Genomic DNA, 72,089 nt, shown 5'->3' with positions numbered 1-72,089 from the left:
CATCCCCTCATCTGTTGATGGATATTCATGTGGATTTTACAGCTTGGCTATTGTTATTGGATCAAAACATGGTGTGAAAATACCAAAAGATACTGATTTTATTTCTTCAGGCATATACTTTGTCCTGGGATCAGTGGATCATACGGTAGTTCTATTTTTACTTTTTTGAAGGAACTTCTTATTGTTTTCTGTAGTAGTTGTAGTAATTTATAGTTGTACTAATTTATAATTTTACTAATTAATATCCCCACCCATGATATACAAGCTTTTCCATCCCCCATGTCCTCCTCAATAATTATCTCTTTAACAATTTAATCACAACCATTCTAACGTGAGAGAAACCAATACAGTGGTTTTATACAGCAAAGAAATAATCCAACAAGTGAGGAAACAACCTATGGAATAGGAGAATTTATTTGGAGGCTATTTATTGGACAATAGGTGAATATTCAAGTTACGTGGAACATACTAATAAGAGAATAAATAACTTTATTAAAAATGGACAAAGGACTTGAATAGTCATTTCTCAAAAGAAGGCAATAGCCAACAAGTGTATGAAAAAATTCTCATTTTCTTTCAACACCAGGGTAATTAATTTAAAATCACAATGAGCTTCTCACTTCTCACCTGTTAGAATTTGTCTTATTATAAACACAGAAGAAGTGATGATGAGTGTATAGAGAAGAGGGATACTGCTGAACACTGTTGGATAAAATAGAAAAAAGTTTGGAGGTTCCCCCCAAATATTACAGTACTGCCATATGATCTAGCAATTTCCCTACTGTGTACATATCCAAATGAGCCATTTCAATGTTCAAAATATGTGTCCAATCCCATTATCATGATAGCATTATTCACAATAAGCAAGGTGTAGACTCAACCTAAGCATTCATCATCACAAACATACATAAACCAGGAATAAGAAGAAGGAAAACCCATCATTACCTTCCACTTGGGTGAACATGTATGACCTTATGATAAGAGAAATGAGCCAGGCATAGAGGAACACATATTAGGTTAAATCTCCAATACTAAAACAAACAAACAAATCCCAAAATACCCACAAAAGTTATATTGTACATCATGAGTATATTTAATATCAATATACATCATGAGTATAGTTAATATCAATAAGTTATATACTTCAAAAAAATGGAAAACCATCATACAGAATAGACAAAGCAATATTGACCAAGAAGAGTGATGCTGAAGGCATCACAATACCTGATCTCAAATTATACTACAGAGTTATAGTAAGAAAAATAGTATAAAACTAGCAACAAATAGACATAAAGACCAATGGAATAGAATAGAAGATACATATATACAGGTATCTGATACTTGAGAAAGGTGTCAAAACACATGTTTAAAAGATCACCTTTTTAATGTTCATTATTGAAAGCAGTTAGAGAAATACAAACCAAAACCACTCTAAGATTTCATCTCACTCCAGTCAGAACAGTAACTATTATGCATACAAACAACAGTAAGTGTTGGCAAAGGTGTGGAGAAAAGGCACACTCATACACAGCTGGTGGACTGCAAGCTGGTACAGCCAATAGGGAAAGTAGTATGGAGATTTCTTGGAAAATGAGGAATGGAATCACCATTTAACCCAGTTATCCCTCTCCTAGATCTATACACAAAGGACTTAAAAACAGCATACTACAGGGATACAGCCACATCAATGTTTATAGTAACACAGTTCACAATAGCTAAACTGTGGAACCAACTTAGATGCCCTTCAGTAGATGAATGGATAAAAACAATGTGGCATATATACACAATGGAATATTACTCAGCAATAAAAGAGAATAAAATCATGGCATTTTCAGGTAGATAGGTGGAGTTAGAGAAGATAATGCTAAGTGAAGTTAGCCAATCTCAAATAACCAAATGCCGAATGTTTTCTCTGATATAAGGAGGTGGATTTATAGTGGGATAGGGAGAGGGAGCATGGGAGGAATAGATGAACTCTAGGCAGAGGGTTTGGAGGGGAAGGGAGGGGGCATGGGGTTAGAAATGATGGTGGAAAGTGATGATCATTATTATTCAAAGGACATGTTTGAAGACATGAATTAGTGTGAGTATACTTTATATACAACCAGAGATATGAAAAATTGTGCTATATATGTGTAATAAGAATTGTAATTCATTCTGCTAACATACATAAATTTTTTAAAAAGATAGCCTTTTTAAAATGTGGTGCTAGGAACTTGGATATGCATCTGCAGAAGAATGGAACCAGATCCCTATCTTTCACCTTGCATAAAAGTAACATCAAAGTAACAAAAGACCTAGGAATTAGACCAGAAACTCTGCAACTACTAGAAGAAAACATAGGGTCAACATTCCAACATAATGCCACAGGCATTGACTGCCCCAGGCAAGACCCCTAAAACCCAAGAAATAAAACTAGGAATGATTAAGTGGAATGGCATCAAGTTAAAAAGTTTTTTGCTCAGCCAAGGAAACAATTAGGAGTGTGAAGAAATAGCCTACATAGAGGATAAACTCTTTGCCAAGATTTCTCTGACTAGGGATTAATAACTAGAATATATAAAGAATTCAAAAAACTTAACACCAAAAAAAACCACCATAAACTAATTAAATGGGCAAACGAATGGACACATCACAAAATAAGAAAGGCAAATGACCAAAAAATGTGTGCAAAAATGTTCAATATCCCTAGCAGTCAGGAAAATACAAATAAAAACTACATAGATTGCATGTCATTCCAGTTAGAATGGCTGTCACCCAAAATATAAATAATAACAAAGGCTGGCAAAGACTTGTAGAAAAAGTACACTCACACATTGTTGGTGGGGCTGAAAATTAGTACAGCCACTCTGGAAAGCAGTATAGAGATTCCTCACACAACTGGGAATGAAACAACATACCCAGCTGTTCCAATCTTTGGCATATATCCCAAAGATCCTAAAATCAGCAAACTATAGGGACACTGGTACATCAGTGTTTAGAGCATCACAATTCACAACAGCCAAGTTATGGAGCCAGTCGGGTAGCTACTCACAGATAGGTGGATAAAGAAATTGCAGTATGCATACACAATGGCATTCTATTCAGCTCTAAAGAATAATGAAATTATGACATTTGTTGGTAAGTGGATGGAAATGGAGAACATCATGGTAAGTAAAGTAAGCCAGCCTCAGACAGTCAATGTTGAATGCTTTCTTTCATATGTGGAAGTTAGAATACGGTAAAGAAAAAAGGGGAATCCCATAAAATAGAAAGATCAGTGGAGTAGAGGAAGGGCTTTGAGTGGGAGAGAGGAAGGATGGGAAAAGGGAAGAAGTGGAATAAAATTGACCATGTTATGCTGTGTGCGTGCGTGTGTGTGTGTGTGTGTGTGTGTGTGTATCTGATGAATACATCACAGTGAATTCCACCTTTATGTCTTTCTATGAAGCACCAATTCAGAAAACAATGAATAAAGAGAAGAAAGACCAGGAGTAGAGGAAGTGGAAGAGGGAGAGGGGGGAGGGGAGCGAAAAGGAAGTACTGGGAACTGAATGGGAGCTATTTATATTCCATGCTTGTATGTTGGAATAAAATTCACTATGATGTGTAACTATAATATTCTAAAAACATTAAATATACAAAAGAATTTTATTTGGAAATACTAAAATCAGTTACCATTTGTTATTACCAAAGGCTAGGCAATAATCTATACCTATAATATATATGCCCTTATTTCTCATCAAATCTCCTGTTTAAGGTTTGTTTAGTTCCTCTCAACAGTGTTTTATAGTTTTTTAAATTGCAGTAGAAAACATGATACAATACAATTTTCTGTGCAACATATTGTATAAATATTATATAGATCATGACTATTGATATTTGTACTCAAAAACCCATTATTTTTGTCTGGTTTTATTTATCATATATCAAAAGATGGATATTGAAATTCCCCAAAAAACCAATGGGGAAAAATTATAAAACACTTATCCAGATCAAGTGTCCAGAAAAAAAATTATAGGTCAGAAACACAAGCACAAACTCTATAATTACCAAATGAGAAGACTTAAAAAGAAGTTTTTCCACTGACAATATTTAAACTTCCAACAAACTTCTAGAGAGATGCTAATACATCACAGGGAAATGGAAATTAAGGGTGGAATGAGACAGCACTTGAGAACACATTGGGAGCTATTGAATATAAAATGTACCAGGTAATATTAAAAATAGTTTGAGAATTCCTCAAAAAGTTAAATACCCAATTATCATGTGACCCCATGGTCCTACTTGTATATATATTGGCCAAATTATTTAAAAACAATATAGTCACATATGGCTTAACTTAACAATGAGGATAGATCTGAGAAAGACATTATAAGGATATTTATTTTTTGTACAAACATCAGGTGTTCTCACAAAAACTCAGATGGATACAAAACTTTGGGGTAATATCATGCAATGGGACCACCGTCATACATATATGGGATCTGTCATTATCTAAAATGTCATTATGCAGCACTTACCTGTATTCAAACAAATAAGTATGCATGCTATCCATGGGATCCCTATTCTTAAGAAATGAACCAAGGAATTTACCCCAATGGTCATCATTGGATACATGGATAAGCATTGTGGTGCATATTTACACTGAAATATAAATCATGAAAAGGAAGAAGAGATAATTGATATTAATCAGTAAAACAGTCAAAAGGAATGAAGAAAGGAAGCAATGTGGGAAAGAAGGAAATATGGAAGAAGGGAAAAACGGGGTATCACAAAGAATGAAGCAATGTCTCAGCGTTCTCCTAGGCATTTTATCATCATGATTCAGGACCAAGCCAGCTTTCAAAGATTCCCAGATTCCAGGTTCCTTGTCCAAAATCTAATCACTGTTGTTACAAAAGGTAGCACAACAAAGTCAGTAATCTGTACTCAGTTTCAGGGTCCCATAATACCCCATTCTAATCCAAGTCTCTTTCATTTAGAAACTATGTGAAAGACAGAAAATGTCTCAAATAAATCTTTTCAGAATGAATAAAGTCACACAAGTCAAGTGACAACCACAGTTGTGAAATGATAATCGTTTTCCTTTGACTTGTTTGACTTCATACCAGTTCCTTCAGGAAGAAGAGGTTAAGCACTTTAAGGTAAAGAAGCTTCACATTCAAAAGGAAAATGTGGATGCAATGAGTGTCGGCATGTCCCATGATAAGGGCTTTAAATATCAGATTAGAATGCTCAGGACAAAAACTGACCCAAGTAGAAGGCATCTTTAGATTAAGAACCCCATAGATTAAAGACATCTGGGGGGAGAAAACTTACAAAGGATGTACTGATGAAGTGGTTGAGGAGAAACCAATACAAATTCTTATACAAGCAAAGTCAAAGGTGTTTCTGGAATGGAAATAGGAAGAAGCGTGTTTTTCAGGGGAGAAAAGAGTCATGCTATGTAAACTCACAGACTTTGCCTCAAAGACCGAAGCATCCACCTAGTTCTGAGGTCAATGTCCCTCAAGGACCAGAGGTTGCTCTGCTGAGGAGTCTCCCCAGGGCCCCCTTCACATCCTTGTTCCTCAGGCTGTAGATGAAGGGGTTCAGCATGGGGGTGACCACAGTGTACATCACTGAAATGACTGTGCTCTTCTTGGAAGAATGGGTCCCAGCAGAACTGAGGTAAACCCCAAGTGCCGTTCCATAGAACAAGGAGACCACACAGAGGTGGGACCCACAGGTGGAAAATGCCTTAGACTTGCCCACAGAGGAGGACATCTTCATTAAGGAGGAGACAATCTGAGAGTAGGAGAAGAGGATCCCAGTGACGGGAAACACGCAGAGGAGTGCTGTTGCTACAAGCAAGACGATGTTATTGATGAGGGTATCAGAACTGGCCACCTTGAGAACCTGTGCTAATTCACAGAAGAAATGTGGGATTTCAGTGCCTACAGAGAAGCTCAGCCTCTTCATCAGTAGAATGTGAAGCAGGGAACTGCAGAAGATGATGAGCCAACACAGCAGCACCAGGAAGACACAGAAGTGAGAGTTCATGATGATCATGTAATTCAGGGGGTGGCAGATGGCCACAAAGCGGTCATAGGCCATCACGGTCAGTAGGAAATTATCCATTCCAGCAAAAAACATGAAAAAATACACCTGAGTGAGGCACTCTGTGTAAGAGATGCCTTTCCTCTGTGCCTGGATGTTCACCAGCATCTTAGGGACCGTGGTGGAGGTGAAACAGATGTCCACAAAGGACAGGTTGGAGAGGAAGAAGTACATGGGGGTGTGGAGGTGGGGGTCAGAGCTGATGGCCAGGATGATGAGCAGGTTCCCAATCACTGTGACCAGGTACATGGACAGGAAGAGGCCAAACAGGATGGGCTGCAGGTCTGGATCCTCTGACAGTCCCAGGAGGAGAAACTGTGATAGGACTGTGTGGTTCTCCACTTCCATGTAGCTGTCTATTCCCCTTGAGAAATCAACAAAAGTTCAAAACAAACAAGCAAAGTTAAAAAGTCAATCAAATAAAAACAATACAAGTGGATATCAAGTAATCCTCCCTTCACAATGTCACTCAGTTGCATGTCCTTTGGCATGTCTGATTCCTTCCCATAGTGATTCATGTGGCTAAATGGTAACTAACTTCACTTTTGCATGTCTATAACAATCCAGACTTTCTTTAATTCAGCAGAAATCTCTCATTTTATGTCTACTCACCTGTTTTAATTCCCTTTCTAAAATTTAAAATGAAATAACTTAAAATGAGATAATTTTGTTTTTTATGATCCATCCAAAATATTTGAACAAATTTCATATTTTCCTTGATAATCCCAACATTTACTTAATTGAAATAGCTCTATAATAATAATAAAGCATGGACTTAGAAGTAATAACAACATTTATTCTATGACTTAGTAATTCCTAATAGTGTGATTGCTAAGTCACTACCTATTTTAAACTAAAGATATCATTATCATCATCATTATTATTATTATTATTATTATTATTATTATTACTTGTTTTTAAATTTAAAAATTCCTATACAGTGGAATTCAGAATAAGTGATACCTGTCGTTATTATTTTTATTATTCTATTTTATGATAATTGTTTTGGATAAGTAGCTCTCCCAACAAGCAGAATAGAGCTTGATCTGCAAAATTCTTGAGTTCTTGAGTGGGAATTCCTTGAGTAGATTTTTGCCTACCCATCTTATTATGTATGACCTTGAGAAAGTCATCTAAATTCTATTAGTTATGAATGCTTTATCTCTCCAGTAGTAGTAGTAAATATTTCCTATATAATAGGACCAATAAAGAAATGTAATGACATGATGATATAATTGTTCTATTGTGGTTCCTGAGACATTTGATGAACACTTAAATGTGAACTTCTACTCTTAACATCACAATACATTTTTCCTGCATGCATATCATTTAGCAACATCCTCTTAAGTCAGGCAGCAATGAGGATGAAATTATGATCATCATAAATATAACAAATCTGCTGGGCACAGGGGCACACACCTGTCATGCCAGTGGCTCAGGCAGCTGAGGCAGGAGGATCACAGGTTCAAAGCCAGCCCCAGCAGCTTAGCAAGGCCCTGAGCAGCTTAGTGAGACCCTTTCTCAAAATAAAAAATACAAGGGCTGGAGGTGTGGCTCAGTGGTTAAGTGTCCCTGAAAACAAAAATTAATTAATTAATTAATTAAAATGCAACAACATTAAAAAATATAAATACACACCCCAAAAATATAATAGTTATTACCTTAGGATCACTGTACAGCATTCCTAATTAATGGAGATCCTCATGGCTCCTACTTTTAGAGAATGCCTGCCTGGTGAACTCTTCCAACATGAGGAATAAGAATGTGGACCACATAGACAGGAGGAGAAAATAATAATGTAGCGCAATTGAACTCAAACACAACGCATGTGTGAGAGTGTTCTTGCTCTTTCTGCTCTTGGGTAGGTATGTTTTGTGATAAAATAGCTCAGGTAATGGCTAAAATTTTTTCAAGGTGCAGAGACTATAGCTTCAAGGAGTAGGTAAGTCTGGGACATCCCAGTATCCTGATTCTGGAGCAGAGCCCAGGATCCAGGTCCTCCCCATGCCCCCTCCTTGCTCCCCAGCCTCACTGTGACCCACCAGCTCTGAGGGATAAGGCTGATGCTTTCTCTTTCCACCCTCTCTCCCAGGGAAGCCCACTTGGGTTTTCAAGGCGGCTGCATCTGAGAATCACAGGTGAAGGCCAACAGGGCCATGTTTAAGGTTTCTGTCCTCTCAAGTGTGGAATTCTCAGAGCTCCTAATTAACTAGATTGTTCTATTGTCTCTCCAAATCCAAATAATTCTGCTCCCTTAGAGTATGAAGGAGATAGCAGAATGGAAAATTTTAGTCAATTTTGTGTTTATCTATGCCCAATCAGTTAAGAAATGATTTCCTCCAAGGGCAAACTCACTGATTTTGGTCAGGTTAGAAAGTCACAAGGTATCCCCTAAGGAAGGAGGAATTTCTACAAGGACACAATCCTAGGAACTTCCTATGACATCTCCCTTAAATTGTCTTTGGAGTTTGAATGGATCATTGGGGTCCACAATGTTATGAGTGGAAAGAATTCCATCCTTTCCTTTTTCTTAATTATTTTTGTTGTTTTTGAATTTCGTAATTTTTAATGGAAAGGATGGTGTTTATTGTGTATGACCTTCTGTTTAGAAGCATCACACACTGAAAAACTGTTAAATTTAAGAAATTAACATATACATTACCTCATATTGGTGTCATTTTGTGGTGAGTCATTTAATGTCCACTCTGAATTTTTCAAGAATACAAATCATTAGTGAGAGTCACCACACAAGAGCACTTCTCTTGAACTTAGTCTTCCTGTCTAACTGGACTTTTGTCTCCTGTGACCAGTATTTCTCTCCCAACACCTCCCTCAACTGCTCTAGTTTTCTACTGAGATCAAGTTTTTAAAATTCCATGAGTGAGTAATGACCTACCTGTCCCTGGTTTATCTTTCTTAATATTATATCCTCCAGGTTCATCCACGTTTTCATAAATGACAGGATTTCCTTTTTTATGCCTAAATACCATCGTGTGTGTGTGTGTGTGTGTGTGTGTGTATGTGTGTGTGTGTGTGTGTGTGAGAGAGAGAGAGAGAAAGAAAGAGAGAGATACCCTCCTATATGTGTGTGTGTCTGTGTGTCTGTCTGTCTGTGCACACAGCACGTTTCCTTTATCCTGTATGTATACATACATGGACTCTTAGGTTGATTCCCAATCTTGGTTATCATGAATTGTGCCTCAATAAACATGGGAAAGCACATGTGTTTTTGACATGTTAAATTTATGTCCTGTGGACAAATATCCCATGGTGGGGTTGCTGCATCATTCAGCAATTCTGTGTTTAACTTTCTGAGGGACCTCTGCATTCCCCCCTACTTTGGTTGTTGGTTGTACTGATTTATAACCCAACTGACAGCTGCAGGGCTTTCCTTTTCTCCACATCCCATCAACAGTTATCTTCCACCTTTTGATGAAGCCATTGTCACAGGTGTGAGCCACTGGCTCATGCTGGTCTTGATTTGCATTACCTGGATGCCTGGTGATAGTGGCATTTTCGTGTCTTAATTTAAGCAAAGTCCACTGAGGTCTTTTTCTATTTTTAAATTGGGTTGTTTGTTTTCTAGCCATTGAGTTGCTTTCATTTCTTATAGATTTGGGATATTAACCCTTTACCAGATTCATGATTTGCAAAGGAGCCCTCACATTCTTCAGGTCATCTCCTTGATCTGCTGATTTCCTTTGGGGGTGTTGCAGTTTTCATTTTGTCATAGTCCCACCGGTCTCCTTTCACTTTTGTGGCCACTGCTTTTGAGGTCATATTTTAAAACTCAGCACAGACAGATGCCACAGAGCCTTCCCCCTGTTTTCTTCTAGGAGCTTTGTGCTTTCAGTTCTTAAATTCGGGTTTTCACTCCACTTGGTTTGATTTTTTCTCTATAGTATACAAGTCTAGTTTTGTTCTTCTTCCTGTGAAGTTTTCCCAGCACCAGCTTTTGAATACTTCCTGTTTTCATTGTGTACTCTAAGCACCTTTATCAATAATCAGTTGGCCATAAATGGCTGGATTTGTTTCTGGGTCCTCTGCTCTGTTCCATTGGTCTGTGCATCTATTTTTATTCAGGACCATACTACATTTTAAAAGTTACCAAGGCTTTGTATTATGTGTTGAAATCAAGTGATGTGATTAGACTTCCAATTTCATTCCTTTGGCCCCAGGTTGCTTTAGTGATTGTGATTTTTAAGAGCATTTAAATATTTTTCTATGGAATTGAAAAATATAATCTGTATTTTGATGGGGATTGCATTAAACTTGCAAATCATTCTAGATATTAGGGACACTTTAACAATATTAATTCTTCTAATCCAAGAACATAGCATTCTCTATTTAGTTTTTCACTTCCGTGTTTTTTATCCATGTTTTATGCTTTTCAACACAGAGATCTTTCCCCTTTCCTACAGACCATTTGTACTTATTATTTTATAGTTATTTTTTTCTTGGTTTCTTTCCAGGCACTTCACTGCTACTGTATAGAAATGCTACCAATTGGTGGATATTAGCCTTGTATTCTGTAACTTGACTGGATTCATATATTCATTCTTTCAGTGGATCTCTTGAGCTTTCTGCACATGAAATCTTGTCATCTGCACACAGGATAATTTATCATCCCCCCCCCCAAATTTTAATGGATTTTCTTTCTTTACTTCCTTCTGGAGTTGTGTTCAGTGGTGGTGGCAAGTGTGGGTATCCATGTATTGGTCTGGAAATGACAGGAAAAGCTTTCACCTCCTCCTGTTCAAGTATGTGTTACTTACGGTTCATCTATATTGCATTTCTTGCATTGAGGTACATTCCTCCTGTATCTCATTTTGGGGGGTTTCCATCCTAATGCATGTGAATTTTTTCAAATGCATTTACCTCTATTAAAAATGGTCATGTCATTAAAGTGTGAAATATGATATATCAAGAACTATGTAATGTTTTGAACAACCAACAATAAAAATTAATTTAAAAAATGGTCATGTGGTTTTTGGTCTTTTAGGCTATCATTATCATTTACAATGTAGATTTCATAGACTTCATTCTGCAGTACCTCCTCTTGCCTTAACCTCCTCCTCCCACTAATCCCTTTTCTCAACCCCTCCCATTTCCAAAAGAGCTCCCTTCTACTTTTTTTCCCTCTCTAGCTTCTATATATGATTGAAAAACATATAACCCTTGACTTTCCAAATCTGGCATATTTCACTTAACATGATGCTCTTCAGTTCCATTCAAGTCCCTTAAAATGGCTTTATCTCATTCCTCTTTATGACTGAATAAAACTCCATCATGCACATACATTACATTTTCTTTATCCATTTATCCACGGACAGACACCTACATGATTCCATAACTTGGTTACCATGAATTATTGCACTGTACATATCACTATATATGCTGATTTTAGTTTCTTTTGAATTTTTTATTGGTTTATTTTAGTTTTTTTAAATAAATTCCAGTATGTGGTATAGCTGTGTCCTATGGTGGTTCCATTCATAGTTTTTTGGGGAATCTCTGTAGTGATTTCTACAGTGGCTGTGCAAAATTTATACTCCTACCAACAGTGTGAAAGTGTTCTTTCTCCTTACCTCCAAACCAGTGATTATTGTTATTTGCATTCTTAATGATTGTCATTTTAACAGGAGTGAGATTAAGTAGTAGAGTAGCAAAGATTTTCTCTCATTCTGAAGATTCTCTCTTCACATTCTTAATTATTTCCCTTGCTGTGTAAAAGCTTTTTCATTTGATGCCATCCTGTTTATTAATTGTAGATATTATTTCTTTTAGGGTTCTAATGAACCATATGTTGGAGCACTGAGCCTGTGTTTTCTTCTGGGAGTTGTAAAGTCTCTGGTCTAACTCCTAGATCTCCCATTCATTCTGAGTTGACTTTTGTGCAGGTGAGAGATAGGGATCCGGTTTCATTCTTCTATGTACAGATTTCCAGTTTTCCCAGCACCTTTTGTAACAAGGGCTCTCTTGTTTGCCTTTGTCAAGGTCAGATGACTTTATCTGCCTGGGTTTGTTTCTGTCTTCTCTTCCCTTGGTCTGCATGTATATTCTTAGGCCAGGACCTGGCTGCTTTTGTCATGATAGTCTTGCGATATAATTTGAAGTCAGGTATTGGGATACCTCAAACATTGCTCATTTTGCTCATAATTGCTTGGGGAATTCTGGGTCTTTCATTCTTTCTTATGAATTTTAGCACTTTTTTGGACACCATCGTACAAGCATGAGCTCTGATTTCCCACAATTCAGTCCTCAGTACTTCTCTTCCCCCCCCCATCTCATTCCTTCCTTTGTTCCCTTTCCTCTACCTATTGGTTTTTGTTTTATTTTAAAATTAATGAAGTATAGATATACATAAAGGTAAAATTCAGTGAGGGAGAGGCAGGCAGGGCTGGAAAAGGGAAGAACGGGGGATGGAACTGACCAAACCTTCCTGTGTGCATGTACATCTTCTTCTGAGAAATGTCCATTCAGGTCCTTAGCCCACTTTTAAAGAAGCTGTTTGTTTTCTCACTATTGAGTTGTTTGATTTCTGTCTATTTTCTCTATTTCTCTATAATCTGGTTATGATCTCCAAGTATATTCTCCCATTCTGGAGACTGTGTTTTCACTCTGTGGGTCGATTCTTTCGCTCTGTGGCAATTGCTAGATGGGATGCAACCTCATTTTATTATTTTTGCTTCTGCTGTCAAAATGTTTGCTTATATTAAACAATCATTACCCAAATGCATCATGTAGCTTTATCCTATAAATCCTTTTAGTACTTTAAGAGTTTCATATGTCTTTCATTCATTTTGATTTGTGTGCATGTATAGTGTGATGTACAGTCTGATATACCTCTTCTCATATGGAAATACAATATTCCTAGCACAATTGACTGGAGAGATGATCTCTTCCCACTGCGTGTTAATGTCAAATTGTCAAAATCAATTAACCACAAATTGAACTGTGGTTATGTTTATAGACTATGTTTTGCATCTTTATACATTTATGTTTGCATCTTTATACATTTCCATTCTTCTCTGTTTCTTCGTTTTATGCTCCTAATATGCTTCATTTTCTTTTTGATGACTTTTGAGGCATAGAGATTCTGATTTTGATAAGTTCCAACATAATTATTTTTTGCTTTATTTCTCATTTGTTTAATGTAGGATATAAAAATCCATTGCAGAATCTAAGATAATGAAGACATTACTCTGTTTTCTTCTAAGAATTTTTATGATTTTAACCATTACACTAAAACTATTGAACATTTTTGAGTTAATTTTTGTATATGTTGTGCCTTCCAATTAGGAGTCTTCTAGCCAACAAAGCAGGCTTTCAGAAGTGGAGGAGACTTTACACCAAAACAGGAGTCAAAGAGTTCATCACCACCAGATGTCCCTTAAGAAATGCTCAAGAGAGTTATTCAAGCTGAACGAGAGCCCACTAATGAGTAAAACAAAAACATATGGAAGTGTATAAAACTCACGAGTAAAACAGTCAAATTCAGAATATTCTAATACTGTCCACAGTGGTATATAAATCACAGAGATTTTTAGTACGATACTTAAAAGACTAAACTATTAACATACTAGGAACAATAATATGTTAAGCAAATGAAATATAAAAATACAGCCTCCATTTATGAACACATCAAATGAACCCATTTTTATATATAATTATAATGCAATAATAAACCAAGACACACAGGAGCAAGCGAGAGAAAGAAAACACACTGGGGGTTAAAATGGAGCAAACTGAGCTTTATGTATGTGTTAATGTGTTATAATGAACTCCACTATTATATATAACTACAATGTAATAATAAAGAAGACACAAATTGGAAAACTGGTGTATAAAAATGTTCAGTATTGATAATCATCCAAGTAATGCAACAAAACCACAATGAGAAGTCATCTTGCACCAGTTAGAATTGATACTCATTATAAAAACCAAAAATAGCTGGTGTTGGTGAGGACTCACTGAGCACCATTGGCAGAAAAGTAAATTAGTACAGCCATTAGGGGAAACAGTATGAAGATTCATCAAAAAAATTAAAAATAGAATTACCATATGATCCAACAACATCACCAATGCATTTATATACAAATGATATGGAATCAGTATGTCAAGACACATGCCCAGCCCCACCATTACTCACAATATCCAAGACATGAAATCAACCCAAATGCTCATCATCAGATGATCAGAGAAAGAATACATGGTCTATATACACAGTGGGATCCACAGAAAAGTAAAACGGAAGTTCCATGCTTTACTACAACATGGAACCTGGAGGACTTCATGTTTAGAAAAAGAGCCAAACATAGAAAGGCAAACACTGCATGAACTCACACATAGGTGAACTCTTAATAAGTCTGACTTGTAGGCACAGAATGAAGTGGTGACTACCAGAAGCTGCAAGGAGGTGACTTAGGTGGCTTGGTAAAGAACATGAAATCTCTGGGAGAAAGGAGAAATAACTTCACAAAATATATTGCAAATCCCAGTGAAAAAAAAAGTGGAAAGAAAACATACAGAATGGGGCAAGTGCTGTCAAAACACTCACCAAAAAGGGGCAAGTATCCAAAATATATTCAAGTCAAAGACAAAAATATGAGCTACATAATTACAGAAGAGCAAAAGATTGAAAAGCTATTTCTCCATGGAAGACCACCAGTCTCCAACAAGCATAAGCAAAGGTGCCCTGTCGGTCACAGAGAAATTCACATCAGAGGCACAGCGATACTCCACTTCTCAGCCACTAGGAGGCTATGATAGTAATTTTTTCATTATTGTCAAAACAGAACCTTTATTAGTTTTCATCAGACAGTGTTTGCTTTACAGAAGAAATTGTAATAACTACGTATAAAGAGTAATCATATTTAGGAAATCATCATTTTTTAAAAAAATGTGAGCATTGGGCTGGAGATACAGCTCAGTTGGTAGCATGCTTGCCTTGCATGCATAAGGCCCTGGGTTCAATTCCCAGCAACACACACACACAAATGAGCATTACCTATGTTTAATTTTAATATTAGTATGATAATAGTAAAGCAGTATTATCATTGTTATCCTATTCTTATTAGTTATATAAGCACAATGATACACCCTGATAGAATCACAAAAGCATGAATACAACCCACTCCAATTCAGTGCCCCCCAACTCCCCTCCCTCTACTCCACCTCTTCAATCCATTTATACTTGTTGTTGTTTTTTTTTTTTCTTTTTAATTAGTGACCTGTGGATGTTCCCAGGTCTAGGACTCGCCATGCCACATCCATGCTTGCACATACAAAATTTGTGTCAGAATCATTCCACTGTTCTTCCTTTTCCCCATCCTTTCTTCATCCTCCTCAATTGGCATCATCTCCTCTACTGATATTTCCTCTGTTTTGATGAAACTTTCTCTCCCTTTGTTTTTGTAGCTGTAATTCACTTGCAGGTCAGCATGGGAAAAGAAAGAAGAAGAAGAAGCATAGCAAGCGAAGCAGCAGCAGAAAAAAAGTCCTTTATTGTGTACAAGCAATCTTTTTATAGTATTGTGAACAAAGAAGGCAGCCTTCCAACATCAATAAATCAGGTCTTTCAGCTAATTAAACATAGCATACAGAAGTTTTACTTTCTAATCAGAAGTGACCCGCTTCTCATGGCTAATCTACTTTCGGCCCGGAGTATGTTGAGCTCTGCTCTTTGTTAAGAACAGATAACAAAAATTTTCTCAGCGCCCTCCTAGCCCACTTGGCAGAACATCCCGTTTGCAGGCAAGTCCTCCCAAGGACAGCAAACACCTCGTTTTCAAGCATGTCCGCTGTTACCTATCTATACCTTGACAGAATATCCCGTTTGCAGGCAGACTCCATCAAGGACAGTAATAGTAACACAGTCACATCTGATTCTCTACAGTTTTTAAGAAAAAAATATTGGCAACCTGATGTTATAACTTGAGATATTGTAATGAATGTAAAATATGTCAGCCACTCTTAAAAACATTTTGGTGAGTTCTCAAAAATGTGATTATGTAAATATCCCAGGATCCGGTCATCTCACTCCTAGGAATATTCTCCAAAGGATTGAAAAAAAAATGGTTAAACAAATAAATGTACATGCGGGCTGATAGCAGTATTATCTAAAACATGTAACAGATGGATATTACCCAAGTGTACACCAATGGGTGAATAAATGAGCAACTTCTGTATGTACATATAGTAGAATATAACTCAGCCACAAGAAGGAAAGTCTCAAATTAACTTTAACCAGTGAAACAGTCCAAAAGGAGGAAGGAGGGAATGAGGGAGAAAAGACAGAAACCAAAAAAGGAAAGAAAGTAAACATCAGGAGTCAAAATGGATGTATTCATATCTGAGACTTCCTCTTGGCTATCACCATGAATCAAATGGCCAAACCACGTTCAAGGTATATTCTGTTATGTCAAAAATCCAATCAATGTTTTTATGAAAACTAAGGACACTGAAAGGTTAGAATCAATCTTGATTGCACAGTCTCCTCTGCTCAGGAATGAGGCAAATGAGAGGAAATATCTCAAAGACATGTATGGAAGAATAAATGAAGTTACATGTCTAAAAGCAACAAGCACGGTTTTCATATGGTAACCAATTTGCCATGATGATGGTATAATTATCATTCCATTTCTACCAAGGAAAACAAGAACACAATCAAGTTAAGGTGAACAGTATTAACATTCAAGAAGATAATTTTAAGACAGTACTTTATTTTAATAGACCCTTAGTTGTGCATATTTAGGTGCCAAATGTGATGGATATTTTGATACAAGTACACATTGCAGAATCATCAAATGAGGGTAATTAACATATACATCACAGAAAATACACATTATTTTTTGTGGCTAGAACATTGAAAATCATGAAGGGGATAATTTTTGAGGAAATCATGTCAGCCTTGACACATTAAGTGCTTTAAACATCCAGTTAGGTCTGTGAGAAGAGGTACAAACCTGTAATCCCAGCTACACTAGTGGCTGACGCAGCAGTTTGAGGACTGCTACACCTTAGCAAGACCCTACCTCAAAATGAAAATTAAGAAGGGCTAAGGATGTAGCTCAGTGATAGAAATTAGAAATATGTGGAATACTTATAAACAAACTTACCAAAAAAATTTACCCTCAAGGATGTACACAAAAGAAATATTTTAAAGGAATTTCTAAAGGAGTTGTTGAAGATAAACAAATAAAATACCATATACACAAAAGCCTTGCCCACTCTGGAAGGACTAGAGTGGGTGTTTTAGGAGGACACTGAAAATCACATCATCTAACATGGGCACACAACTTCCCTTTAGTTCTGAGGATCTACGTTCAGAACTCAGTGATCCTGCAAAGACACGAGGCTGTTCTACTGAGGAGCCTCCCCAGGGCCCCCTTCACATCCTTGTTCCTCAGGCTGTAGATGAAGGGGTTCAGCATGGGGGTGACCACAGTGTACATCACTGAGGCAACAGAGCTTGCCTGGGAAGAGTGGGTCACAAAAGAACTGAGGTAAACCCCAACTCCTGTTCCATAGAACAAGGAGACCACACAGAGGTGGGACCCACAGGTGGAGAAGGCTTTATACTTGCTCTCAATGGAGGACATCCTCATTAAGGAGGAGACAATCTGAGAGTAAGAGAAGAGGATCCCAGTCATAGGAAACACACCCAGCAGGGCACCTGCCACATAGGTGAAGATGTTATTGATGAGGGCATCTGAGCCGGCCACCTTGAGAAGCTGAGCCAGTTCACAGAAGAAATGTGGGATTTCAGTGCCTGTGGAGAAAGTCAGTCGTTTCACCAGTAGAATCTGAATCAGGGCGATCCAGAACATGATGAGCCAACGCATCAGAACCAGGAGGACACAGAGCCGGGGGTTCATGATGACTGTGTAGTTCAGAGGGTGGCAGATGGCCACAAAGCAGTCAAAGGCCATCACAGTCAGTAAAAAATTATCCACTCCAAGAAAAATAATGTAAAAGTACACTTGAGAGAGGCATTCTCGGTAGGAGATGTCTTTGCTGTGTGCCTGGATGTTCACTAGCATCTTGGGGATGGTGGTAGAAGTGAAACAGATTTCCACAAACGACAGGTTGGAGAGGAAGAAGTACATTGGGGTGTGGAGGTGGGAGTCAGAGCTGACAGCCAGGATGATGAGCAGGTTCCCAAGCACTGTGACCAGGTACATGCACAGGAATAGTCCAAAGAGGATGGACTGCAGGTCTGGGTCCTCTGAGAGGCCTAGGAGGAGGAAGTGGGATAGGGCTGTGTGGTTCTCTGCTTCCATGTAGCTATTGTATCTTCTGAGTAAAAGAGGAGGGGGAAAGCAACATTCAAAGATCACTCACCTGGGACCTCATGTAGGTACCACTTTACAATATTATTCTTGGATGGACGTTCTTTACCCTGCCGAGTTCTGCCCATGATTGTGATTGATGGAACAAGTGGTACTCCATTTCCAAGTTAAACGTGTATAATTGTCCTGCCTTTATTCAATTTAGCAGAGAACTCTCTTACATCATCCACTCAATCATTTTAGCTCTACTCTTTGAATTAATCAACATAAGTAATTATCTTCTGCAATAAGTCTCATCCAAAATAAGTGAGGACATTTTAGACCATTGCCTTAATTATCCCACGATGTTCATTCTATTATCTCCATAATATGGATTGAGCATGAATTTTCAGATCCACTCTTATTATATGGCTTGAGACTTCCTAGGAATATGAGTTGGTTCTCAGTACCTTATTTATATTATTTTTAAATATAATACTATCATCACTTCTTTGATTGTGGAATGCAAAAATGCTTTATTTCATGATATAATTCCAATAAATCAAAGTTGTGACTTATATAATTATTACTGATCATTTTTAAAATCCTCCTCTAGGATAAACACTTTGGATAAACCCCCACAAGGTATAGAAGAGCTATGACTTAGAAATTGGCTTCTTGAGGACTGGGGTTGTGGCTCAGTGGCAGAGTACTTGCCTCGCACATGTGAGGCACTGGGTTCGATCCTCAGCACCACATAAAAATGAGTAAACAAAATAAAGATATTGCATTCATCTATAGCTAAAAATATATTTTTTTAAATTGGCTTCTTGAATCAAACACTTTGGAAAAGAGTTTGAGTCCACCTGTTTATAGTATGTGTGATCTTAAGAAAGGGTTTTAAACTCTCTTAGCTGAAATTACTTCACCTCTCCAGGAGGGATTGAAAATGTTCACTAAGTAGTGTGGTTGAAGAAGAAACTTCAGTAAGATAAGGATTATCATTTTTCTGCTACAGTTCCTGGGGCATGCAGAAGGCATTTTATAAATGTGAGATTTCACAGTTTACTTCATGATAAATGTGTCATCAATATCCCTCTTAACCTGTGGCAGCCCTCAAGCCCAGACTTGTGATCACTATCAACACAGTAAGTAGGTCTCTTACCTCTTTTGGCCTCCACAGAGAATTTTTAGTAATGAAGATCCTGCAGCTCCTTCCTTCAGACAAAGATGCCTCCATGATGGATTCTTCCAAGAAGAAGAAAAACACAGGGACCACACAGATGAGTGGAGAGAACAAAGGCACCTGCCACTGAAATCGCATGCAAGGGGTGTGTGATTGTGTGTGCCCCTGTGCCCACCTGGTGAGTGGTATGCATTGTGTCAAAATTGCAGTTAACTGTCAAAACATATTCGATGACCTACATTTCAATGATTCAAGATTGTTCTATACAAACCATCTAAAATCTTAAAGACATATGTAAGTCTTGAAAATGATAATATTTTTATGATTAAAAAAATGATCAACAGAATATTTTATTAAATATTTTATTAAAGACAAAAACATCACAAAGAACCAATTTTTTATGGGAAGTGACTATAAGAACCTTCTTTCAAATAGGAATGTGTGGGCTGGAGAGGAAGTAAGGAGAAGAAGACAGTCTAGGCCAAGAGAGCAGAGTGTGCAGCTGCCCATCAGCTGGTGGACTGGGTGGGAGGGTTTGGAGGCCGTTGTGATGGAGAGCAGGAGTGAGGGGCAGTGGGGAGGGGTGCCAGGTCTAATGTCCCTTTACCCTGGTAATTTCATGTTCATTTGTGGCCCTGAAATTGTGACAGCTTTTTCTCACCATTTGCCTTCCCAAGGACTGCGTGACTGCCACAGTGCAGGTGTTGCACAGATACAAATGTTGGATGCACAGTAGACATAAGACCAAACTCTCAACCTTGTCACAAAGGACTTTCCCAAACTTCACATTTCTGAGTATAAATTTAAAAACAAGAGTATGAAAATTAAATAGGGTGCATTCCTATTTTTTTAAGTATTGGGGATGTGGTTCATTGGGAGGGCAGCAGGTTGCTAGCATGCTCAAAGCCTCGGGCTCAATCCCCAGCATTACCACAATATAAAACAAAACAACTCATGATAAACAATTCATAGCAGTTCTGGGAATCAAACTCAGTTTTCCATAATGATGTTTGTAAATATAACTGTTCACAAAAATAGGTGAGTGGAGATAAATTATAACCATAATCACCATACAGAAGGCTATTAGAGAAAATTTAACAGTAATTACTGCTGCTAATTGAACCAGAAAATGTGGATAAACCAAGAAAACAAAGACAATTTCCAATAAAAAAGGATCGTTTTCAAACCAGGCAAAAGGAGATGTTACTTGAAAGCACTAGAGTGTTTGTGCTAAATTCTTGCAAATGCCAAGGAAGTCTGCTCCAACATCATTTGACACTTTCCTGAATATTTTAAGGGACTGGTCATATAAGAAAGGCAATTGGACTGAATGTTGAATATCATAAATGATTATATCTTTTGCAGGAGAATGGATGTATTGGAGAGCAGGGTGTTAAGCAAAATAAGCCTGACTTAGAAACCCAAGGGTCATATGTTTTCTCTCATGTGTGGAAGCCAGAGAGAAAAATGGGAAAAGATCTCATGAAAACAGAAGTGAGAACAGTCAGGTAAATGAAGCAGACAAGGAAGGAGGAAGAGGAGCGGAAAAGGCAGAAATGGAACTGATCAAATTACGTTCTGTGCGTGTGTGGAGATGTCGCAACAAGTCCTCCTGTTATGTAGAATTTTTCTGCACCAAAAAAAATTTTAAGAAGAAAAAAATGTATTTTTCATTACATTATTGACACATGCCATTGGGGATACTAAAGTGAGATGATTCCTTAAAAAAAAACAAAAAACTGTTGACCTAATAAGAGCTTTCAGTAAGTCAAGTTTTCATTAAAAGTAAACATGGTATAAAATAAAAAAATAAAATGAATTTTGGAACAAAATCAACATTATTTTGTGTGTAACCTACCTTTGGAGTGTACTTATTGAATAAACAATTACATGTAGGAAATGTAATAGGAGCCGACCGCTTATAGGAACCAGTGGGGGAAAGCTGGAGACTCTCCAGGAAGTAACTGTTATTGGAGAGGGGCTCTAGACTCCAAAGGGTGAGAGAAGGAGACAGAACAGGACCTGGGAAATGCAGATCTCAGTGGGCACTGAGTTTCATCAAAGAACAGGGATTCCCCTTCACAGACTGAAGACATGGGACCTTCCCTTACTGATGTTGAGCAAACCTTTTTGGACCATGTGCATCTGTAGATCTTATGTCCGCTGAAAACTAAAAAATAAACATTAAAAATCTCTCTCTCTCTCTCTCTCTCTCTCTCTCTCTCTCTCACTCACTCTTTCTTTAAAAAAAGTAATATTAGAAAATAGGAAAGCAGTATTCTAAACAAAAGACATGTTCAAAGGTTCTAAGGTGGGAGAGAGTGAGTTGCTGAAGGGAAGCCATATTCTAGAGGCAAAGGCCAGTACCCATGTTCTTTCCTCTTCATCTTCTGGCTCCACCAGCTTCTGTAGGGGCTATCTGAGATAGATAGATAGAAGCTTTCTCTTCTCCAGAATCTGTCCCCGGAAAGTCTGCTTGGGTTTCATGGAGGCTGGATCAGAGAAATACAGGTGAGTTCCACAGGAGCATGTTTACAGTTCCTCTCATCTCAAGAGTCAAATTCTCAGAGGAGCTCATTAAATAAATTGTTCGCTATTCTGTCCATTCTACAGGTAATCCATCTTCCTTGAGAGAGAAAGCATATAGCATTATGGAAATTCACAGTCCATTTTGTGTCTGCGTTGGTAGGCCTTGATGAATTTAGTTCCTCAAGGAGAAATACTTTTTTCTTTGACTTGATTTAAAAGTCGTAATGTGTCCCCTAAGGAAAGATTCATTTCAGCAAGGATCACATCCTAGGAGCATCTCTCCGTGATGTGTCTCCGTGAAGACTCTTTGCAGATTTCATGATCTCTTAGGGTCCACAGTGTTATGGAGGAAAGGAGCCATTTATTTTAAAGTTTTCTGCTTATTTTTCAAGTTCATTTGTAAAAATTGTCAAATAAAATTGTGTGTATTGCAACATGTTTCAGAAGCACATATACAAAGCAGCATGCCTAGATCTAACCAATTATCATTTTTGTTGTGAGAACACTTACATCCAGTCTTTCACAAATACAGCATATCGTCACTAACTACAGTCACCAGACTGGAATTATGTTTCTCCGATGACTACCACCTAATTAATTGCAATCTTCTCTCCTTTAATGAACATTTCCCAACACCACCCTCAACCACCCCAGATGTTTAACCACCAATCTGATCTTTGTTTTTGTGAGATCAACATTTTTAGATTCCACATACATGTGAAATCCTGTGTTATTGATTTTCTGTGCCTGGCTCATTTCACTTAATCTCACATCCTCCAGGTTTATCTGGGTTGTGCAAAATGACAGGATTTCATTTTTCATTCCTGGATAGTATTCCGTGTGTGTGTGTGTGTGTGTGTGCATCACTTTTTTGTTATCAATCCATTGATATGTGCTCAGATTGTCAACAAATATTGGCTCCTGTGAATAGTGTGTCAGTAAACAAGGGGGTGCAGGGGTAGTCTACATGCAGATGTCATTTCCTTTGGATACACACCTAGTCCTGGGATTGCAGATCTTGTAGAGTTCTATTTTACTTTTTGAATGTGCCTCCATATGGGTTTCCATACCAGCTCACTGACATTCTCAGGGCTGCACTAACACACACCCCCAGGAGCAGTTTTGGGGGGTTCCCTTTCCTCCATGTCCTTGCCAACACTGCCCTTTATCCATTTTTATAACAGCCATTATGACTGGAGGGACGTGAGAGCTCAAGGTAGTCTTGATGATCATTTCCCTAATATTTACTGATGTTGAGCAAACGTTTTTGGACCATGTGCATCTGTAGATCTTATAAGAAATGTCTATGCAGGGTTTTCCCAGTTTTTAATCAGATGATCTGTTTTCTTATTGTTGAGTTGTTTAACTTCCTCAAGTATTTGGTGTATTAACCTTCATTGGATGTATAATTTGCAAATATTTTATCCTATTCTGTAGTTTTCTCTTCACTGTTTGGAGTGTTTCCTTCATAGATTACAAATATTTTAGCTCCATGTAATCCACTTCTGCTCTTGCTACCAATGCTTTTGGCATCATACCCCAAAATCTCTGCACCAATGAAAACCATAACATGGTTAAAAAACTATAAATTTGTTACACATATTTTACCAAAATAAGACAGATGAAGAAGTAAGTTTGAGATTCCACTGGAGTCTGGAGCTTGGGAGAGAAGTCTGTGGTGGAGACAGAAATTGAAGACAGTAGGTCACCAACATTTGGGGTAAACTAAGCTCAGTTGAGAACCAGCAAGGCAGAACAATTCCAAGGGCGACAGATTGACGGCATTACTTTCCAAGATATGGCCATAATTTAAAAAGCAATATCTTAGGGAAGACAAAATAATCATGTTTAATTTTGTAACAATGAACTCAGGAACCTTGAAGAACCCCCCAAAGGTGCTATGACCTTGGAGGTCAAATATATTGATTGGGTCTTTATTGGTCTGCATTGATGGGAGAAAATAATTGATTAATTGTACATAGAATAATAAAGTTCCTCCTTAGCAAGGTGGGAGTTAGAAAGACAAGAAGTTGAAACCTACCGATAAACTTGTTCTTCTCATCTATAGGACCCATAAAGCTACCTGACTTTGTGGATCTTGAGGAAAGCCCAAAGCTCTCCATGGATTCTGAGCCCACCCAACACAACAGTGAGCACCATTTTGATTCAATAATCATGTGTAATTATTTTGTAGTGATTACCTCTCAAAAGTCTTTTCCTGAGCTTTTAACACCACCTCTTCTTGGAATGGTTTTGAAATGTCAAAATTAAGATAACCAAGTAGACGAACATTATAGGATTCTACTCCAATGAGTACACGGAATTCTCAAATTCATGGAGATAGAAGTGGAATAGGAGTTACCAGAGGTGGGGGAAATGAAAGAAGGGTTACCTTTAATAGCTATAGAGTTTTAGTTGAGATGATGAAAAAGTTTGGTAAATTGATGGTTATAAAATGGAGTGACTGTGCTTAGGGCCACAGAACTTACTCAAAAAATATTGGTGGATAGCCAGGCACGCTGGTGCACACCTACTCAGGAGGCTGAGGTAGGAGAATTGCTTGAAGCCTAGAGTTTCAAAGCAGCTTGGGCAACATACTGAGAGAGCATTTCAATAAAAATGGTTAAAATTGATCATTGGATGGTTCAATAAGCAAACTGAGATGATGGTCTGATATCCCAGTGGAGCCTGGAGCTTTAGAGAGCAGTTTGTGCTGAAGACAGAGAGAGACAAATGGAGGGCACAAAGACATAGGGCAAAGTCCATGGGTGACGAAGCTACTGATGTTAACTGGAAGGTACAGCTATGAGAGCAAAAGAAATATCAGGGAGGATGTAGAGCATCAGATTGGTCTTGGAACACTTGATTAGAGGTGCTTACAGAGAACTTCTTAAAGGTCAAATGCATGGATTCAGTCTTCATGGGTCTGCACTAGTGGTAGTAAACATTTATTAATTGTTTACAGAGAAAGAGAATTTTCCTGGTGGAGAGTCAGGAGTTGGAAAGGCAGGAGTATCCCAGCCTGAATCCTACCCTGCTGTTCTCATTCTCAGGAACCCCTCATGCTCTCTGACTCACATGACTCTCAAAGAAAGTCCCCAAAGACCACATTAGTCTCCATTCACATCAACACTGGGGTGAGCACCACTTAAATTATTATTGTGTAATCATTCAGTTAGTGACGGCCTCTTACAAATCCCCTCCTGGGCTTTCCACCCCATCCCTTTGGTTAGTGCTTCATGTATTGAGAGGTTTCTGTACTTGATAATCCCCTTTCCCTGTGCTCACTCTCTCCTCACCTAACTCACAGGAAGTCCTCATTTCTGACACAGTAGTTTGCCCTGAGGTCTACAGGGACCATGTGCATCCCCACCATGAGGAAGGGCATTTCCAGTCTTCTGACTCTGGAATGTGCAGTGGCAAAGTCTCGAGTGATGACTTCATGTCAGTGCAGCAGGACGCTCAGAGGCAAGCCTAAGGGAGCCCCTGTGGCACTAACACAGCCCCCAGGGAGAAACTCTGTCTGTGAAATTAAACTCTGTGAAGGGAAGAGCACACTCAGAGCAGCAGCCTAATGGGCCCTGGGAGACGGTTTTGGAGACAGATAAAGAACTCTCTTTAAGTCTCCAGGAGAAGGAGCTTGTTGACTGCAAGGGGTTGAGCAGACCCGAGAAAGGAGACAAACAATTGGAGAAGCAAATGTGCCTCCAACAACTGTCTTTAGGGAGAAGGAGGTGGGAGAAAGTCTCCCTTTCTACCCTGTGGGAGCAGAACTGTGTAAAGACCAGGAAGCTGTTAGAACAGTGAATTGAGTGAGGTGCTCTGAGGATTCTGTAAGGTTGTGAAAAGTTTAAGTCAGCTTCCAGAGTCCCAGGGCACAGCGTCTTTGAACCTAACAAGAGAAGCTGAATGGAAGGTCTCCCTGCGCCTTCTGGGAAAACCCTTGTGGAATCACATTCTGCAATCTTTGTAATGTTTTGAATAACCAATAAAAAAAAAGAAAACCCTTGTGGAAGAGCCAGGGCAGCAGGGGCTTCCATGGGGCCATCTGAAAGAGCACTGCACCCAACAGGACTGCGATCAGGGGACCAGCAGAAGTCAACAGTGCAGGACAACTTTAACTAGACTCAAGCTCTAGGGACACAGAGAACAATGGATCTCAACTCATTGTCAGCAGAGGAGCAGGCTCTGAATCACCTGGGAGCTTGTTAGAGTGCATATTCTTGGCCTCCACCCCAATCTATGCAATCAGAAACTCCAGGGTCAGGAAGCTCTTTGTGTCTAATAAGCCCTCCAGGTAAATCTTATTTCTCCACAGTGAAAATTCAGAACAACTACTGTAGGATTTGCTAAAATGTATGAGGGGCCAGGCACAGTGGTGCATGCTTGTAATCCCAGTCTCTCAGAGGGCTGAGGCAAGAGGCTTGCAAGTTAAAAGTCAGCCTCAGCAAGGCCTGAGCTACTTAGTGAAACTCTGCCTCAAAATAAAAATAGAAAGGGCTGTGGATGTGGCTCAGTGGTTAAGCATCCCTTGATTAAATCCCCATTACCAAAGAAAAGAGGGGTGATGAAGGACCCACACAGTTTTGAGAACGGCAAGGGTCCAAAATACAAATAACAATATATGCTGGCAAGGATGTGGGGGAAAAGGGAGTACTTGCTCACTGTTGGTAGAACTGGAAATAACTACAGACATTCCTCAAAAAGTTAAAAAAATAGATCTACCATATGATCTAGTTATGCAGTTCCTTGTTATTTATCTAGAGAAAATGAAGTCAGCATATTTCAGAGTTATGTTCATACTCATGTTTATTGTAGTACAATTGACAATAGCCAAGTTTTGGGATCAGCCATCTAGGAACTGTCAATAGATGAATGGATAAAGAAAATGGGACACACACACACACACACACACACACACACACACAGCCATAAAGAAAATCTGAATTGTCATTTACAGGAAAATTTGATGGAAATAGAGACTAGAATTTTGAGTAAAATAAGTCAGTTTCAGAAAAGTATTGTATGTTTTCTTTAATCCATGAAAGCTAGGAGCTAACATAAATAAATAAATGGACTCTTTTAAATTAAAAGAGATAATGGACAGGGTAGAGGAAGGAGGACAAGGGGAGAGGGGAGAGGGTGGGGGAACAAAAGTGATCAACTTATGTTTTTCTGTATGCACAAACATGCCACCACAAAACCCACCATTTTGTATAATTGATATTCACCAATAAAAATTTTAACCCTAAAAATAAAATAGATGGCTAGCTGATGTTTGCTGACCCTTATACCAAAATGTCTAAGTAAAAAGTATTCTTTGTTTTTAAATAAGAAATAAATATTATATATACTTACGGTGGAAACAAACTGCTGAGAAATGTGAAGTGTCCTACCCACATAAAATAACTGTGTGAGGTAATGCTTATATTAAGTTTCTAGATTCCACCATTTCAAAATATAAAATACTTCTAACCATTATCCCATACGTGATAGACACATACAATTTTATCTGACAACTTGAAAAATTTAAAAATTGAAAAAAATATTAACAGGAAAAAAAACCTTTTTTTTCCGTTCATAACATTATAAACACCAAATGATCCTTTAAGTCCCTAAATATCCTTCTGAGGAGATAGAGAACAGACAGACTGTTCCTGGGATTGGTTCCTTATAGAAAATTAACCTTGCTTAAAGAAAACCTGATGACTCTAAAATCAAACCAAAGTTAAAACAGTTTCTCTTCAAAGGAAATAAATTCATTTTACCTTATGTTACCTCCATAGACACAAAATTGGCTGAAAAATTGCCACTCTGCCTTCTTGGGGTAAAAGGTACAACAAGGGAGCTGAATTTTTTGGAGGATGGGAAGACAATGCAGTGATTAATGAGGAGCTCTGAAAATTTAAACTTTGAGATTCCGGAAACTATAAACGTGCCCAGTTGCCCCTCAAGTGTAATTCTGTGATCTCAGCCTCAGTTCAAACCTCTGGGGGCTTCCTGGGGACAGATCATGAAGAAGAGAAAGCCTCAGTGATGGTCGTTGGAGAGAATCATTGTGTCCCACTGAGGCTGATGAGTCAGAAGGAGAACAGGAGAGAACCTGGGTACTGGGCTTTGCCTCTAGCACAATGATACTGGGGAAGTCTCCTGTTTGTGCTGTCTGTGGGGTGAATCCCTGTACTTTGGAAGAATTTTAGCTTCTGTTGTCCCTTCCAGCCATTCTGTTTCCTTTTCTTACTCTTTGGATTATAGACCCTCTTTCCAACAAAAGTTATACCCTAGTGAGTCCCAAACTTGTCACCATGCTTTCCAATAAAGTATAGGCTCTGTGACATATGACACATGAGCACATAGTTTCCCACTGAGGACCTATTATGCAGAAAGTATTGTCCACTTTGTTCAAAATTGATTGAAATTTTCCTTATGTTTCCTATTTTTTTATTGACAGATTTGACTTACTGTGATCTCTTGTTAGTGCATATTATTATACTTGTCATTTCACGTTAGGGTCCACAATATCATCTACCAATAATGTCATTGTTTCTGATGTCTTATATAATCAGTCCAATTCCTCTTTTCATATGTCAATCCCTCTAAGTGTTCAGAAAAATATCAAATGCTTTAAGTTTGAGGGAATTGTGTTGGCACGTTCACGAATTTAACACAAATACACTCTAGTGTTTTAATGTAAAAACACCTGTTGACTGTGGTTTAAAAACAACCATTCTGGACTATATTAGGAAAATGTATTTGGTTTCTTTGTTTACCAGTAGATTGGAACAGGCCTTGGGGTTTACCTCAGTTCTGCTGGGACCCATTCTCCCCTGGAAAGCACAATTGTGACAGTGATGTACACTGTGGTCACCCCCATGATGGACCCCTTCATCTATAGCCTGAGGAAGAAGGATATGAAGGTAACCTGGGGAGACTCTTCAGCAGAGCAACCTCTTGTCCTTGATGGATGGTGTGTAACCTTAAGGCTAATGTGATATCCTAGCTCTTTTTCTCCCCTAAATGGCATGCTCGGTCACTTATATTCTCAAAGCACCTATGACTTTTCTTCTACACCTTTTTTTTCCTCCTAAACTGCATCTGTATTTCCTTATAACTTTTCTACCCCATATGTGGTTCTTAAAATTTCAAGTTTGGAATGTTTTCTTACACACCAGACTGTGATTTTCAGCATGATTTAAAACATATATATTGTGTGCTGAGATGGTGTTCTAAAAAAATTGCTTGAGGGGATAGGGCTGTAGCTCAGTGATAAAGCACTTGCTTGGCATGTGTGAGGCCCTGGGTTCAATTCTCAGCACAAGAAAGAAAGAAAGAAAGAAAGAAAGAAAGAAAGAAAGAAAGAAAGAAAGAAAGAAAGTTCCATTAACAAGTAAAAAATATTTTTTAAAAACTATTACTTTATGATTAACGTTCTTCACCTTGATATGCTTGTTGTATTCCATGGAGAAATGGAATGAAAATCCAAGTGCTTACCAGTTCAGGACTCATCATTTCACATATAGAACTTTATTTAATCCCAAAAATATTTATTTGAGGTATTTTCTTTCATTCGGTTTCTGAAAGGAAGATCCTGAGGTTGGGGTCCACAGTAACCTGGAACCTGGGTCAATCCCACCCTGTGACTTTTGCTACTCTACTTTGTAAGAACATTTTCATTGTATGAATTTTTATGTGTGTGTATCATTGCTCTTATTGATAGACATCAATCTTTTCCAGAGAATAAATATGATTTCTATTTTTTAAATGTTCTAGCTCTTATTTTGTGGCCTAAGGTATCATCTATTCTGAAGAGTGTCTCCTGGGCCATGGAGAAGAATGTGAATTCTGTAGCTCTTGGACAAAGGGTTCTATAAATATCTGCAAGTTCCCTGGTTCTATGCCATGTTTTAATCTACAAGTTTCTGTGCTGTTTTTTTGCCTGAATGATCTATTCATTGATGAAAGTGTGGTGTTGAAGTTCCTCATTAGCTAAGATATGTTATTACTGTATTGGTGTACATCTTTCCATATATATATATATATATATATATATATATATAATATTTATATATTATTTATAATATTATATATAATATTTGCTTTTCATAGTTGGGTGGTGCTGTGTTGGCTGTCTTTTTACTTATGAATCATTGATCATTTGCTGAGTTGATTCTTCCATCATAATAATAATAATACTTACCTTCTTTGTCTCTTCTTACAGTTTTTGGCTTAATGACTCTTTTATCTGACATGAGTATAATTAGTCCTGTGTACCATAAGCTTCTATGGGTGTGGGATAGCTTTTCTTTTCCCTTCCTTTTCAATCTCTTGTGTCTTTTCGATGGATGAACCTAGAAGCAGTTAACCACTGAGCCACATACCCAGCTCTTTTTATCTTAAGACAGGATCTCCCTAAGTTGCTTAGAGCCTCACTAAGTTGATGAGGCTGGCTTTGAAACTGTAATCCTCCTGCCTCACCCTCCCAGGTCCCTGGAATTACAGGTGTGTGCCAACATACCCAGCTCAATCTCTTGTGTCTTTACCAGTAAGATGAGATTCTTTGGTTTTGGAAGAGGGTTGTCCATCCAGCCAGTTTATATGCTTCTTTTTTATCCATTCAGCCAATCTATATTGTGTGTGTGTGTTTTGCTGTGGACTGAACCCAGGACCTTGAACATGTTAGAAAAGTGTCTATCACTGAGATACATCTCTAAACCCTATTTTTTTTTGAGACAGGGCCTCACTAGACTGGCCTCAAATTTGCTGGCCTCCTGCCTAGCCTCCTGAGTAGCTGGAATTACTCATATGCACCTCTATACCTGGATCAATTCATATCTTTTAAAGGAGGAACATAATTTATTTGCATTCATAGAAGTAGAAGACAAAAGCAAATGATCTTTTAATAGTCAGGGTTTTCTCTTCTCATCAGGAAGCTTGATTGTACTCTGCATTTTCATTATAAAGTTTCAGAGATGGTAATATAAAATTCCACTTACTTTTTTTAATTTAAACATAAAATTTACATATTTATGGGTTAAAATATGATATTTTGATATATATCGTGTAATGTCCAAATAAGGGTAAACATATCATACATTTATCACTATTTTGTAGTAAAATCCTTTCTTTGATGTTTTACTATTATTTGAAAAAAATCAACTTGTGTCTTTTTCTTCTGCAAATGTTTTGAATGAACTATATAAATAAAGAAAAATTATCCAATCTGTGAAAAGAAGCTGAGGCAATTTTGTTTGTGCAATTCAGATTTTTTTGTCTCTAAAGAGACTCCTGTTTTATTCTTCAAACTACTGTGGTTTGGGATTTGGGGCATTGTGATTTATGTTTTTTTTTAGTTTTATTGATTTTATTTTTTGAATACACGACAGCAGGATACATTACAATTCTTATTTCACATATAGAGCACAATTTTTCATATCTTTGTAAATAGAGTATGTTCACACCAATTCATGCCTTTATACATGTACTTTGTCTTTTTTGCATTACAATTCTCATTACACACATATACCACAAAATATTTATATCTCTGTTTATATATAAAGTATGTTGACACCTAATTCGAGTCTTCATATATGTACTTTGGATAATTATGTCCATCACATTTCACTTCCCTTGCTAAACCTCTGCCCCCTCCCTTTATGTTTTATGACAGTATAGATAACAACCAATTCTAGATTTTTTCAAAGTGATATGTGTTGGTATAGTATAAAGTCCTGATCTTTACACAGTCATTGTTAAGTTTCTACTCCCTCCAAATATTCCACAACAAGTATCTAACCAAAGGGCCAGCCAGGGTTGCAGCCATCTCATGGCTCAACTGGAGAAGATCTGGTTTTAAGACAACTTACCTGGTCACAAGGAGGATTTGGTTCCTTTCAGAATGATGGAAAGAGGCCTCTCTAGTTCCTTTCTACAGGAACACATGGGGAAGCTCAGAATATGGCAGGTAGCTTCTGTTGGTAGAAGTAAGTAGGTGACAGACCCAAAAGGGCCAGGCCCATTTCATTTACTATTGGTCTCTAAGCACCCCCAAGATGGTGGAGATGTCCCTCTTCTTTCCAGTATGGCCCCCCTACCCATCAAGCCAGTAGCTTCTCAGTCAGATTTCCCCACAGAACACCTGGCAGATGGGCACACCTGCCTCTCCTCTATACCAGATCTTTGTATAGACTCACCAGGTGATTCCAACAAAACCAGCCTTGACTAGCAAGGTAGCCTCTGGGCATCACTTGCCTATATAGGTATGTGAGAAGCAAAGCAATTTTTAAAGAAAACATGAATGAACTTTGAAAGGGGATATAACTTTTAAATATATATATATTTATTGTTCAGAAATTACAGAGGCTACCTGGATACGCTGATTTAGTCATGATGTTTACGATGACAAGGATTTCAAATACTCACACAATTCCATTAAAGACAAAGCAAAGGTAGCAATTTTGAGATATGAAACATGGAGTGGAAGCCAAGTTATGAAGGTACAAAAGTAATGTGAACAAAACGGTTGGCTTTCCAGGTCTAGATGATTGGTTTTTCCAACCCGAACTAAAAAAAAAACAAAGGAATTGACAACAAAACTAGATTGCTGTGTTCTGCAGCCTCTGTAAGACACTCTTTATGTTCCTGTTCCTCAGTCTACAGTGAGGCGATTCAGCATAGGGATGACCACAGTGCACACCAAAGAGAACACAGCTGTTGTTCTAGGGGTTTTGATACAGCTGATGCAAGGCACTCCCCAATATTGTTTTACAAAATAAGCAAACAACTGAGAGGTGAGACCCACAGGTGGAGAAGACTCTGTCCTACAATCTGCCAGAAACCCCCAAAGGAAGGACATAGTGACTAACAGGTCCCATCCTGGAGTGACAGGAAAGTGAAATGGATGTTTGTGTGGCAAAGGAGACAGCCTGGCAGGACTGTCCAGCCAGATATCCTGTGTCTCTTCTCAGCTCAATTCAAACATGGGTTAAGCTCAAACAACCTACACACCTAACACAAGTTACATAAAAATGGGCTCTTTGTGTTCCCTAAAATAAAATATGGTGGCACATATATCTTGTGAAAGACCTTACAGATGAATTCAAACAACCTACAAAGAACATGTAGCTCAGAGCCTGGACCTTGGGAGTCTCTCAATAAGGACTGGCAATATTATGGGTATTACCCTCATCTTCATCACCATCAACACCTTCGTGACCCCTTTGGAGTGCTTAGAAAATAGTCTAAAGGGGCATATTTCCTGCTATCCTGGGTGATAGTGTATGAGGAGTATACCCAGTATGGGGGGGAAACCAAACATGGAGATATGTCTTCCACCACATACATACATACCCATATTCCTCATAAATAAAATGTGGATATTATTATTCTCACATGTGGTACCTGAAATGCATGTCTGTCTGTTGGAGTACCCTGGACCTGAGTCCTCAAATTGAAGGACTGGAGGAACAGACTATTTATTGACAATCATGACCTTGGAGGTTCAATAGGCAGAACCTGTTCAGTCCATAAAATCCCAGTATATAGGGATTGACCAAGAGGAAGAAATTAATGTGCACAAATTTTCTCAGCTTTTCCTCTACAGAAGAGGAAACTCATCTACATTATTCACTCTAATCATTTCTTTGAAGGATCATTTACTTTCTATTTCCATTGTTATTACTATACAGCTTAAAGTTCAAAAAATTACAATTTCACTGTTGTCAAGTTGACAGTTCAGTGGTATTAATTACTTCCACATTGTTCTGCAATTATCACCGTCATTCATTTCCAGAAATTTTTCATGTTCCCAAGCTGAATATTTGTATCCCTTTTAACCACTCCCATATCTCCCTCCCCAATGCCCAGATACCATTATGCCACCCTGAAACAAGACAAAAAATTAAAGGCATTAAACTACACAAATTAGGTTACTAAGGAAACAAGATTGACCAGATTACGTGTTTAATTTTGCTGCATTTTTCAACATACACTGCAGTTAGATGCCACAGATCCTGTGATCACACCAAGCTACTGCACAGCCTCCTCAGGGAGCATTTTAAGTCCTTATTCCGTAAGCTGTAGATGAAGGGGTTCAGCATGGGTGTGACCACTGTGTACATCACTGAGGCCACTGTACCCTTTCTGGGAGAATATGACACAGCTGAGCCAAGGTACACTCCAAGGGCAGTTCCATAAAATACAAAGACAACAGCCAGGTGAGACCCACAGGTGGAGAAGGCTTTGTACTTCCCACTGGAGGATGAGATCCTCAGAATAGAGAAAATAATTTTATAATAAGAGAAAAAGATCCCTGCAATGGGAACAAAACCAAATATGGCAAAAACAAAGCATTTGACAATGGTACTAGAGGAAGTTTCAGGACAGGTAAGATTAAGGAGTTGAGAAGGGTCACAGAAGAAATTGGAAATTTCTACATCCTTGAAGTAGGAAAAGTTTAAGACACTCAAGTTTTGCAGCTGGGAGTCCAAAAGGCTAATTAAAAGAGATAGCAAAACTAGGAAGCCACAGAGGCGAGAGTTCATAATGACTGAGTAGTTCAAAGGGTGGCAGATGGCCACAAAGCGGTCATAGGCCATCACAGTCAGAAGCAGATCATCCATGCATCCAAAAATGATAAAAACAGACATCTGTGTCAGGCAACCCACATAGGAGATGGTTCTGCTGTGAGTTTGGATGTTCACCAGCATCTTTGGGACCGTGGTGGAGATGAAACCAATGTCAGCCAAGGACAGGTTGGAGAGGAAGAAGTACATGGGGGTGTGGAGGTGGGAATCAGAGCTGACAGCCAGGATGATGAGCAGGTTCCCAAGCACTGTGACCAGGTACATGGACAGGAACAGTCCAAAGAGGATGGGCTGCAGGTCTGGGTCCTCTGAGAGGTTCAGGAGTTGGAATTCCGAGACACGTGTTAGATTTTGTGGCTCTATATTGCTAGGACACCTTTTGAAAAATAAGAAAGGATGGAAAGGATGCGAGAAATGAAATACATAAATTGGCACCTACATTCTATATTCTTCAAATTCAAGTATTCGTATCTAAAGTAGTCACATTTGAGGTCCACAGACCATCAGCACTACTTCTTCATTGTGAAAAATACAATATTTGTAGACTTTTTTATTATTGCTTTCTGTGTTATTTACCTATTTCAATCCACACCAACTTTCAAAATATTCAACTGACCTTATTAGAAAATGAGAAGCACTAAAGAGAACATTCTAGGATCGCAATAAAATATAGCCAACTCCCTTAAGAAAAAAATAGTAAATAGCCTCTTTGTCATAAAAAATTATTCTCAAAAAGGATATTAAGAGGCAGTGCAAACTGAGTGTGATGGTGCATACCTGTAATCCCAACATCTCAGGAGATAAGGCAGGAGAATTGTGAGTTCAAAGCCAGCCTTAGCAATTTAGTGAGATCCTAAGCAACCCAGAGAGACTGTCTCAAAAAAAAAAATAGGATGTGGCTCAGTAATTGAGTGTCCTTGAGTTCAATCACCAGTACTTTCCCCCCCAAAAAGAAAATACAAACAGTATAGTATGCCTCATTTTGTCTGAAGTCCTTAATACAAAATCCTTTGACTTACAAGGTTTAAAATACTGTGAAAGAACTGTATTATCTGATAAGTAAACTGAGGTCAGTGGTTCACAATCAGAAAACATTGTGGGCTCCTTATCTTCTATGAGTTTTATTATTCTTTGACGGTCTCACTTCTGTCCTTCGTGGATTTAACTTTGTCCTTTAAAAATCATGTAATATAAAACAAATATCCTTGTATTTGCTGGGCTTCAAATTTTGATAAATCAACTTGATTGAATGTATATCATTAATGGTGTCACTGACAACAAATTTGACATTAGAACACAAATCACCTCTCAATTATTTTTTTTAAAAAGTAATTGATAATAAATGTCTGCAGAGAGCTTAACTTCAGGGCTGGGGCTATAGCTTAATGGTAGAGCCATTGCCTCACATTTGACATTGTGAGGCAATGTCATTTGACATTGTGAGGCAATGGGTTCGATCCTCAGCATCACATAAAAATAAAGAAGAAAGAAAGAAAGATAGATAGATATTGTGTCCTTCTACAACTAAAAAAAAATAAAGTTTAACTTTGTACAGGTTTGTCTGTAAAAATTTCAAACAGTATCAGTAAAAATAAAAATAAAGGTATATAAAGTAGCCCTCTGCCCTTTTTCTTTTTCTTGATTCTTTACTCCGTCCAGCTTGCTAGTGTTGCTTCATTATTTTTCTGATTGTAATCTTTCACATTCATGGAGTATGAACCAAGGAAAGATCCAAAGCTCACAACTGAGTCCCCACCTTCTTAATTCTACTTAATAGACTTTCACATCAATCTCTCCTGATGCATGAATTGCAATCCCCTTCCTTCAGCTACATGAAGAAAACTTGGGTTCATTACATTGTCAGATCTAAGATTTAAATGGGAAAATGCAAAAGATAAGAAAACAGGAAGGAAAGAAATCACAACAGGCTGAATCATCATCTGCAAAATGGGGGTAATAATTACCTATGGTTGTTGTAAGAGAGTTTTTAAAAATAATATCCTAAATAAAGTAACTAGTGATTCTTAATATCGGTAATTAATATATTCACCTATGTATATTCCAATAATTTGATCTAAGGTTTATCAGCATCTGCAGTTGAAGATATTGCTGGTATTTTCTTATATCAAAAATACTTAGAATACTTCTTGGCACTTAAAATATGATCCATGAATTTTAACTATTCTTAATGTCAATAATATTCACCACATATATTAAAATATAAATATCTGATGATCTTGGCATCAGAACTAACATTTCATAGAAACCTTAATTCCTGCCTATGGTATTTTTGTTTTTGGTGTCTCTGCAGGATTCAATTCTCCTGCATACCTGTGCCCCAGACACAGCTATTCTCATGAATTTGGTGAGCATAATTTCATTTCAGTGGTCCATGTCATTGTTGATTTATGTATCCTTTATAAATTTTCCTAAGAATCTTTGGAACTCACCTAAAGGTCATCTATGTAGTTTGTGACAAAATGCCTAGTATCCCCAAGATGTGCTACTTTACACCAACAAGTGGTTGTAAGCCTATGTGAAGTATGTACATCTTCTTGAATGTCTTCATCTGATGTACTGAAGGATGGATATCATTTAATTTTATATCTATTATTATGAGAATTCTTTCAAAATTCTTGGGCCTCTCTTCATTTCACACAAGTGAAAAGTTCTCTATAGTATGTTGATAGGGTTATTGTTTGACTTCCACAATCATGCATGTTCCATATTATTACTATGAATCACCTACATTTGTGTTCCAATAAGAAAATAGGTTATTAAACTTGCATCTTCTTAGTATTAAAATATATCATCAAAATGTCCCTCCAGTCTGTATAGTAATATTATCTCCTTGATATCTCCCAATGAAATTTTATCTTGTATAGGAATAACATTTTCTGTTTTCTCCAGTAGAAGATGGTACCCTGGGATGGAAGTCAGGAAATCAACACTCTTAGTCTCTCATCATTGTCCTGCTGCTGTCTGCAGAATGTGTGTGAATCTCTCCCCTTCTCTGCACTCATACTGCTTAATTAGAAATAGGGAGAACAACACCCATCTCTGCAACATGTGTGGAACCTAATGGATGCCTGGAATTCAATAAACACTTGGTCCTTGTGTTTCTATTAATAAATTAAGAATTCTACCATTATAGAAGTGTTGATGTCATTGATGAATGCAACTGTGAAATGCCAACTTGGAAGGCTGTGGAACTGAAATGTGTCTCACTCCAAACAGCAGAGCAACCCTAACCCTTTGGCTTCACTCTCTTTTCCCAGTTTCCTACTCATGAAAATTTCTGCCATAGTCATTTTAAAATTTGGATGAGGTAGATCATATTCCATGAAATGAAAGAATACATGTGTCCATTACATGGATACAGCAAGATGTTATTTTAAATTTTCTCTACTTTTATGAGACCTTCCTGAAAAGTATAAAAAGTACAGACAAGAGAGCCCCATATGTGTAAAAAAATAACTTCAGATATTTTGAGAATGAAGGATTGGACAATTCAATGGCTAACAGATTTTTGATGCCTCCTCTGTACCAGGTAAAGCATAGCCCTGAGTAATCAGAATTGAGTCTTTTTTCCTCCAGATACACAACATATACTTGTAGAGGGACAAAAATAAAATGCCCCATCATGAAACTGAAAAATGACAACTTCAGGTCAAAGGATAAGTTAGTTGAATGGTATGAAAGTATCATTATAAATAAGAATAAATACAATTTGTCATTATAAATAATGACATCTAAATTTCATTTTTCCCTTTTTTATACATTCCTCATGAATTAATTTTATAAAAAGCACCTATTTTCTTTTCAATCAATACTCAACATGTTTGCATCAACTAGAAATTCTATCAGATGACAATGCTTTGTCTCAGGACACAACTTACCTATGTCACAAGAGTAAGGAGGGATGATTTTAAAATGACAAACAACCCTGAAGGAGAATGTGGTCACTATTTGGAAACTCTGCAAGAGGGGGCAAGAGAGCAATCTGTGCTGAAGTACTGTGTTCCTGCACCTGCTGTAATCATTTCATGGGAGCCTAGCTATTCTTTATGTAATGGATGCTGGCCACTGCCTTCCCTGAGATCCACCAGAAACTCCCAAAAGGAAGAGGACAGTGAGCAAGAGGTCTCCTCCTAGAGTGCCAGGAAGTGAAATGAATGACTGATGGGATTGCCAAGGGGACACCCTGCTAGGATTCTCCCAGATTTGAAGCCCATGTCTGTAATCAAGCAGCCCATTTCAGAGATTCATTCCTTTCTACCTGACAAATGAATACATTTTATATAAATGTAATACAATCTTTCATTTTCTGTAAAAATAACTGTAAAGTGGACAAGTGAAAGGATGCCCTGTAATGAAACATGCCACAAGAGCACAATTTCAGTGCCCACCCTGGCTAGTGCCATCCCTTTTCATTTGACACTACCACAGTCATTTTCGAGTGTATAGAAGGGCTGGTTTTCTAGAATAGTGGGTAAGATTTCTATGGGAAGTAGAATCAGTGTGTGTGCAAAGCAAGTTTTAAATAAGATTTCTGATCCCCACACCATAACTATAAATGAAATCATTCACAGTCCCCACAACTGAAATTTGCATATTACTGTCCTCCCATCTGCTACCAAACTGTCATTTCTGTCATCGTAATGAGAGATTCATAGTTCCAAGGTCTGTTCTTTTTCCAGGGGCTCTCTCTCCACTTACTGGGCCATGCTGCTTCTCTACTGGGTAGTGACCAAAAAGTGCTGATCTGGAGAGCCTTCCATTCTGCTGCCCAGGGAAAGTCAGGGCTCTGTCCTCAGGATTCCCATGGACACAGTGTGCTGCAGGAGCTTCCTGGTGCAGGCAGTCATAGGAGGAGAAAGAATCATGGAGCTCCCTGAACCAGAACCATCAAATCCAAGGGCTGCAGGCTCAGGCTATTTATTGACTCCTGTTTGACCTTGGAAGCTCAATATACAGAGCTCATCATTAGCCAAATTGGTCCATGGCCTCCCAATCTCTAAGGACTGCCTAACATTCACAGAGAAGGAAGAAGTGAAAATGAATATCCACAGATGTTTTGGAGCCTCCCATTACTTAGGAGATACTTGTAGGTCATACAATGTTCATGTCTATTTTTTTAAAAAATTATCTGCTTTTTTATGTTCATTTTTTATTTAGGTAAAATATACAGAACAACACACCTACCAGTTTAACCATATCCAGTGCATGCTTTGATGACATTAACTACCTTCACATTATTGTGCACAGAGCTCATAATTAGCCACCCTAATCCATGTTATCACAAAATCTAAGGACTTCACAATATGAATGGAGGAAGAGGAAGAGAAAGCACAGATGTTTTTCACTCATCCTCTACAGAAGAGGAAACGTGTGCATAATTTCTGACTTTCATTTCTTTTGATATTCATTTGATTTTTACTTCTATTTTTCTTGCGAAATTTATATATATATATGCGAAATTTATATATATATATGCGAAATTTATATATATATATATGCGAAATTTATATATATATATATATATATATATATATATATATATATATATATATATATATAAAATTGTCAAGTACATAGTTCAGTGGCATTAACTACGTTCATGTGGTCCTATAACCATCACCACCATCCATCTCCAGGATAATTTCCCAGACTGAAACTTTATATCCATTTAAAAGCCCCTCATTTCTCCCAACCCACAACAAATGCCTCTTTCCCTGAGATGTGCTGGTTTACATCAATATGTAGATTTAACTCTGTCTTTAAAGTACATTTCTCTATACTAAATGCTTTAACTGATGCACAGTATCTAAATTGATGGAGGGACATGATTTAAATTTTCAGTGTAGTATTACAACAATCCTTTAGAACTTCTAATGTCTCTCTCCATATCACACAAATGAAATTTCCATTTATATGTAAGTGGAGGATATTTATTTGACTTCCAATAACTGATGCATATTTAATTTTACTACTAAGAATATATTTGTTGTCCAAATTTTAAAAAACAGCTTTATCAACTATTTTCTCTTATTATGAAGTTATACAATTGACATATCTCTTCAGTCTGCTTAGTAATCATCCTTCCATGATAAATCACCAAGAAATTTAATCTTGAGCAACATTTCTATTTGGCTCCTAAAGACATAGCCCTTTGGGAAGTGAAAATTTTACTCTCATATCATTGACCCACTGGAAATGTTAAATCTCCCCACCACTCTGTGCTCATATGTTTAATGAAAATGGGGAGAGCACTGCCCATCTCTATAGCAGGCATGGCACCCAATGTAAGTCTGGAACTTGATAAATATTGGATCATTTTGGTATTTTCAAATAAAGAATCCCCAAAAGCACTGGAGTTTAGAGTTATGTGAATTCTAAAATATGCCTTAGTCCTATTCATGAATACACCTTTATCTTTGTGCCACATTTTCATTATATGCCCATAAATATCTCTGTCATGATCTTTGAACAAATGAATTTTAGGGGCTATGAAGCAGAATTATAGAGCCCAGGTGTCCAGTTTAACTTACTTTAGTTCTATGGAAAAGGGATGGAAATGCAAATTCAAGGCACCAAGTTTTTTGAAGATGCAGTGATTATGGTCGATGCCATGTGAAGAAATAGTGCTTCTGACATCTCCATCATACCCTGCAGCATTGACTCAGTTCCACTGCATTTCTCCTGGTTCATGACCAAGGACTGCAGGTCTGATGTCCCTCCCCTGCCAAGTTCCAATGGCAGCTCAAGTAATGTCCACAATTGGTATGAGTGCAAATTGAGACAGGATCTTCCTCATGGGAGAAGAAACAGGTATGAAGTCCACAGAATCAGAACCATCCAACTGAAATTTGGAGGCACAGGATGATTATTTACTGATACATAACTGCATGCTCAATGAACAGAGATCAAAACTATGCAAATTGGAACTAGCCAATCTAATTGTTAAGGACTTCCTAACATTAGTCAAGAAAGAAAAATAAAAATGAACATCCAAAAAAGGTTTTGGAGTCTTTCTCTACTTGGGAGCACACTGGTGTCTAGTAGTCACTGGTGTTCTTCTTTTTTAAAAAATTTAAGATCCATTATGTTCACATTTGCAATTGTGGCAAAATATACACAATGAAAATTACAATTTTGACCATTCACAGTGACATCAATTACACTCATATTATCGTAAAACTATCACCAGGTAATGTCACCAGAACTCTTTGTAAGATCAGGTGAGGCAGGCATCGACCAAAAGAGGCAGATTTAAAAAGGCCCTGAAGAGTTTTTATTTGAGACTTACTCCCAGGTGGAACTCGATCAGACCCACAGAGGGGACAGGAGAAGGATCTGAGGAGAAACCGTGTGGAAGCTCACCCAGACTGGACTTTTATGGGGCTTACAGGGAAGGGAAGGGCTTGGGACAGGAAAAGGTGTTTTTAGGGTTCCTTGTCCCATTGTAGTTGGTCAGGGGAGTTGGCTGAACTCCAGGATTGTCCAGGGGGTCCTGCTGATTGACAGGCATTAGTCCAGAGATCCCACTGATTGACAGGTGTTACTGTGGGCACCTGATTGATGTTTCTTTCCTGTGAGGGCTGCTTTGTTGTAAGTCACCACCACTGACCTAACACTCTTCATCTTCCCAAAATGACACTTCATAAACATTTTCAAAACTCCTCATCAACATTTTACCCCAACCCTGATGACCACCATTCCAGTATGAAACATAAGAAATTAAATATATTACAAAACATAATCTGACCCCAAAATCAGGATTTATAGGTCTAGATGTTATGTATTTGCTTTGCCAAACTACATATCAAATGGATGTCAGTGAACAGGAGGTTAGAATATGCTATTACAAAGCCTTTTCAGGGTGTTATTAATATCTCTGTTCCTCAGACTGTAGATAAAGGGGTTGAGCATGGGAGTGACAGCTGTGTACATCACTGAGGCCACTGCACCCTTTCTAGAAGAATGAGACACAGCAGAGCCCAGGTACACCCCAAGGCCTGTTCCATAAAATAAGAAAACAGTGGATAGGTGAGACCCACAGGTGGAGAAGGCTTTATATTCCCCACCCCAAGATGGGATGTTCAAAATAGAGGAAACAATTTTATAGTATGAGAAAAAGATCCCTGAGGACCTGAGAGGGATCACAGTAAAAAATTGCGATTTCCACACCTTTGAAGCAGGTAATCTGTAACGCAATCAAATTGTGCAGTTGGGATTCAAAGAGGCTAATCAGAAAAGACACCAAAACTAGAAAGCCACAGAGGTGAGGACTCATGATGTCTGAGTAGTGCAAGGGGTGACAGATGGCCACAAAGCGGTCATAGGCCATCACAGTCAGAAGCATGTCATCCATACAGACAAAAATGGCAAAAAGGGACATCTGCATCAGGCAGCCCATGTAGGAGTTGGCTCTGCTGTGAGTTTGGATGTTCACCAGCATCTTTGGGACCGTGGTGGAGATGAAACCAATGTCAGCCAAGGACAGGTTGGAGAGGAAGAAGTACATGGGGGTGTGGAGGTGGGAGTCAGAGCTGACAACCAGGATGATGAGCAGGTTCCCAAACACTGTGACCAGGTACATGGATGGGAACAGTCCAAAGAGGACAGACTGCAGGTCTGGATCATTTGAGAGTCCCATGAGCTGGAATTCTGAGACACATGTAAGATTGTGTTGCTCTTTAATAGTCAGATACCTTTGAAATGGAAAGAAAGTAGGAGAAAAAGGAAAGAAAGTATCAGGCTCCATTACTGTGTATATTTTTAATTCAAATATTTATGATTAAATTTTTCAGACTTGATTCATCAATATCAACATTTGTGAGAAACCTAATCTTCTTACAACATTTATTATTGTTTTCTGTATTGTTCAATTCCTTCTGTATACATGTACTTATTTTCTAAGTACCAAGATATACCCAGGGCCTCTTCAATGGTAGGAAATTGCTCTAACCTGAAGTGCATGCCCAGCACTTTGTTTTATTGTGAAACAGGGTGTCACTAAGATACTCAGGCTGATCTCCAAGTTTCTATCCTCCTGCCTCAGAGGAGATGGGAATCACAAGATTGTTCCAGTGCACCCTGCCAACCCACCTACTTTAGAGACATTCAACTGAACAATATTAGAAGACCAGGACACAAGACATAACAAGACTACAAGCACAGCAACATGCAGCCTATTCTCTAGGAAAGAAAAAGCATAAGAAATATTTTTCCCTCTTTCAAGAAGAAAAAAAATATTTAATTAAAGGGAATTAAAAAGCACATATCTTATTATATTCCAAGATAGTGGTGCGAATTCCTTTGATGCAGAATATAGTAGAATATGCATATATTACAACAAAACCAGAGAGCTGCATAATCTAATGACTAAATTAAGTTGTTTCTTCACAACCAGGACAGATTCTTATGGGTTGATTTTCTCCAAGGGTCCTAACCTGCATGATTTCCCACCTTCATGGATGGAAGTACTCAGTCATGCATTGTTTATCTTTAAAAGTCATCCAATATATTACTTCTATTCTTGGCTTAGAAAGAGTCAAATTTCAATAAATATGATTTATTTAACTGCACATTATCACTTATATCATGGACTAGATAGCTGGTATAGGTGTACACCACACTTGTCAATGATAATAGTGATATGTTAGAAGTACTTTGGAAAAGTAATACTGAATAAGAAGAGCGATGCTGGAGGAATCACAATACAAGACCTCAAATTAAACTACAGATTTGTAGTAACAAAAACAGCATGTTATTAGCATCAAAACAGGCACAAAGACCATTGGAATAGAATAGAATGCCCAGAAACAAACTGACAAAAGTTACAATCATCCTATGCTCAATATGTCCTTTAAAAGTTGCCAAAAACATACATTGAAGAAAAGATAAGCTTTTAACACATGGTACTGGGAAACCTGGACATCCATATATAGGAGAATGAAGATAGAGCTCTATCTCTCATGCACAAAAGTTAACTCAAAGAAGAGCAAAGACCTAGGAATTAGTCCAGAAATACCAAGAGTGCTAGAAGAAAGCATGGGTCAACACTCCAACACATTGATGCAGGCACCAGTTTCCTTAAGAAAATGCCTACAGTTCAAGAAACAAAACCAAGAATCAATAAGTAGGATGATTGCACATTAAAAAAAATCTGCCCAGCCAAGTAAATAATTAAAAGAGTAAAAGGAGAACCTACAGAATGGGACAAAATCTTTGCAAGCCACTGCTCTGACTGGAGATTGAAATTCAGAATATATAAAGAACTCAAAAAACTCAATACCAAAAAATAAAAATTCAACTAATAAATAGGCCAATGAAAGAAAAAAACATTACTCAAAAGAAGAAATACAAATTGCCAACAAATATATGAAAAAAATATTCAACATCTCTAGCGATCATATCATAGAAATGTAAGTCAAAACTACATTGAGATTTCATCTCACTCAAGTTGAAACAGCTATCATCAAGAATTCAAATAACAACAACAAAAAGAATAGAAATAATAACAAGTTCTGGTGAGGATGGGAGGGAAAGGTGCATTCATACATTTCTGGTGGGATTGGAACTTAGTAGAACTATTCTGGAAAGCAGTGTGGAAGTTACTCAAAAACTAGGAATGGAACTACCATATGACCCCACTATCCCACGCCTATTTATCTAAAAGAACTAAAATCATCACACTATAGTGACACAGGCACATTAATGTTTATAGCAGTGCAACTCACAATACTCAAGTTATGGAACCAGCCCTAGTTCCACAGATGAATGGATAAAGAAAATGTGATATATGTACATGGTGGAGTTTTACTCAGTCCTGAAGAACAAAGGAACCATGGCATTTGCTGGTCAGTGAATGCAACTAGGGAACATCATTCTAAACAAAATAAACCAGGCACAAAAATCAAAGGCTGAATGTGTTCTCTCATATGCAGAAGCTTGACCCCCAAAAAAGTAAAAAAAAATAAATAATAGAACCCCAGAAAAATGAAAGGGAGATCAGTGGAGTAGAGGAAGAGTACTGAGGGAAGGGAGGAGGGATGGGAAAGAGAGGTACTGCAGAAACTGACCAAATTATGCTAGGTACATATATGAATGTACCACAGTGAATTCCAATTTATGTATATCTAAGAAGGGACAATTAAAAAAAAATAAATAGAAGAAGGAACAATTTCCACAGTCTGGCTGGGCACAAAATCATGAGCCACTCACAGCCTTGTAGATTGAAACAGCAATTCTTTATTCCCCAACTCATACCGGCACTCTACATGCACATTCTAGGGAAAATCCACCAGCACTCTACACGCACGTTCTGGAAAAAATTCACACTTCCACTGGGCTCTGCATCCCAAAATACTCTCTGAATCCTGCGAGAACTCAATGGGAACTCAAGGAGCGGGCGGGCGCCTGAGGCAGCAGGATATGCCCTATTCCCAGCAGGGTCCACCTTAAACCTGGAACCGCCCTAAACCCAAGGAACGGGATAATCCCTATTCCAAGCAGGATCCTCCCTAATCCAGCAGGATCCTCCCTAAACCCGGATCCACCCTGGTCCTTGAGCAGGGTCACCTTTCTCATGCAATGTCACTGCAAATGACCTGGGTCCAAGGCAAGCCCATTTCCACAATGGAGAGTCCTTCCTGTAAGCAACATGGGGTAGGCTGACAAGGAAATTGCCATGTGTCATTCCTACTTAGCTATGGCTCTCAGCAAACAATGGAGGAAGGGGTTCAGGGAAGGGGGCAGAAGGGAAGGGATACTACTCGAGAGTGAAATGGAGAAAACTATAAGTATTCATGAATATGTCAAATGAACCCACAATTATATAAAACTATAATGCACTGGGGCTGTGGATATAACTCAGTTGGTAGAGTGCTTGCCTTGCATACACAAGGTCCTGAGTTCAATCCCCAGCAACACACACACACAAACACACACACACACACACACACACACACACATATACACACACACTATATATATATTCATATATATTTTTTCATATATCTATGTTCATATATATTTTCATTTATATATGTTCATATATATATTCATATATGTATGTTCATATATATACATTTATATATATAGTCATATGTGTATAATATTTTTAATTTTTTAAATTTTAGATAGTTTTGTTGGTATTAACCCAATAAATATCTGGTGAAGAAAATAACTCTGCATTGTTGATTGATATGATAATATTTAGTGACCTCTACTGTGCTTTACTGTTTTTCTGATCATAAGCCCTCTCATTTAAGTTGAGAACTTTAGCACCAAAGTTGTTCCCCAAAGCCCAGGTTTCAATCCAAACCATTTTTTAACAAGAAGATCTTCACATCTATCTCTTTGACACATGGATCAAAATTTTTTCTTTCACTTACATGAAGGAAACCATGTTCATTATTTTGTCAGATTTCATGATGTTTTAGTTGGGATAAAAGGCAAAAGTAGAGAAACTGTTATAAATACACATTGGCCAATATGTCATATGGAAAATAGGAATAGCAATTATCTAGCTCAAAGAGTTGGTGTAATAATTTTTTAATTATTAAATTTCTTAATTCATGTTTCTCCATCTCATGTGTTGGTATATTTACCTGTGTGAATTTTGAAATACTTAAATATCTTGACATCATACCAAAACCAATTTCATCAGAATCTCTCCCTGTGAAGTTCTTGGTGGGCATTTCTTAAATCAGCATTGAGAACTGCTGTCTTAGAACATATCCTGGCTTATAGAAATTGTGCAATTACATCACATGTTGTTTCTGTGAATAAAATTATCAATTTGAAAATATAAATACTTAGTCATATTATTTATACTACTAAAAGTTCATCAAGATTTGAACTATCACCTGTGAAATTTGCCCTATTGGTGTCTCTGCATGATTCCACTCTCCCGCCAGCTCTCACCCAAAGGCAGCTACGGTCATGAATGGAGCGGCGGATGGTTTTGCTATGCATGTTTCCATGTCAGAATAGATTTGTTAAAAATCTATAAATGATTTTCTTAACATACCTCAAAAGTACCTAAAGTTCATGGTCATAGTGCAGAACACAATACCTCTTGCCCCTGGAAGTGTACTACTTGACATCAAGTTATATCTTTAAGCCTCTCTGTGAAGTACATATTTCCATTTCTAATGCTTTACCTGATTTACAGCATGACCTGAAGGAAGGTCAAGGTAGGTTTATTAGTATGAAATCCAAAAATTCTTGTACCTGTCTCCATTTTACACAGTGAGAATTGCAATTGAATATATGGGTGGGGGATAATTCTTTGGCTTCCACAACTGATGCCTGTTCAATTATATTACTATAACTCAGGTACATGTATCACCCCAACAAAAATATCAGTCATTGTAGTATGCATCTACTCAGTGTTAATGTAGAACATCAAAAATATCCCTGGGTACATCTAGTAATAATCCTTCCCAGATAACTAATGCAGGAATTTAATATTGAATTGGGTTATTATTTCCATTTGATTCCTATAAAACAATGTGGCACTGATGCCTCTACAAAGATCATGCAGATGAATTCCAACAATCTACATGGAAAACAAAACTATGCAGTCAGCATCAGGAAGCTCTGCATAATCCTTCATAGTGTTACAGTTACCAGCTTCCTCCTGCCCACCTTCTGCATCACTTTCATAAGCATTTTGAGGCACTTAGGAAATTGTTTTAAGGGATGCATTTCCTGCTGTCATGGATGAGAGTTTATGGGAAGAAAAAACAATAGGGGAGAACATCAAAACATTGAGTGAAGTTTCCAGGACCCTCCCGCAACCAGGGTATGCACTCACAGTCCTCCTAGCTGAAATTTACACATTGGTGTCCTCCCATCTGGCAACCCAAACTTGTGGTTGTCCTGATGAGAAGACAAGGTTCTCATGGGCCTTTCTCCATCCAGGTCTATCTTAGCACTTACTGGTTTATGCTGCATCTCTGCTGGGTCATGGCCATTTAGTGCACATCTAATGTCTCCCCAATGCCTGGTGCTCAGTGAGCATCAGCTCCATCCCCAGGATTGATATTAAGGGAGTCTTAGATAGGAGCTTCCTCATGCAGACAGCCATGGTAGGAGGAGACACTGGTGTGGAGCCCACTAGATCTGAAGCATCACTGAGGGGCTGGAGGCACTGGCTGATTATTGATTATATGACCATGGAGGCTCAATGCACAGAGTTCATAATTAGTGAAATTTCTAAGGTTTTCAATCCCCAAGGAGTTCATGATATTAATGGAAGAAGCAGAGAAGGGCAAAACAAATGTCCACAAATGTATTTCAGCTCATCTTCTATTGAAGAGGAAGCTCATGTGTATAATTAATATCTTTCATTAATTTTTTTCTAAAGATTTATTTGTTTTTTATTTACCTATTTCATTATCATGAATATTCAATTTCAAACAGTTTACATTTTTTACCATTGTCAAGTGCAGAGCTCAGTATTATTGATTACTTTCACCCCATCCTCCAACTTTCTCCATCATCCATCTCCTGAAATATTTTGCATTTTTTAAAAAACTCCCATTCCTCTTTCCCCAACACTGGCTACCACCATTCTACCATGAACTTAATGAGAAATGTGATAACCCAGCCTAATTCCATCTTAAGATTGGGAGTCATCTCATCACAAAGTCATGAAAGTTAATTTCTGTTTTACTATAAATTACTATGATTTTTAAACTTGTTTTGAATTCCTGCTTGCACTCTGAATTCACGCATGCTTGCTTTTTCCTGACCAGACAACAACCCTCTTTAAAACCTCAGTAGCACCTCATAAATTCTGATGTTGGGATCCAAATTTATTCCATACCTTAAAATGTTAAGCCATGTAGATCATTAACCTACTATCAGCCTTTGTATTATGCTTGTCAAAATCCTGTTATCTGTAAGTTCTCAAGACAACCCCCTTTGAAACTTTTTCTGCTATAACACCTTGTTCCTGGAAAGCTGGGGTGCTGGTCTCTAGCCCATGCTAGGGGAGACAGTTGCTGATTAGCTCTCTTTGTGTATACAAATACAAGCTTGCTTTAATTTGATTTAAAATTGGAGTTGGTGAGGACTGGAGAAGATGGCGGCAAATAGAGTGCATCATCCCCGTGTTCCGCATCACTGCGCAGGTGAATAACAAGTTAGAATGACCAAAAGCTATCTTGTTAGGAATTTCCAGCAAAATTGGGGTGCACCAAAACCTAGAGGAAGAATTTCCATCACCGAGGACAGGTTACTGGGTCTCAACCACGAGTGAACTGTGTGACCAGAGATCCAGGCTGATTGATCCACCATCTTGGAGAGCTGACATCACCATTGCCAGTTTCCGACAGATCGCAGCAATAGAACAGGTGTGTGTGATTCAGACAATCTCCCATACAGCGGGGAATTTGCATAAAATCCCTCCCCAGCTTTCTGGGGGAGGGATTATCAGAGTGAGCGTGAATAGAGGCGTGGGAGAAGGTAAAGGCACCTGACCTCCAACTCCCCCTCCCATCAGTGGTGAAAACAAAACCTGTCTTGCCAGCTCTAGGGGAGTGGCACGCGGAAGGAATCAAACAATAAGGTGCCGGTTCCCAATAGCCATGCTCCGCACCCAGCAAACTGCAGGCCCAGAGTATAGTTTGAACTGCCAAGAGGCATCACACTGGGGAAGGCCTGGCTAGCAGGAGAAGCCAGGGGACTAGAGGCCAGGAATAGACCCAAGCTAACGGAAGGGACAGCACCACCTACTGGAAGTGAAGAAAATAGAAGCCTAACAGTGCCTTTTTTTCTTCTTCTTCTCTCATTTTTTTAATTCTTTAATTTTTTAATTTCATTTTTTATTTTAATTATTTTTTAATTGTAATTTTTTTAATTGTAATTTTTATATTACTGTATTTTATTATTATTTTTATCATTTCTTTTTCTTTTCTATTTTTTTCTCTTTCTTTCTTCTCTCCCTCTCTTTCTTGGTTTGTGTCCTTACCTTTTCACCATCTTTCCTCTTAAGCATGAACACCCAGATTACATATAATTTACTAAATGCAAATAGATGAATATTACTAATAGGTCTATAGTCTGCCTAAGCCCTTAACTACCCCCAAGAATTCCTGTCTATTCTCTTGTTAATATCCGCCCTCATTTGAACAACCCCCCAAAGAAGCTAACATATACTAACCTCCATACCATCAAATCGCCTGACCTTAACATAAAATCCTAAGTCCAAACCTCAATTCTCTATATGCCATCAAAATCTGAAGGCCTTTAATGAAACTAATGAATTTACCTTAAATCACAATTAAATCCAACATCTCTAAACATTGTCTCCTAACACAAAGAAGAGATAGTGGAACTATAAAAACCAAAACAAATTTAAAGGAGAAAACAGAAACACAGCAGTCAAACAGAGTTGGAAACTAACTTGAACACCATGAAAAAAAAACAAGAGAAAAAAGGATTACAAACAACGCAGGACAACTTAAATACACAGGAGAACCTAGAGGCATCAGGAAAATGGACAGAGAAAGAATTCAAGGCATACCTAACTCAGATGAAACGGAATCTTAGAGAAGACATTAGACAGCAAGTTCAAACAATGAAAGTATTAAATGAACTCACACTTCATCTCAAAACCCCAGAAAAGGAAGAGCAAAACAACAGCAAATGTAGTAGAAGACAAGAAATAATTAAAATCAGAGTGGAAATCAATGAAATTGAAACAAAAAAAAACATTGAAAAAATTGATAAAACTAAAAGTTGGTTCTTTGAAAAAATAAATAAGATTGACAGACCCTTAGCCATGCTAATGAAGAGAAAAAGAGAGAGAACTCAAATTACTAACATATGGGATAAAAAAGGCAATATCACAACGGACACTACAGAAATACAGAAGATAATTAGAAATTATTTTGAAACCCTATATTCCAATAAAATAGAAGATAGCGAAGATATCGATAAATTTCTTAAGTCATTTGACTTGCCCAGATTGAGTCAGGAAGATACACACAATTTAAACAGACCAATAACAAAGGAGGAAATAGAAGAAGCCATCAAAAGACTACCAACCAAGAAAAGCCCTGGACCAGATGGATATACAGCAGAGTTTTACAAAACCTTCAATGAAGAATTATTACCAATACTTTTCAAGTTATTTCAAGAAATAGAAAAAGAAGGAGCTCTTCCAAATTCATTCTATGAGGCCAATATCACCCTGATCCCAAAACCAGACAAAGACACTTCAAAGAAAGAAAACTACAGACCAGTATCTCTAATGAACTTAAATGCAAAAATCCTCAATAAAATCCTGGCGAATCAAATACAAAAGCATATCAAAAAAATTGTGCACCATGATCAAGTAGGATTCATCCCTGGGATGCAAGGTTGGTCCAATATACGGAAATCAATAAATGTTATTCACCACATCAATAGACTTAACCATAAGAACCACATGATCATCTCTATAGATGCAGAAAAAGCAGTCGACAAAGTTCAGCATCCCTTTATGTTCAAAACACTAGAAAAACTAGGGATAACAGGAATTTACCTCAACATTGTAAAAGCTATATATGCTAAGCCTCAGGCTAGCATCATTCTGAATGGAGAAAAACTGAAGGCATTTCCTCTAAAATCTGGAACAAGACAGGGATGCCCTCTCTCACCACTTTTATTCAATTTAGTCCTTGAAATACTAGCCAGAGCAATTACACAGACAAAAGAAATTAAAGGCATAAAAATAGGAAAAAAAGAACTTAAATTATCACTATTTGCAGATGATATGATACTATATCTAACAGACACAAAAGGGTCTACAAAGAAACTACTAGAGCTAATAAGTGAATTCAGCAAAGTGGCAGCATATAAAATCAACATGCATAAATCAAAGGCATTCCTGTATATCATCGACAAATCTTCTGAAATAGAAATGAGGACAACCAACCCATTCACAATATCCTCAAAAAAAAATAATAAAATACGTGGGAATCAACCTAACAAAAGAGGTGAAAGATTTATACAATGAAAACTACAGAAGCCTAAAGAGAGAAATAGAAGACCTTAGAAGATGGAAAAATATACCCTGTTCATGGATAGGAAGAACTAACATCATCAAAATGGCAATATTACCCAAAGTTCTCTATAGGTTTAATGGAATGCCAATCAAAATCCCAATGGCATTTCTTGTAGAAATAGATAAAGCAATCATGAAATTCATATGGAAAAACAAAAGACCCAGAATAGCAAAAGCAATTCTAAGCAGGAAGTGTGAATCAGAAGGTATAGCGATACCACATTCCAAACTGTACTTCAGAGCAATAGTAACAAAAACAGCATGGTACTGGTACCAAAACAGGCGGGTGGACCAATGGTACAGAATAGAGGACACAGAGACCAATCCACAAAATTACAACTTTCTTATATTTGATAAAGGGGCTAAAAGCATGCAATGGAGGAAAGATAGCATCTTCAACAAATGGTGCTGGGAAAACTGGAAATCCATATGCAACAAAATGAAACTGAATCCCCTTCTCTCGCCATGCACAAAAGTTAACTCAAATTGGATCAAGGAGCTTGATATCAAATCAGAGACTCTGCGCCTGATAGAAGAAAAAGTTGGCTCTGATTTACATATTGTGGGGTCGGGTTCCAAATTCCTTAATAGGACACCCATAGCACAAGAGTTAATAACTAGAATCAACAAATGGGACTTACTCAAACTAAAAAGTTTTTTCTCAGCAAGAGAAACAATAAGAGAGGTAAATAGGGAGCCTATATCCTGGGAACAAATCTTTACTCCTCACACTTCAGATAGAGCCCTAATATCCAGAGAATACAAAGAACTCAAAAAATTAAACAATAAGATAACAAATAACCCAATCAACAAATGGGCCAAGGACCTGAACAGACACTTCTCAGAGAAGGACATACAATCAATCAACAAGTACATGAAAAAATGCTCACCATCTCTAGCAGTCAGAGAAATGCAAATCAAAACCACCCTAAGATACCATCTCACTCCAGTAAGATTGGCAGCCATTATGAAGTCAAACAATAACAAGTGTTGGAGAGGATGTGGGGAAAAGGGTACTCTTCTACATTGCTGGTGGGACTGCAAATTGGTATGGCCAATTTGGAAAGCAGTATGGAGATTCCTGGGAAAACTGGGAATGGAACCACCATTTGACCCAGCTATTGCCCTTCTCGGACTATTCCCTGAAGACCTTATAAGAGCGTACTACAGGGATACTGCCACATCGATGTTCATAGCAGCACAATTCACAATAGCTAGACTGTGGAACCAACCCAGATGCCCTTCAATAGATAAATTGATTTTTTAAAATGTGGCATTTATACACAATGGAGTATTACGCAGCACTACAAAATGACAAAATCATGGAATTTGCAGGGAAATGGATGGCATTAGAGCAGATTATGCTAAGTGAAGCTAGCCAATCCCTAAAAAAAAATGCCAAATGTCTTCTTTGATATAATGAGAGCAACTAAGAACAGAGCAGGGAGGAAGAGCAGGAGGAAAAGATCAACATTAAACAGAGACATGAGGTGGGAGGGAAAGGAAGAGAAAAGGGAAATTGCATGGAAATGGAAGGAGACCCTCATTGTTATACAAAATTACATATAAGAGGTTGTGAGGGGGAAGGGAAAAAAACAAGGGAAATAATTAAATTACAACAGATGGGGTAGAGAGAGAAGATGGGAGGGGAGGGGAGGGGTGATAGTAGAGGATAGGAAAGGTAGCAGAATACAACAGCTACTAATATGGCATTATGTAAAAATGTGGATGTGTAATCGATGTGATTCTGCAATCTGTATTTGGGGTAAAAATGGGAGTTCATAACCCACTTGAATTGAATGTATGAAATATGATATGTCAAGAGTTTTGTAATGTTTTGAATAACAATAAAAAAAATAAAATAAAATTGGAGTTGGTAATCTTTTCTTAGCATCAGGGTTCAACAAATTAAAGACATTAAACTAGAAAAATAATGTTACTTAAGAGGCAGGACTAGAAAAACTTCATGTTTAACTTTTTTGCATTTTCAAACATACCTTAGAGTTCAATGCCACCAATACTGCCACTTGACTGAACCTGTTGGGGAGCATGTAACTTACTTCTTTCTCAGGCTGTAGATGAAGGGATTCAGCATTGGGGTGACCAGGTGCCTATGACCAAAGCTACCAAATGCTTTCTAGGGAAATGTGATAGAGCTGAAAAGGACAGGCCAATGCTAGTTCCACCAAATCAACAACTGACAGAAGAGTCTTCTTACTTCCCACCTGAGGTCAGGGCTCTGTGATAGGATAATGAGTTCATTGTAAGAGAAAGGATCTGCAATGGAAAATGAAACCAATTACTGATGTGAGGAATACTTGACATTGTTATTAGAGATGTTTTCAAGACAAGTTAAGATTAAGGAGTCAAGAAGGGTCACAGAAGTAATTGGTGATTTTCACATCTTTGCAGTAGGTAAAGTATAAAGATATCAAATCATGCCTCTGGGATTCCAAGGGGATAAACATAAGAGACACAGAAACTAACAAAGACAAGAGCTCATAATGACCTGGTACTGCAGGAGGTGATAGATGGCCACAAACTGGTCATAGGCTTCACAGTCAGAAGCAGATCATCCATTTGTACCAAAATGATATGATTCATAATCAGAAAACCTTGTTTATACATATATATATATATATAATTACTCAGTCTCATTAATATAGTCACCTATACATGCTTTAAAATATCTAGATTTCCTGGCTTGAAACCAAGATATATTTAATCAGAATCTGCATTTAAAGGTTTCAGTGGTCCTTTTTTATGTCAGGGTTGAGAACCAATGCTTTTGAATATTTCCTAGCACTTATAAGGTGCTCCATGAATAGTAATTGCTACCGTCAATAATAATTTTAGTATACCACATTTACTAAAATATAACATTTATCTTATTGTGTCTAAAACAATATTTCTCTAATGAAACTATTCATAGAAACATCTACAAGAACTATTAGTGCAGTTGGGAATAGTGGTACATACCCCTGACCCCAACAACTTGGGAGGCAGAGACAGGAGGATTGTGAGTTGGGCACCAGTCTCAGCAAATTAGCAAGACTCTGTCTCAAAATAAAAAATAAAAGGGGGAAGTGACTGGGGATATGGTTTAGTGATTAAGCACCCCTGGGGTCAATCATTAGTGAAAAAAACTAATACTACATATTGAAATACATGAAATTAAGGTTGGAATTTCATAATCAGAATATATTGTTATATGCCCATTTCCTTCCAACAGGTTTTCATCATTCTTGGGTTGTCATATCCCTTCTTTATGCAAGTAAGCACTCGCTCAAATATTCTTTGTCTTCTAAGAAAGACATTTTTGTCTTCTAAGAAAGACATTTTTATTTGTGGGGTGGGGGGATGTTGAGCAAAGGATACAAAATTCCAATTAGATTTGAGGAATAAATTCAAGAGATAAACTGTATAGGATGGTAACTATAGCTAATGATGGTATCATGTATATTGAAAAACACTGAGTACACATTAGACTTTGCATAAGTGAGTTTGAATAACTTTTCCAAGGACACAAACATGATTTATATGCGCACCCAAATTCTACTGAAGAAATCTTACTAAAGAAGGCAATTTTAAATCTCAGTTCTATGCTATGCTTTGGTAGAAATTATATTAAAGGATACTAGTAATAATGATGATAACACTAACAACAATATAATAATAATCATTTGTTGGGTCTCTTAAAGTTAAAAGCGGCAGTTTTAAATAAAGCAAAAACAATATTTTTAAAAAGTAAAAAATAAATATTGACAGTTAACTGTCATATCACTATGAAGTATCTGTTCATAGAAAAAATGTTGCTTATTTTACATATCTAATTAATCTTCATTTTAGAGCTTTTACAATGAACAGTTTGGAGACAATCAAGAAAAATTGGTGGCATATCTTTATTATAGAATGATAATATCAAATAAAAATTAGTTTATATCAATAAATTTAAATCTGAGAACTAAAACAAGTGAATCGATGATACAATAAAATAAAAAATGTGCTACATTTAAGGAACTGTGGATGATTATATACATTTAAAAGTGAAATGGACTACCACGTGGCTGAGGGAAATAATCATTTTCAGGATCCAATAGAAGTGAAGGATGTTCATCCAAGATGATGCTGTAAGGGACTCCTTGTGGCTATTTTTTGGACATGTTTTGCCTTCTTTCCCAGCACATACATCAGCTGCATGAAAGCAGAAAACCGCACAATACTAACACAGTTTTCCTCCTGGGCATTTCCAAGGATCCAGACCTGCAGCCCCTCATCTTTGGACTGTTCCTGTCCATGTACCCGGTCACAGTGCTTGGGAACCTGCTCATCATCCTCGCTGTCAGCTCTGACCCCCACCTCCACACCCCCATGTACTTCTTCCTCTCCAACCTGTCATTGATTGACATCAGTTTCACATCTACCATAATCCCACAGATGCTGATGAACATTCACACATAGAGCAAAGATATTTCCTACTGAGAATTCCTCACTCAAGTATATTTTTTTATGATTTTTGTTAGAATGGATAATATGCTACTGACCATCATGGCCTATGACTGCTTTGTGGCCATCTGCCACCCACTGAAATACACAGCCATCATGAACCCTCGGCTCTGTGTCCTCCTGGTTCTGATGTCTTGGACCATCATGTTCTGGTTCTCCCTGTTTCATATTCCACTGTTGAAGCAATTGACCTTCTCCATGGGCACTGAAATCCCACATTTCTTCTGTGAAGTGCCTCAGCCTTTCAAGGTGGCCAGCTCTGATGCCCTCATTGGTATCATCATTATGTATGTTTCAACTGCCCTGATGGTTGTATTTCCTGTTGCTGGGATCCTCTACTCCTACTCTCAGATTGTCTCCTCCTTACTGAGGATGTCCTCCTCTGTGGGCAAGTCTAAAGCCTTCTCCACCTGTGGGTCCCACCTCTGTGTGGTCTCCTTGTTCTACGGAACAGGTCTTGGGGTTCACCTCAGTTCTGCCATGACCCATCCTTCTCAGGGAAACATGATTGCCTCCGGGATGTACACTGTGGTCACCCCCATGCTGAACCCCTTCATCTACAGCCTGAGGAACAAGGATGTGAAGGGGGCCCTGGGGAGACTCCTCAGCAGAGCAGCCTCTTGTCCTTGATGGATCATTGACCTCAGAACTCAGGAGATATTTTAGGCCCCGAGGCAAATGCACTGAATTTCAATTTCTAGCTCTTTTCCTCCTCTAAATAATATGCTTAATTTCTTATACTCCCCAAACAATTATATGCTCATGGAATAAAAATACTCAACACTATTAGTGAGAAAGATGTAAATCAAAGCCTCAATGAGATGCAACTTTACACCCAATTTTTTTAAAAAAGACAATAAAAATTGTTGGCAAGGACATAGAGAATTGGAACTTTCAGACCAATCCAGTGGGAATGTAAAATGGTGTTGCCATTTTGGGAACAGAATTTTCAGTTCCTCAAATAGTTCATCACATGGTTATCATATGAGTCAGTAATTTAAATCCTTGGTATATACCCAGGAAAATTGAAAACATTCACACATAAATATCCACACAAATGTTTATTGTATCATTTTTTGTAACTTCCCAGATCTAGGAAAGCCAAAATATTCATCAACTGATGAGTGGATAACTTAATGTGATACATCCATATATCCATGAATGTGGTTCAGCCATGAAAACGAATGTCATATTCATATATGCCAAAATATAGATGAGTCTTAAAAACATTATGTTAAATGATAGAAGGCAGACAAATAAAGACCACGTATTACATGATTTCATTTTTTGAGATTATGAAAATATTCTGGAATTAGGTAGTGGTGATGGCTGCACAACCATGTTAATATGTTCAAAAGTACTTCATTTTATACTTTACAAGAGTGAATTTGGGTTGTGTGAATTCTAGTTCAAAAATAATTCAAAAATTAAAGTAATATGGTTGTTAAAAGAAAAGTTTATTTCATAGAATCATAGTCACTACTCTTCTGCTTCTGAATTCATAGTCAATGAAATAAATTTGTTCCTGCCTAAAGAAAAAAATAACTGAAAGTCTGTTTTTGTGTTTGTAAATTTGCCAAATGCAATGGCACATGCCTATAATCCCAGCGACTCAGGAGGCTGAGGCAGGAGGATCAAGAGTTCAAAGCCAGCCTCACCAAAAGTGAGGTGCTAAGCAACTCAATGAGACCATCTCAAAATAAAATACAAAATAGAGCTGAGGATGTGGCTCAGTGGTCGAATGCCCTTGAGTTCAAGCCCTGGAACCCCCAAAAAATATAAATTTGTAAATTCATTTAATGAATCAGGTAAACAGTGATTGTATTACAATGACACTATTCTCATTTTTGCAATTCAGATTTATGTCTCTAACGAGAACTTCCTGTTTTTATTTCCATGTTCCTTTCTTGTGATTTGGGATTTTATGTGTTGATAATTTAAGATTTTTTAAAATATAGATAAGAATTCAACTCCGGTGTTTTGTCAAAGTGATATATGTTGGTATAGTGTAAAATACTGATCTTTACATAGTTGTTGGTAACTTTCAACTCCTTCAAAAATTCCAAAGTTTTCAACAAGCACAGAGTCAAGGAGTTGCTAAGGTTGCAGTCATCTCATGGCTATAAATCCCACACTTTTTCTATTATCTGCATTCCCTATCCTAATCAAACCAAATTTTTGGTCATGGGGAGGATTTAAGTCCTTCCTGATGGCAAGAGGCCTCCCTCAATTCCTCACCACGAGGGGCCCTGGGGACAGCTCACAAAGCAGCAGGTGACTTCTGTTGATGTAAGAAAATAGGTGACAGAGCAGCAAAGGGCCAGGCCTACCCAACTATCAAGACATTGGTCTCAAAGCCACAGGGTGTCCCCACAACCTTCCAATAAGCTGAAGTTGTTTTGTTCCCAAATATAGCAAGTGCACCAGGGGCTTCTGATTTCAACTCAAAAAGAAAATATTTCTCTCACTCCAGAATATATTGCAAAACTTTGTGTAAGTCTGTTACCACATGGCCAGCGCAATGGTTTTATTAATGAGGTTCTTGGCATAAAAGTTAGCTAGCAGAGATCGAAATAAACACACAGACTTAGTTACCTTTTTCTATGACCAGGTCCGAGACGGCTCCCCTCTCTGGTTCCCTCCTCTAACCGCCTGGCAGGGCAGCAAGGATTACTCAGGGCTAGCAGGAGAGAGAGAGAGCGAGCACGCCAGGGAGTAGCCTTTTATTGGGGAGCAAGAAACTCAGGGGATAATTCCATCCAATGAAGGTTGAAGGGGGCCACACTCCAAGGTCAGGGTCAGTGATTGGGCCTCCGGGGTCAGTGGTCAGTTACACCCCCACACGGACAGGTTCTCTCAACAGGAGAGGGCCGGGAAAGCTCCGACAGAGCCAGAGCGCCTCAGACCCTGACCGGGAGTCACCCAGTCACGTGTGAAAATGGCTCCCGACATATTCCCCCTTTCTTTTCGTAAAAATGAGGCAGTGGTTTACTTTTTGGAGTTTTTGTATTTTTGTTTTGAAGACTCGCCATCCTACAATTACAATGTAATAGAGAATTAACAGCAAAGAGAATAATCCAATAATGTACCAGGTCGAGTGTTTAAGAATATTTTTAGGGTTGAATCCATTTAACTCCTTTAATATTTGGTTAGCCAAAGAAGAAGGATCTGAAAAATTAGTTTTATTATTTTGAATGTCTTGGATATGGTGATGAAGTTCCAGAATGTCCAAGCTATTATTACTATTTTGTCAAATACCTAACAAATGGTTTTTAACCTTCTCCCAATCCCAGAGAGAAGCATTGTACTTGGCAGCTGTAACACACACATACTTATAATTAGCATGGCATTTAAGCCTTTCTTTAAATTTTAAGGCTGAAAGTTCATTACCTATGTCAATAACAGTTGTCTCTAAGGCGTTTAATTTAGTTTCAATCTTTTTATCAATATTTACTTGATTACGCAGAGCCTTGGAAGTATTTTGAGCTAAATTATTAAGAAATTTTGTATGTTGAATATTCTGAGACAATGTCAGAGACGCAGAGACAGTTGATGTAATAAAAGAGACTAGCACCAAAACACCAACAATTATAACTCCAATAGCACGTTTAGGTCTTGCCAGCTGGGCATGAATTTGCTGTAAGACTTGTAAACCAGCATCAGCATACCATGGCTCTGAAATATTAGCAGGTAATAAAACGAAAGAGGGCTGATGAAGTATCAGCACTCCTTTTCCTCCATTATACCTAGTAATACAATTGGTTAGGTTACATTTATTACAAGTAACAATATATCTGTCATCTATCCATTTAACTTTTATATTTCCAATAATTAAAACATAAGGAGATTGGACACAAGCTCGTAAGCCATAGCAAGATCCCTCTTTACAGTTTTTGCCAATAAATCTTGGTGAGGGTTTGTCTGTAAAATGTAAGAATTCTGAGGCAGCAATTAAACACCAAATATCTTTTTGAACACCACCTTTACTATAAGTCAAAATATTACTAACAAATCCTGCAGGTGTCATAGCAGAATTTCTTTGTAATTGTCTCTTATCAATTTTTGGAGACCAGTCTAAAATATACCCACTATCTTTAGACACCTTATGTTGTACAGGAAAGGGATTTATACAATCCATCCATTTAGGAAAGGTGCCAATCTCAATTGTAGAACTATTTGGACAGTGGTGTATCTGTGGAGGTTTTGTAGAAATGACTGGCTTATTATGGGAAAGTCCCATCTTAATTACTGATCTAGTATTAGGTTTTAAATCTCCATAAATAGAATTATTTGTCAGTCTAGGTCTACCAATCGCTGTCTTTTCTTCGAATGATACTTTCAGACAGCCAGCATGTTTATTGTGGGACCAACACAAGGGTAATTGGGCACTATAGCCAGAATAATTAAATCTAGTTACATGATTGGGAGTAATATGAGTATCTGTAAATCCTCCCATCATGAATGAGTCATTAGTAAATACTGGAATAGATTCTCCAGTCCACACAGCTGGGTGTACCAGGGGTGGATCTGGGAAATATGTCCAGTAAGTGTCTACTTGATTCCCCTTTACCTGACAGCCCAGTAGGGCAATTATTGTTGCTACCACCATCATTGGGGTCCTCTTTTCTCCTAGGTCTCGAAGTATTCAGGAAGCCTGGGTTGTTAGCTTTTTCACGTCTTTCCATGAAATCAGCTTTTTGGCTGGGTCAATCTGGTCTTTCTTCATCCTTTTTCGATATCTCCTCCTTTTGGATGGGGGCTCCTCCGGGTCGATCCTCAGTTGCTTGAATCTGAGTTCTATCTCTTCCATGTCTGATAGCACATTCAGGCACCCAAATAGGATGAGAAGAATTTTCTGGGAAAATACAAGCATGCCCTCTGCCCCATATAAGCACTGGGTCTGGGCCCTTCCACTGACCGGTCTGTAAATCTTTTCACAAAACTCTGCCTAAAGGGCCTGTTACTGAGGGAGACATTTGTCTCTCAGCAGCAGTGTGACCTTCTGCGTCACAGTTTAAAAAATTTAGAACAAACAAGGCATGATTAAGGCTATTTGGGGGAGTCATAAGCCTATCCCCCCTTTTTAATTTTTGTAATTGAAGTTTAATAGATAAATGAGCTTGTTTTACAATGGCTTGACCTTGGGGGTTATAAGGAATTTTTGCTTTATGATTAATTTTAAACTCTTGACAAAATTGTTGAAAGGAAGAGCTCACATAAGTTGGAGCATTATCTGTTTTAATCTGTATAGGGCATTTTAAAACAGAAAAAGTTGTTAGGCAATGAGAAATTACATTTTGAGAATTTTTTTTAGTACGTGTTGTGGCAAAAATAAATCTAGAATAAGTGTCCACTATGACATGTACATAACATTGTTTACCAAATTGAGGAATATGAGTTACATCTATTTGTCAGATTTGATTTGGTTTTAATTTACGGGGATTTATCCCTGATGGCAGAGATGGAGTGTGAATAACACACTTAGGGCATTGGCTTACAATCTGACGAGTTTGTTTTTTAGTAATATTAAATTTTTTACGTAAGTTAGAAGTATTTTGATGATGTAAGGAATGGGAAGCTAGTGTACAGTCATATGAAGACATCTGTTGACAAAAAGCTACGAGTCTGTCAATTTTGTTATTACCTGAAGCTAAAGGTCCTGGAAGATTAGTATGAGCTCGTATATGTCCTATGAAACATGGATATTTTTGTATTAGCACTGTCTTTTGTAAATTATGAAATAATTTAAATAACTCTTGTGATGAAGTATACCCAATAACTGAAGTTTTAATATTTTTAGTAACTCCGACTGTATATAAGCTGTCAGAATAAATATTAATAGGCTCATTTGTAAAGTAATTTAAGGCACAAATCAGAGTTTGAAGCTCTGTTCTTTGGGCAGAAGTATAAGAAGTTTGTATTACCTTTTTGTGAACACGACTATAAAATCCTGTTTTACCTGAACTAGATCCATCAGTGAACACTGATAAGGCTTTACCTATAGGATGGGCACGTACAATCTTTGGAAAAATAAGTGACGTTAATGATGTAAATTGTATAATCTTATCACGAGGATAGTGACTATCTATCTGGCCAGGAAAATCAGCAAAAGCTATTTGTCATGGGCTAGAAGTTTGAAAAAGCCAATTAATCTGTTGAACAGAAAATGGAATAATTATGACATCAGGTTTAGATCCGATTAATTGTAAAATCTTAGTTTTACCCTTAATTACTAATTGAGCTATAGAATCATGAAAAGGAATTAATGTTTTGAGGGGAGTGGGATAAATAAATCCACTCAATAACTCCTAATTTTTGCCATATGGCTCCTGTTGGGGTATGCTCAGTTGGAAATATTAATAAATACACCATTTCCTTGGGATCAACTCTAGTAAGCTGTGCATTTTTAATTGCATTTTTAACTTTCCTTAAAGCTGTTTTAGCCTCTAAAGTTAGCTGACGTGGAGAGGTTGGAGAAGGATTTCCTTGTAATATCTGAAATAAAGGACTTAACTCAGAAGTAGTTAGTTTTAAGGATGGCCTCAGCCAATTAATATCTCCTAATAGCTTTTGAAAATCATTAAGGGTATGTAACTCCTTAATTCTTATCTGAAGATTTTGAGGATGGATTGTACATCTTTGAATTATCTGACCTAGATATTGAAAAGGAGACACTTTTTGAATTTTTTGAGGAGCTATGTATAAACCCATTGCTGTAAGCAAAGTCTCTAACTGAGTAAAGATTTCTGAAAGTACCTTGGGATTAGCATGAGCCAATAATATATCATCCATAAAATGAATAATATATGCATCAGGAAAGCTATTTCTTATGGGATCTATCGCCTGGTCTACGTATTTTTGGCACAGAGTAGGACTATTACGCATTCCCTGTGGGAATACTTTCCAGCAATATCTTTTAACAGGTTCCTTAAAATTAATTGTTGGGACAGTGAAAGCAAATCTCTCACAATCTCCAGGATGTAACCTTATAGAGAAAAAACAGTCTTTTAAATCTATTACCATCAAGCTATAATCTAAAGGGATGGCTGTGGGAGAGGGAAGTCCTGGCTGTAAGGATCCCATAGGCTGAATTGCATGATTTATTGCCCTTAAATCCTGTAGCAATCTCCAATTTCCTGACTTTTTCTTAATAACAAAAATAGGTGTGTTCCAAGGACTAAGCATTGGCTCTATATGACCAGCCTGAAGTTGTTCCTCAACTAACCTATGAATTATTTTAAGCTTTTCCCCTGAGATGGGCCACTGAGAAATCCATATAGGCTCCTCTGTGAGCCAGGTGATTTTTTCAGCTGTCTTAGGGATCGGGGAAGTACTCAGGGCCCCTAATAAAAATTTTGGCTTGGAGCATTTACTAATCTTTGTCGTGGAGACTGGTTTGTAAACAGATACTCTTCCTGAAGGGTCTCCCTATCATCTCCAGGAAAATACCTCTGACTAACTTCCTCAACTGATCTCATAGAGTTAGGAGTAACTAACAATAATCCCATTTTAGTTAAAATATCTCTTCCCCATAGATTAGCTGGTAAAGGTTCTGTGCTGTCGCCATTTTGAAATTGGGCTTTTAAGTCACGTGGCTGAGAAGAACTCTGAGCCCCTCTAGGAATCTCTTCTGGATTTTCCTCTCCAGGAAGATTGTCTACTTCCCCTGGAGGGCTCTCTAGGACCTCGGAGGTATCTCGTCTCTGATATTGCTCTCCATAATTTCCCTACGGAGTAGCCTGATTTTGCAAATTTAAATTTACATTTTTAACTTTGGGCCTGGCCCCTAGCGCCTTCGTTTTTAAGCGGCTTAAAGGAAAAGGAATTAACTTAGCCTCAGGCAGATTTTCCATTTGAATAGACTTGATAGCCCATTGAATGCCTTTTAGCAGGTCCTCAGGGGGCCACGAATTTGGGCCCATATATTCAAAAAGACAAACTTCCAAAGCCGTCCAGGTCCAGGTTCTCTGAATATTATCTATGCCTCCAGGTAATTTATTTGAAAGACAGACCTTTTGTAACTTTCTTCCTAATTTCTCCCAAGTAAGTAAATTTGGAGATTCTTGTTCACAAAACCAAGGACAATATTTACCTACAATCTCTAAGAATTGTAATAACTGAGCTTTCTTTATCTGTTTTCCTTTCTGATTAATTAATTATACTGTCTAAAATAGATACATTTCCTTATCCGTAGAAGTTGAATTTTCCATTTTAATTAAAACCTCTCTGGTTTCCTCCTCTAACCGCCCAGCAGGGCAGCAAGGATTACTCAGGGCTAGCAGGAGAGAGAGAGAGCGAGCACGCCAGGGAGTTGCCTTTTATTGGGGAGCAAGAAACTCAGGGGATAATTCCATCCAATGAAGGTTGAAGGGGGGCCGCACTCCAAGGTCAGGGTCAGTGATTGGGCCTCCGGGGTCAGTGGTCAGTTACACCCCCACACGGACAGGTTCTCTCAACAGGAAAGGGCCGGGAAAGCTCCAACACAGCCAGAGCACCTCAGACCCTGACCGGGAGTCACCCAGTCACGTGTGAGAATGGCTCCCGACATCCAGTCATTTTTGAAGTTGATAACACCAGTTGTTCAGAAATTATGATCCTTGGAAAATGTGCACACCCCATCCATGAGAGCCTTGTGGCTCAGAGAGACAAATTTAGACATTGATTCATAATTAATTGGTATAATAAACCTGAATATGTGTATGGATAAATGTAGAAGTAAATTTGGCAAGACCATGTAACCAAACAACAAGCATATAAAGCAGAACTAGATAGAGAGATGCTTGGTATTGTGAACTTTTAATACATGTGGGTGGTAGCAAATTTTTAATATTAAACTGCAGTCATTTCATAGTAAATTGATGGGATCAGACATTAGGATCCCTACCATAGTGTTGTATAAAGGACATGCTGAATAAAACCTAAAAGACCTGTGTTTTTGCAGTTAATGAATCCTTTCCTATCTGCTTTTTCTAATTTTCCAACACAAAATGAATGTCCTTAATGAAAACAAAAGACCCTAACATTTGACCTTTTCAAGATGTGCATGATAAATTTCTAACTTCACTTTTTTACCCTTTATTATTTGTAGAATTATTCAAATCCCACCATTGTTCTATGATTCTTTATCTTGCAAATACTATTTAAGGAATCTGGGTCTTTTATATAGTCCTTATAAAACATAAACTTTACATTTAATTTCTAAGAAATGTTTAGAGATCTCTTTCAAAAGTTATTCCCTCCAGTAAAGGAAGAGGCTACTAGATGTGTGAATGTCAAATTGCCTTTGCTTTGCCTTATGGGACAGTGAATAATTTCTCCAATGCACATGAAAGTTAGAATCTGTGCTAAAGGCAAGTAGTACTCTTTTCTTTCCAAAGCATCGAAGTCTAGCAGAGCAATGGCAGAGATAAGGTGCGTTTCTATTTTGCAAATTGTTAAATGTACCATTCACCATCTGCATCACTTAAGTTTCTCATGATAAAAAGAATCAATGGGATAATCATTTGAGTAACTGGATAGATGGAGAGATTAAGAGAAAGATGATAGAAGATAGATATACAAACTGTATGTGGGATAATCTTTGCCCTGACTATGGTAGATTTTGAGTGTATAAGTAAATTATGTTTATTATCTGTCTCGATCTGGTCAAGAGATCATTGTATAAACATGTGATGGTCTCTCAGCACTTAGAATGAAGTGCTACTGAAATTCAAATAAGTTTAAATGCATTAACACTAAGTAGATGATAATGATGATTATCATTATCTATTTAATAGATTCCTAAAAGGTATGTATTATCTGTTTCATCCTAGAGTTGCTTCAGCAAAATACCATTAAAATGAAGAATTTGAGGCCAGGAGAGCACAAACATGTGTCCCAGTCCACTCAGCTAGTACTTTTCAATTGTGCTAAACACAGTGGTAAACACCTGTCATCCCAGCAACTCAGGAAACTGAGGCAGGGGGATCACAATTTCAAAGTCAGCCTCAGGAACTTAGCAAGATCCTGTTTCAAATTTTAAAAATAGAGAACTTAAAAGGGCTAAGGGTGTAGCTCAGTGGTAGAGAGCCCCTAGATTCATTCCCAGTACCACAAAAATAATTATTTTTTGGGTGAATTTTCTACCTCCCCCCATTGATAAGATTATTGTGTCAGATAAGAGTACCTTTATGTTGTGAATCACAAGAAGGGGAGACACAGCAATGAATGAATGTTCAAGAAATGATTTAGGGTCTTCCTCTATTCAGGAGCAAGTTCAAGTGTATTCACTCCATTCAATATTTCCTTTAAAAAAGAAATCCATCTTTTTTTAAATTTCCATGTTCATTGTGGTAAAATTCAATTTTTTTAAAAAAAAATGTGCCATTTGAACTGGAGAATATCATATTAAATGAAATAAACCACTTTAACCATTTCTAAGCACGCAGATTGGTGGCATTAGTTACACTGGCATTTGTATACAACCACCACTATCTCCATATCCAGAAGATTTTCCCCTCCCCAAATAAAACTTTGCACACATTTGAAAAACTGTCATCCTCCTCACCAACAATCAACCATGATTTTACCTTGAAACATCATAAGGACTCAGAGCCGTTAAACTTCAAGTGCTAACAAGAGGGCACCGTTTATAAGCTATGTGTTCAGTTTTGCTACTTTTTCCAATTCACATTTCAGAGGATGCCACAGGTACTGAGCTTAGACCATCCTTCTCTGAGTCTCTTCTAGACACTAGCAATGTCCCTGTTTCTACGGCTGTGGATGAAGAGAGTTGGCATAGGGGTGGTCACAGTGTCTACCAACGAGAACCCTTCACTGGGAGAATGAAGCACAGCTGATCCAAGGCACTATCCAAGACCTGTTTGATAAAATAAGCAAACAGCTGCCAGTTGAGAGCAGAAGGTAGAAAACACTTCAGACTTCCCACCTGATGAATTTCCAAATGGTGGTAACTGTTTTCTAGTAAGAGGAAAGGACTCCCAGGATAAGGAAAAAGCAAACATGGCACCAATGAGTCCCAGCACTATGCTATTGTTAGTAGTCTGAGAACAGGCACAAGAACACACTGAGGAGGGTGATGGAAGAAATCATCAATTTCCACCTCTAGGAAGTAGACAAGTTGCAAGGCCAGCAAATGGTTTAGCTGAATCCTAGAGTCTAACAAAGATGATGCCCAACTAAGAGACCACAGAGGCATGGTCCATTGTTGCAGTAATTCACGTGCAGGTCAGCATGGGAAAAGAAAGAAGAAGAAGCATAGCAAGCGAAGCAGCAGCAGAAAAAAAGTCCTTTATTGTGTACAAGCAATCTTTTTATAGTATTGTGAACAAAGACGGCAGCCTTCCAACATCAATAAATCAGTTCTTTCAACTAATTAAACATAGCACACAGAAGTTTTACTTTCTAATCAGAAGTGACCCGCTTCTCATGGCTAATCTACTCTCGGCCTGGAGTATGCTGAGCTCTGCTCTCTTTTAGAACAGATAAAAAATTTTTCTCAGCGCCCTCCAAGCCCACTTGGCAGAACATCCCATTTGCAGGCAAGTTCTCCCAAGAACAGCAGACACCTTGTTTTCAAGCATTTCTGTTGTTACCTATCTAAACCTTGAAGGAACCTCTCGTTTGCGAGCAGGCCCTGCCAAGGACACCAGACATCTCGTTTTCAAGCATGTCCGCTGTAACTTTATCTAAACCTTGAAGGAGCCCCTCGTTTGCGAGCAGGCCCTCCCAAGGACAGTAGACGGCTCGTTTTCAAGCATGTCCGCTGTTGCCTTTCTATATCTCGACAGAATATCCTGTTTGCAGGCAAACTCCATCAAGGACAGTAATAGTAACACAGTCACATCTGATTCTCTACAGTCCATGATACTGGTTAGTACAGTGGCCCCTTTCCACTCTTATGAGCAGGTTCCCACATCATGACCAGGAAAAGTCCTAAGAGGACACGCTGCAGTTCCTGGATCATCTGAGAGTTCCATGAGGTGGAATTCTACATGCATGTTAGTTTTCTGCTTCTGTGTTTATAGGACACCTTTGAGTAGAAAAGAAGGTAGGATAAAGGAAACAGTAAGCAAGCACTCAGGACTGTTTACATGTTTACTCTAAGCATTCACAGTTGAGTATCCAGACCTGAGGCCCACAGGCCTTCAACAACATCTCACAGTTGTGACAAACTCCATCTTCTTGGAAATCTTCCATTATTGGTTTATATATTTCTGTACAGTTTTTTAGAAACTAAGTATTGAATCCAGGATCTTCTACATACTAGGCAAGCACTCTAACACTGAAGTACATCCACAGCCCTTTTTATATTAAGTACATCCACAGTGTCTCAATAAGTTGCAGAGTCTAGGCTTGAATTTGTGATCCTCCTGCTTCAAACTCCTTACTCGTTAGGATTCCTGACATGTGCCATTCTGCCCAACCTACTTTAGGGACTCTAAACAAAAGAGCATTGGAAGACCAAGAACACTAGATATAACAGGATCATGATCACAGTAATGTGCAGCCTACCCCAGGGGTGTGGGAAATAAAATCACAACATAAGAAATAGCTTTCTAAGTTTTAGAAATAGAATCCATTTTAATTAAAGAAAAGCAATAAGCAATTTAGTGTGCTGTATTATTTTCTAAGATAATGGTCTGGATTCTTTCAATGAAGGATATATATTAACATTGTATAAGAGCCAGCACTGCATAATCTGATGATGACATTACGGATGAATATTCATTATCAGAACACATTGTTCAGTGCCACTGTTCTTCCAGGAGTTCCAAAACTCTGAGGTTATTGATTTGCCTGTAAGAATAGAAGTAGTCAGCCAAATGCTGTTTGTCTTTTAATAATCATTAAATCATTCACATACACAAGAATGGGGTCCTAATTAGAACAAAATACATTCCCTGATTGTATAGTTATATCAAAATGGATTCTGTTGTCATGTGTAACTAAAAAGAAACAATATAAATGAACGAATAAATAAATAAAATCATTCAAAATTCTGTTTTCTTCCTTGCCTTAGTTAGACTTCAAATGTTGGGAAATGTGGTTTAGTTTATAGCACATAATGAACGGCATCAACAACCAGATATGTATTAGTGTAACCTGGACCTGTCCATGATTAAATAATAATGAAGTGCTTAAAACCAATTTTTGAGTCTTTTTTTAAAAAAATCCAGTTTCTGTGATAAAAACCCTACAAATACCTGGTGAGGAAAAGAGCTCTTTGCATTTTTTTTTTCTTTTTTGCTGTGGTAATCTACAGTGCTCTGCCAGAGGGCTCCAGTGTTTCTATGTTACAGTTGAGAAATTTAGCACCATGGATGCCCTCAGAGACCAGGTTAATCCCAACGTTTTTATGCTATTGCATAGATTTTCACATCAATTTCTAAACTGATGAATGGATTGTAATTCTCTGATTTCAGTTATGTGGAGGAAACTCAGGTAGTTACTCTGTCAGATTTCACAAAGCTACAGTTGAGATAAAATATGAAAGACAACAGTAGGGAAACTATTGCAAATACAGGAAAATGGTGATAATAATTATCTAACTTACAAGGCTGTGATAAGAATTTTTAACTTTTAAATTTCTTCTTTTAAAATTAAAATGTGGATGCCTATTTATTCTGATATATTTATATATTTGAATATGTAAATTTAAAAATATTTAGATTCCCTGGCATCAAAAGAAAAACCAATTTAATCAGATTATCTGCCTATGAAATTCTTGGTGGTAGCTTGTGTTTTGTTTTTTTGTGTTATATATATATATATATATATATATATATATATATATATATATATATATATCAGGGTTTGAACCCACGGTGTTAAACCAGTGAACCACATCACTTTCCCTGTCTCAAAATAAAAAATGAAAAAGGGCTAGTGATGTGGTTTACTGGTTTAACCATGGGTTCAAACCCTGATATAGTTACTAAGGACCATGCTAAGCTGCTCAGGCTGGCTTTGAACTTGAGATTCTCCTACCTTGGACTAAGGAGCTACTGGGATTACAGCTGTGCACCTTCACACCAAGCTGGGTGGTCTTTTCTTATATCAGGGTTGGGAATCTTGGCATTAGAATATATCCTGCCATTCAGAAATCATAAAATAACATTACCTGTTACCCCTATGAATAAAACAAACAATTTGAAAATTTAAAATTTAGTAACATCATTTACTAATATTTCCTTCATAAGTACAACTGAATCTAGGTTCAAATATTCACATTGAACTTTGACTTCTTGATAACTCTGCATAATTCCATTCTCCTGCAGAGCTCTCACCGAATCCAACTAGTGGCATGAATTTTGCGGGTAGATTTTGCTCTCTACATTGGCATAACAGTATTGACTTATACATGCATAAACACTTTTCTCAAGAAATTACACAAAAGAACCTAAACCTCATCGAAGTCATCAAGAACACAAAACTTACTACCTTAAAATGTAATACTTGACAGCAACAAGTGTTTTTCAGCATATCTGTGAAAGACAAACATTTGTTTCTAATGTTTTAACAGATGCATAGAATTGCCTAGAGAGATGTCATTAAACTTGTAAGTTCATTATTATAGCAATATATTCAAAATTCTTATGCCTCTCTCCATTTTGCACAGCTGAGAATTACTATATAATATATGGGTGTAGGTTTGTTGATTGACTTCCACAATTCAAGAATTTTCACTATTGCTATTACTCTCCTATATTTATTGTTGCAAAAACAATAAATTGAGGTTTTAAAAAGTTATAATTTTCACGATTTTGAAGTATGTAGATCAGCAGTCTTGATCACATGGATGTGGCTATGACACAATCACTTTCATTTAACTTTAAAATTTTCCATTTTTCTAAGCTGATACTTTG

The 72,089-nt window shown here is 37.7% G+C and overlaps 3 protein-coding genes and 1 pseudogene across 3 annotated transcripts; 1 reads left to right on the top strand and 3 right to left on the bottom strand.

Annotated features, from left to right (window-relative positions):
* Positions 1–5,490: 5,490 nt before the first annotated feature.
* On the bottom strand, positions 5,491–6,429 carry LOC143394775 (olfactory receptor 7D4-like). Its single transcript, XM_076849408.2, has one exon. The coding sequence runs from the start codon at positions 6,427–6,429 to the stop codon at positions 5,491–5,493; it is 939 nt and encodes a 312-aa protein (XP_076705523.2).
* A 10,979-nt stretch (positions 6,430–17,408) lies between these two features.
* Positions 17,409–18,365, bottom strand: LOC143401055 (olfactory receptor 7D4-like). The gene has a single exon (XM_076858051.2). It carries the CDS (start codon positions 18,363–18,365, stop codon positions 17,409–17,411), a length of 957 nt encoding a protein of 318 aa, XP_076714166.2.
* A 15,717-nt stretch (positions 18,366–34,082) lies between these two features.
* LOC143400767 (olfactory receptor 7E178-like) lies at positions 34,083–50,648 on the bottom strand. The gene is made up of 5 exons (XM_077110279.1): positions 50,638–50,648; positions 42,840–43,363; positions 41,201–41,207; positions 39,369–39,543; positions 34,083–35,084 (listed from the first exon to the last, which is right to left on the bottom strand). Exons 1-5 carry the CDS (start codon positions 50,646–50,648, stop codon positions 34,083–34,085), a joined length of 1,719 nt encoding a protein of 572 aa, XP_076966394.1.
* A 6,266-nt stretch (positions 50,649–56,914) lies between these two features.
* LOC143394797 (olfactory receptor 7D4-like) lies at positions 56,915–57,852 on the top strand (annotated as a pseudogene).
* The last annotated feature ends 14,237 nt before the right edge of the window (positions 57,853–72,089 follow it).

The sequence above is a fragment of the Callospermophilus lateralis genome, chromosome 1 (assembly GCF_048772815.1).
Source record: "Callospermophilus lateralis isolate mCalLat2 chromosome 1, mCalLat2.hap1, whole genome shotgun sequence".
NCBI classification, from domain to species: Eukaryota; Metazoa; Chordata; class Mammalia; order Rodentia; family Sciuridae; genus Callospermophilus; species Callospermophilus lateralis.
Note: the sequence above shows the minus strand (reverse complement) of the source record. Positions and strands in the feature narration are given on the sequence as shown.

Coding starts and splice junctions, on each gene's coding strand:
- LOC143394775 (XM_076849408.2), bottom strand. CDS start 6,429: ATGGAAGTGGAGAACCACACAGTCCTATCACAGTTTCTCCTCCTGGGA.
- LOC143401055 (XM_076858051.2), bottom strand. CDS start 18,365: ATGGAAGCAGAGAACCACACAGCCCTATCCCACTTCCTCCTCCTAGGC.
- LOC143400767 (XM_077110279.1), bottom strand. Junction 35,085..39,368: donor TAGAGAAGCAGCATGGCCCA/GTAAGTGGAGAG, acceptor TATAGAATGTAG/GTGCCAATTTATGTATTTCA.